The sequence below is a fragment of the Mus caroli genome, chromosome 5 (genome assembly GCF_900094665.2).
Source record: "Mus caroli chromosome 5, CAROLI_EIJ_v1.1, whole genome shotgun sequence".
In the NCBI taxonomy this organism is placed as follows: Eukaryota; Metazoa; Chordata; class Mammalia; order Rodentia; family Muridae; genus Mus; species Mus caroli.
In genome coordinates, this window is record NC_034574.1 from 7,420,230 (window position 1) to 7,492,318 (window position 72,089).

Below are 72,089 nucleotides of genomic sequence, written 5' to 3' on the forward strand. Positions count from 1 at the left end.
TTCTTTATATATATTGGATATTAGTCCCCTATCTGATTTACAGGGGAAAAATTCCTGAATAGAACAGCAATGGCTTGTGCTCTAAGATCGAGAATCGATAAATGGGACCTCATAAAGTTGCAAAGCTTCTGCAAGGCAAAAGACACTGTCAGTAAGACAAAAAGACCACCAACAGATTGGGAAAGGATCTCATTAAATCTTAAATGGCCTTCTAAAAGTAGAAACCCTAATTAAGAACTCAAAACATAGAACACATTCTCATTCACACTGAATAGCATCTAGAATTAATGAAATAGGAAAATTAGTTACCAAGAGGATTGTGAGTTATTTAAAGGTTTGTAAAATAGTTTAATTACCTCATTTTCAACATTAATTTTTTACTCTGAAAAATGAATTGTGTTGTGCGAAATATTAAAAACGAACCGACATGTTCTCACACTTGTGCCTGTAATTCTCTGTCATTGTGGCCTGGCCAGCTATGCACTGATGGGCAATGGCCGACCTGTTTGTATCTCACGGAGATTTAATTCCAACACTAGGGGGGCAGAGGCAGGTAGATTTCTGAGATCGAGGCCAGCCTGGTCTACAAAGTGAGTTCCAGGACAGGGCTACACAGAGAAACCATGTCTCAAAAAAACCCAACCAAACAAACAAAAAACAAAAACAAACAAACAAACAAAACCAACAAAAAAGAGCTCTAAAATCTTTCCACCGAGCTCACTAGGTTCCCACTGGCAGATCGCTACCATGCCAACCCAGTGCTCCAAACCCCCACGACCTTTGTGGTGCACCTCAGGCAAACCTATGCTTTGCCACCATATCTTACTCTCTTGAACAAGCCGCTGCATGAAGAAAACACCACACAGAAATGACGGTAACTCATTCTCTGCTCAGCAGCTAAAATCCTAATCTTGAAAACCTTATTAAATCTAAATCCTCTGGTGGCAAATCCTGATGGATCTGCCATTGAAACCGGGAGACACTGTTAGCCACATCTTGTCCTCTGCTATCCCTGTGCAATAGACCTAACTTTCTCCTGCTTCCTCTCTTCCTCCATCCAACCTGGGAGTCCTGTCACACTCTCCCAGTAATTGACTCCTTTATACATTAGGGGATTGGTTCACAAGAACTCATCTGGTTACATGACTCACTCCTTGTCCACAGCCCCTCCCAGGAGAGCAGAATTAGCATCAAAATACAAACAGCACCAGGCCCATCCACAACAGAATGGTACTATTGGAAATTTTTTGTTTCCAAATTCAACTTTGTCACATTGTGGACATTCTTTATATTAGACTAAAATATAAAGAATGTGCTCTATTAGACTAAAATTAAAATTTAAAAGTAAGATATATTCATTTTTTTACATGTCATATATACCAATGTTTTGAAAGACTAGTCTAACACATGAAAATAATATTCAACCCAATTGCTCAATAATATACTGCATCCTTTGAGCCATATTTTAATGAATCGATTAATCAAAGGGAGTTTATAATATGTAGATGTGGATATGAAACCTTGTCAAACTCTATACCAGCTTGCATGTACAATTTAGGAAAACTAAGTTTTCTTGAGCCTGTGAAGCCATATCGACATGCCATAGACATGCCTTAATCATATCACATGTTTAAGTAGTATAAATTATTAAATTATCTCTTAGAATAATTATACATCCTCAGGGTTATATTTATTGATTTCTATAATTTCATATGATAATTTTATTAAAAAACAAATTTATACAAATTAGATTGATCTGTATTAAAAGCCAAAGGGATGTGACTTGACAGTGAAGATGGAATTTGGGGAAATTGGACTTCTGCTTATGGAGTTGTTGAAAATCATTGATGCATGAACTTAATATAAAAGAGTAATTTATATCTATACAGTGAGTGTTATTTAGTCCTGTAGACAGTACAAGATCCAGGCATTTTAGCATATCAGGTAAAGTATTTTATTCCTAATCCATGGAAAGCTATTTGTTACACAGCTAAAATTGTTATACAAGTGTAGCAGGATTATCCCTGTCCAATTAATTTAATTATTAATACAAGAAGTCTGTGATTGGACAAGAAAAGGGGAGCAGAGCTAAGAGTTGCAGAGACAGGGAGTGACAAAGGAGAAGGGAAAAAATGGAAGATGAAAGATGGATGGAGAAGATGATCCCAATTCCACATGGCTTTAAATAGCCACATGTAGTCATAATATCATATAGTGATAGAATAGCTGGGATAACTTGCCTAATCTAGGTGGGCAGCTTTTATCATTATCAATTGACTATGAAATTACTGCATGGGCATCTTGTGAATTGAGAATTTATTGATATATAAATCTGACTGCTTAATAATAAGCTTCTAGAGTTTTGATTTTACTGGTTTACTAGGAATTGTGACAGCTAACCTTAAGGTGGGCAGTCATTGCATGGGTCTGGCGTGGCAACGACCTATCAAGCAAGTCAGGTGGAGATGTCTTGGGAGCTCGGGAACAGAGAGTCTGCTGAGATAAGAACACCACACTGGAGCCATGTGGCCCACCGGTGCCCAGAGTAGCACGGAGACTTTTAATATTTCCCACAACACACAAGTTTAACTTGAATGTCTGTCATTTATCATTGTTATTTGGTTTCCTTCCCTATTGTGAATTCCAAAATTCTCAACTGAGGTTTCTAAAGGTCCCAGCCTATCTAGAAACATATAGATCAAACTTAGTTTTGATGGGAGGAAATGTTTTATTACCATGCTAAGTGGAAAAAGTGTCTATACCACAATTATCTGTTCAATATTTAGGAACAGAGTATGGGCTCTAAGCAAGATCATAGGCTGGACTTCTGAGCATGAAGTATATGCTTCCACTTGATGTCATTATTCCCCAGTATATGGAAAATTGTATCTAACATGCTTCCTTTGTTGTTGCTGCTGTCTATAAGAAAGCAAAAGCCAAAGCAAACAGGTTCTCACTGCATAGCTCTGGCTAAAATCAAACTTATGGCAATTCTTCTGCCTGGAGTTCTGGAGTTCTAGAGTCATAGGTGAGTTACTCCACTTCGCTTGAGGGGGGAAATGTTTCAGATTTTCTACGGAACATGTACTCATTTCCAATTATTTTCTGCATTTGAGCACCCTTGATTTTCAAATAATCCTAGGATACTGGTCTTACTATTAAAATCCCCATTTAGTAAATGATATAGTAAAACAGTGAGCACACTGAGAAAGCAGGTGGAAGAGTGAACTTCTTTCCAAGGCTCGCTACTGAACCCTTGCCTTTTATAACCTTACCTAGATGATTTAGCGTCCTTGAAAATGTCATTGTAGGTCCACATCTGAAATTCTGCCTAGCATGTTTAATATTTGCTGGGAAAATAAACAAATGTAGGAACAAACAAGCCAAAAGAAAACAAAGCAAAACCTTTCTCTATATACTTAGCATGTTCTTTCCATCTTCCTTTCTTGTTTCCCTCCTATTGCTCATTCCAAGGTCTCTCTCTGTGCCTTCCTTTTATTTTCTATTGTTGACATGAAACTTTCCACTGCATATCCATTTTTCTTCTCAAATTACCAAGAAGAAGAATACAAGGTGCCACTTCATCATCTTCTGAAGTGAAAGCTCTGGGAACAACAAAAAAAAATCTGTCATTGTTCATTCAGACATTGGCACAATTCAGTTCTCACAGAGTAGAGTTGTCCCCAAAACCTTATTGGGTGTCAACAACGATTTATGCACTGCCCTCATTTTCCTCCTCTATATTAAAATTCAGATCACCAAAGTCTCTGTTACTTTGAATTTTTCTCATGCTTCAAAGTTCTGATTCCAACCCCATCCTCTGGAGCCAGATATAAGGCTCTCAGTGCTATCAAATTAACATATGCAAAATCTGCCCATCTCAGTGTCAATAATACCATTATGTACAACACAGACATTGGATTTGATCTCACCCCCAGGAAATAGATAAACTACAGAAAAGGGAAGTGATGATTGATTTCATTACAAAAATTTGCTGACCACACATGTGAAACATTAAGACAGACAATAAATATATTGATCTTAGAAGCCTGTGCATCATTCAGGTTGAATTGTTTATATTTTAACTAAATATTACCCCAGTAACTAAAAGTTTGTTCTGAGCTACATAATTTTCAGACATGTTAGAATAGCTTAAAAATGTTAGAATAGATAGCTATATGATAAAGTATATGAAACCCACAAAGGAATACATATTTCCATGGAATGAGTTAGGAGAAATGCACTAGAAAAGGGACAGAGGAAGAATATGAATATGAAAATTATAGAGGAGCTAAATTAATGTAGAATAAGCTAAACTCTAAGGAGGTCAGAATTTAAGAAAAGAAATTTGCAAATTGAACATTTTAGCTGTTCACTAATTATGCACTGTTGACTTTGGAAAAGGGAATCTTTGTGAAGTTAGAGAAGGGGTAGCTGCAGCTTGTAAGGGACAGAGTAATGACAAGGACAAGAATCGGGGAGTGTTACGTGATGTTTATGAAATTATTAGTGGAACAAAGAAAGAGGCCGAAGATACCAGGTTTCTTTTGTGAGTTATGTAAAACATTACTTTTAAGATGAAATAAAGAAGGAAAGACTGTGAACTGACAAGCAAAGTCAAAGCCATATGCCAAATGATAAATTTTCTTGAAAAAATATTGACTTAAAAGAAAAAGCATTTGTTCAATCACATTATTCCTTGTATGATGACAAGGAACAAAAGATAAAGTGAGAAAATGACACTGTGCTTTTGTGCCTGAATTTTTTTTTTCTTTTGTTATATTTTTTTCTTTTCAATGAAAGCAATTCCTGGCAATCGATGCCTACAAAAATGTGAAATAATAGGTAGATGCTGTCATGAACGTGTGTTTGTGGGAGTTAACAGACGAGGCAAATGGAACACTTCATCACCTGGAACTGATATCTGCTAAAATCCCTCTTGTCTGTCTTCCAGGAATTAATGTATTATTCATCCCTTCTGAATAGAAGGTCAATCCAATGATACAACAACCACCACTAGAGCTTTCAATTCCATCTCAAATGGAAGAAAAATACTTTAGAATGTATTCATTCCCATCCTCTTTGGCAGTTATTGAAGTGACCTGATAACAGCAGATACTAAAAATTCCAATATGGAATGTTTATTTTAATTTCTTCTCAGTAGTATAAAGTAAACATGTAATCAGTGCATTAAGAGAATAACTAGTATAAACAACTAAAACAACAGAACCCTCATACATTTTTAAACCTGTAAACAATTAAGCATAGAAGTTATATTTAATGAAGCCAGAGCAGCAGAAAAATACTTTTCAATATATAGTCCAGCTCCCTACATTTCAACATCTCTTTCTCTGTGCTAGTTATTTTCACAATGTCTGAAGAAATTGCTTGACATTTTCACCTTTGTCCCAATTTCTTCCCCAAATGATTTGTACTAGAAATAATGTAAGGTTTGTTGACACTGAGACTTCGTTTGCTTTGTATCTAGACACTTGGTTTCATTTAAAACTGCATTTGTTAATGACCTATATAGGATCATTGTATTACAATTTATAAATTCTGTATCATGCAAAGCATCATTTAGGAAACAAATCTATAAACAATGCATAACCAAAATAGTTCTTTAGCCAGGTGCAGTGGTAAGAGTTGATTCCCAAATGATGGAGTAGATCTTCATAACATCTGGAATGTCTATTGCCGTCAGTGGTTGTTGGTGAATATGGGGCTTATCCACATTGATCTGGGAAAAATAGAATATGATTGGAAATATATTCCAAAGTTAGCATTTTCTTTGCTCACCAAAACTAAGGAATATATATATTTTTAAATTCTTACCTTAATTCCAAATAATAAGACATGCCTCAGTACCATTTTAGGGTTATTTTCAAAATAAATCATCAAAGAGGTAATATTCAGAAAGACACACAGTAAGTGTCATTGGAATGTTTAGCTTTTCTCAGGATGGTACATTCTTTGACTTAATAACATATAGTTGTAAGGTACAAAGTTCATTCTTGAGAACTACACAACTATGTTGGAAAAAGTACAGAACTACAAAACAATGTGTCAATGTTTAAACTATAAAATACTTTTAGCTTTGTGTTGTTCTGAACTCAGCTTTTACATCCAAGGGGCCTAAGCTGAAGGTTGTACTTGTTTTTTTGTTTTGTTTTGTTTTGTTTTGTTTTGTTTTTGTGTGTTTGTGTGTGTGTGTGTTTTAGTCAATTTGATTATTGATTCTGATGTAGAATTGACTGAGCTATCATGTGGAGTGTGGCATCTGCACTTGTTGACTGATAGATGGCCTCTGATTTTATTGACTGATAGAATTTTCTTGTCTAATCATCAACTAAACCTAACTTATGTAAATCTATTCAAAAAAGACTTGAGTTTTTTATGTGAGGCATACATCTTCCCATCCTAGCATGATGTAGGTTAAAGGTCTTTGAATATAAGACAGATATGAGTATAAATGCATTTAACCAGTTAGGTATGTTTTTCTTTTCATATTTTTAATTGAAGTCAGATAAAATCCAAATGTCTCTTTTTCAAGAAAGCTATATTTTATGTTTTTAGATCCACTTAGGGGACCTGAAACTTTAGTGCCATATCTTTCCTGGTCCCTAAATGTATTTAATTTGACTAAGCTCTTTAAAAATAAACAGAAGCTCAGAGTTCCATTTTAATTCTTGATTTTCTTCCTTTTGCTAATGCATTTGGAATGTGGTGTTTTTCTAATAAATAAATTTATATTGAGCATGCATTCCATTCTGTGTTATTAATCTTTGGGATGGTACTCCCTCAAATACACGAAATCCCACTATTTGTTATGTCATTAGTATCGGGTCTCTCCAAATTGGTGCATCTATCAAGGATCAAGGAAGAAATCGAAACCACTTTGGGTATTTGAAACAGTAAGACATTTGATACAGAGAGTTAAGCACTTAGGGACCCATTATAAGCACTGAAAAAGTAAGCTTGGAGAATGCCTCCTGGACCATCTCCATGAATAATATAGCACTGAGTAGCATTAAAGAAGAAGGACTGCTACCAGGGCTACCGTGAAAGCAACCTACAGCCACTTTTGCCTTGCAACCAAGCACCTTGTACACACATAATATTGAAGAAGAGGAATAGGAATAAAGATGCAGCAAAATATCCCACCTTTCTGCGGCTAGTCTGACGTCATATTTAAGAGCATCAGGAAATAAGCACCACCTTAGTATTCTTGCTAAATGTATCCAATCAGCAAAGATTGGATACATTTACATGTATCCATTTACAAAATTATGCATCTACTTCCTGGGAGATATTCTAGGAAATCTTCACTGTTTGAACCTCTTCATTTTGAACAAAGTGAAGACTTAACAGCGGCTTCCTTAAAAACACAACACTCATTGACTCTTACGTAGTAACTCAACATCAATGTATATTAAGTACATGCAATACAATTAGATAAAGCAGTGATCAAAATGTACTACTTTGGACTTCCTTCATGATAGTAGCACTCATAAAACAGACTAAGCATATGATATCAGGTGATCAAATGGAAGAACTCTGTGTGTTTTTATATCTGATGGGAGAATAAAAAGCTTATCCAGTTTCATTTATATAAACCCAGAGGAGCAGCTCTTGCCAAATGTTGCTGTTCAGATTCACTTTGCCACACACTAATGCCTGAATTTGGCTCTTGTTAATAATGCCATGTTGACCTGACTCTTTACTGTCTTCCAAGTGCCTAATATCATAGAACTATGCCCATTAAGCCACAGACCAAGAAGGGGTTGCTGAATATTCACTTCCAGGCTTTCATCAAGCACAGACATTGACAGATCCTCTTAAAGAAAGGAGCTGAGGATCTCCCAACAATGCTAACTGGAAACTGTTATATCTGTAATGCAATTACCATTAGAGAAATAGATGGTACAGAGGACTTTTGTATATCTCTTAGTCTTAATGTCTCTGAAAATAGTAGCAGAAACAAAAGATAACAGACAAATTGTTCATTTAAGAACATGACCCTGGGAATCAAGGGAGCATATGGAGGGAAACCCAGAAGTAAAAAGAAGACAATGCCAGCTTGTTCCTTACAACTGTGTTAGTCTAATGAATATTTAACAGCTCAAGTCAAAAATATAAGAACATTTATCTATCAGTTTCCTCTTTCATGAGGATTAAATGTTACAGATTTACTTTTTTGTGGGATTGAGTGTCTGTATGTAGGAGCCCTGGTGAAGATGTATAGAGATTTTATCCCAGATTTGATGCTTTCATCATAGAGTTATAGTATAAACTTTAAGACATTAGTTTATCACTTTTAAAATTTTTTATTAGATATTTTCTTTATTTACGTCTCAAATGTTATCCCCTTTCCTAGTTTCCTCTCTGAAAACCCCCTATCCCCTGTCCCCTCCCCCTGCTCCCTAACCCACGCACTCCCATTCCTGGTCCTGGCATTCCCCTATACTGGGGCCTAGAGCCTTCACATGACCAAAGGTTTCTCTTCGAATTGATGAACAACTAGGTCATCCTCTGCTACATATACAGCTAGAGCCATGAGTCCCACCATGTGTTTTCTTTGATTGGTGGTAGAATACCAAGGAGCTAAAGGGTACTGGCTCATACCGATGTTCCTCCTATGGGGCTTCAGTTCTCTTCAGCTCCCTGGGCATTTCTCTAGTTCCTTCACTGGGGACCTTGTACTCTGTCCAAAGTATGACTGTGAGAACCGACTTCTGTATTTGCCAGGCACTGGCAGGGTCTTGCAGGAGACAGCTATATCAGGATCACAGCAGGCTCTTGTTGGCATCTGCTTAATGACTAGGTTTGGTGGTTGTTTATGGGGTGGATGGCCAAGTGGGGCAGTCTCTGGATGGTCCTTACTTAAGGCTCTGCTCTGAACTTTGACTCTATAACACCTTCCATGGGTATTTTGTTCCCAATTCTAAAAAGGAACAAAGTATCCACACTTTTGTCTTTCTTCTTGAGTTTCCTGTGTTTTGCAAATTGTATTTTGGGTATTCTAAGTTTCTGGGCTAATATCCACATATCAGTGAGTGCATATCATGTGTGTTCTTTCGTGACTGGGCTACCTCACTCAGGATAATATCCTCCATTTCCACCCATTTGACTAAGAATTTCATAAATTCACTTTTTAGTGAATAGCTGAGCAGTACCCCATTGTGTAAATGTACCACATTTTCTGTATCCATTCCTCTGTTTAGGGACATATGGGTTCTTTCTGGGTTCTGGCTATTATAAATAAGGCTGCTATGAACATAGTGGAGCAAGTGTTCTTATTACAAGTTGGAACTTTTTCTGAGTATATGCCCAGAAGAGGTATTGCTAGATCATACCGTAGTACTATGTCCAATTTTCTGAGGAACCGCCAGGCTGATTTCCAGAGTGGTTGCACAAATTTGCAATCCCACCAGCAATGGAGAAGTGTTCCTCTTTCTCCATATTCTATCCAGTATCTGCTGTCACCTGAATTTTTGATCTTAGCCATTCTGACTGTTCTGAGGTGGAATCTCAGGGTTATTTTGATTTGCATTTCCCTGATGATTAAGGACGTTAAACATTTTTTTTCAGGTGCTTCTCTGCCATTCGGTATTCCTCAGTTGAGAATTCTCTGTTTAGCTATGTAGCCCATTTTTAATAGGGTTATTTGATTTTCTGGAGCTACTTCACTGAAGGTGTTTATCAGGTTTAGGAGTTCTATGGCAGAATTTTTAGGGTCACTTATATATACTATCATATCATCTGCAAATAGTGTTATTTTGACTTCTTCCTTTACAACTTGTATCCAGTTCATCTCCTACTGTTGTCTAATTGCTCTGGCTAGGAATTCAAGTACTATATTGGATAGGTATGGAGAAAGTGGGCAGCCTTGTCTAGTCTCTGATTTTAGTGGGATTGCTTCATGTTTCTCTCCATTTAGTTTGATGTTGGCTACTGGTTTGCTGTATATTGCTTTTATTATGTTAAGGTATGGGCCTTGAATTCCTGATCGTTCCAAGACTTTTATCATGAATGGGTGTTGGATTTTGTCAAATGCTTTCTCAGCATCTAAAGAGATGATCATGTGGGTTTTTTTTCCTCTGAGTTTGTTTACATAGTGAATTATGTTGATAAATTTCTATATATTAAACCATTCCTGCATCCCTGGTATGAAGACTACTTGATCATGATGGGTGATCGTTTTGATGTGTTCTTGAATTAGGTTTGTGAGAATTTTATTGAGTATATCTGCATTGATATTCATAAAGGAAATAGGTCTGAAGTTCTCTTTCTTTGTTGGGTCTTTGTGTGGTTTAGATTTCAGAGTAATTGTGGCTTCATAGAATGAGTACCTTCTGTTTCTATTTTGTGAAATAGTTTGAGAAGAATTGGAATTAGGTCTTCTTTGAAGGTCTGATAGAACTCTGTACTAAACCTATCTGGTCCTGTTTTTTTTTTTTTTTTTTTTTTGGTTTTGTTTGGGTTTTTTTTTTTTTTTTTTTTTTTTTTGGTTTGGTTTGGGTTTTTTTTTTTTTTTTTTTTTTTGAGGGGGGACTATTAATGACTGCTTCTATTTCTTTGGGGTTTATGGGGCTATTTAGATTGTTAATCTGATACTGATTTAACTTTTGTACCTGGTTTCTGTCTAAAGAATTGTCCATTTCATCCAGATTTTTCAGTTTTGTTGAGTTTAGCATATTGGAGTAGGATCTGATGATGCTTTGGATTTCCTCAGGTTCTGTTGTTATGTCTCCCTTTTTCATTTCTGATTTTGTTAATCAGGATACTGTCCCTTTGTCTTCTAGTTAATCTGGCTAAGTGTTTATCTATCTTTCGGGTTTTCTCAAAGAAACAGCTCCTGATTTGGTTGATTCTTTGTATAGTTCTTTTTGATTCTACTTGGTTGATTTCAGCCTTGAGTTTGATTATTTTCTGCTATCTAATCCTCTTGGGTAAATTTGCTTCCTTATGTTCTAGAGCTTTTTGTTGTGCTGTCAAGCTGCTAGTGTGTGCTTTCTCCAGTATCTTTTTGGTAGCACTCAGAACTGAGTTTTCCTCTTAGAAATGCATTCATTGTGTCACATAAGTTTAGGTATGTTGTGGCTTCATTTTTATTAAACTTTAAAAAGTCTTTAATTTATTTCTTATTTCTTCCTTGATCAATTTATTGTTGAGTAGAGTGTTGTTCAGCTTTCATGTCAACGTTTCCTTTCTATTATTTATGTTGTTATTGAAGATCAGCCTTAGTCCATGATCTGATAGGATGCATGGAATATTTTCAATATTTTTATATTTGTTGAGGCCTGTCTTGTGACCGGTTATATGCTCAATTTTGGAGAAGGTACCATGAGGTGCTGAGAAGAAGTTATATCCTTTTGTTTTAGGATAAAATGTTCTGTAGATATCTGTTAAATCCATTTGTTTCATAGTTTCTGTTAGTTTCACTGTGTCTTTGTTTAGTTTCTGTTTCCAGGATCTGTCCATTTGTGAGCATGATGTGTTAATGTCTCCCACTACTATTGTGTGAGGTGCAGTGTGTTCTTTGAGCTTTACTAAAGTTTCTTTAATGAATGTGAATGCCCTTGCATCTGGAGTATAGATATTCAGAATTGAGAGTCCACCTTGGAAGATTTTACCTTTGATGAGTATGAAGTGCCCCTCCTTGTCTTTTTTGAAAACTTTGGGTTGGAAGTTGATTTTTTTTTGATATTAGAATGGCTACTCCAGCTTGGTTCTTTGGAACATTTGCGTGGAAAATTGTTTTCCAGCGTGGAAAATTGTTTTCCAGCCTTTCACTCTGAGATAGTGTCTGTCTTTTTCCCTGAGGTGGCTTTCCTGTAAGCAGCAAAATGCTGGGTCCTGTTTGTGTAGCCAGTCTGTTAGACTATGTCTTTTTAATGGGGAATTGAGTCCATTGATATTAAGATGTATTAAGGAAAAGTAATTGTTGCTTCCTGTTTTTTTTTTTTGTTGTTATGTTTGTTTTGTTTTTGTTAGAGTTGGGATTCTGTTCTTGTTGATGTCTTCTTTTAGGTTTGTTGAAGGATTACTTTCTTGCTTTTTCTTGGGCATAGTTTCTGTCCTTGTATTGGTGTTTTTTCATTATTATCCTTTGAATGTTTGGATTCCTGGAAAGATATTGTGTGAATTTGGTTTTGTCATGGAATACTTTGGTTTCTCCATCTATGGTAATTGAAAGTTTTGCTGGGTATAGTAGCCTGGGCTGGCATTTGTGTTCTCTTAGTGTCTGTATAACATCTGTCTAGGATCTTCTGGCTTTCATAGTCTCTGGTGAGAAGTCTGGAGTAATTCTAATAGGCCTGCCTTTATATGTTACTTGACCTATTTCCCTTACTGCTTTTAATATTCTATCTTTATTTAGTGCATTTGTTGTTCTGATTATTATGTGTCAGGAGGAATTTCTTTTCTGGTCCAGTCTATTTGGAGTTCTGCAGGCTTCTTGTATGTTCATGGGCATCTCTTTCTTTAGGTTTGGGAAGTTTTCTTCTATAATTTTATTGAAGATATTTGCTGGCCCTTTAAGTTGAAAATCTTCATTTTCATCTATTCCTATTATCTATAGGTTTGGTCTTTTCATTGTGTCCTGGATTTCCTCGATGTTTTGAGGAAGGATTTTTTTACATTTTGTATTTTCTTTCATTTTTTGTGTCAATGTTTTCTATAGTAACTTCTACACCTAAGATTCTCTCCTCCATCTCTTGTATTTTGTTGCTGATGCTCAGATCTATGTTTCCTGATTTCTTTCCTAGGATTTCTATCTCCACAGTTGTCTCCCTTTGTGATTTCTTTATTGTTTCTACTTCCATTTTTAGATCCTGTATGGTTTTGTTCAATTCTTTCACTTGTTTGGCAGTATTTTCCTCTAACTCTTTAAGGGATTTTTGTTTTTTTCTTTAAAGTCTTCTAGCTGTTTACCTGTGTTTTCCTGTATTTCTTTAAGTGAGTTATTTATTTCCTTCTTAAAGACCTCTATCATCATCATGAGAAGTTACTTTAGATCCATATCTTGCTTTTCTGTTGTGATGGTGTATCCAGGACTTGCTACTGTGGGAGAGTTTGGTTCTGATGATGCCAAATAACCTTGGTTTCTGTTGCTTCTGTTCTTATGCTTGCTTCACACCATTTGATTATCTTTCGTGCTTGCTGCCCTCAATACATCTGATTGGGGCTTTTCCTTCCTATAATCCAGGTTGATTCCAGACTCCTCAGAGTCCAGCTTTCTCTGTGAACCTGTGATTCTGGGCTCCTGTGAACCTGAGATCCTGGGTGTGTCAATGTTCTTGGCAGTCAAGCTTCCTCTGAGACCCTGAGATCCTGGTGTGACCAAGCTCCTGTTATTCTGGGTTCCTGTAATTCTAAAATCCTGGGCGAATTTTGAAGCCTAGAAGTGGTGTCTTCTCTGCAGAGACTATGGGGCTGTCTTGTATTTTCAGAGGAATCTGAGCAGCTGGTCAGGCAGGGTTCCCGTGTCCTTGCTCTTGCTGTCACAAAATTGGTTTGGAACCGATGTTGTGTTCCATTCACCAGTGATCCTAAGATTGCATGGAAAGTCCTCCGGGGACCGTGGCACTGTTGGCTGAGTTTGTCCAAGGTGACCAGGAGCTAGCACTGACCAGAAGGCAGTTTACACTTTATTATCAGAATTTCCTTTTTGGTGCAGAGAATATACATCATATAACCATATTCCACAGACACAGATCTAGACATAAACACATACATCTGCTGATAAATTCTGGGATTTTATCAAATACTTGGGAATTTCATACAATGCATTTTGATCATATTCATCACACCCATAACTCCTGCCATATCCATTCCCCCAATTCTGTGTCTTACTAAAAAAAACATAATATACACAATCACTATTATTTTAGTGACTATTCTTTCAATATTGTATAAGTTTCAATATGCCTTATACTAAGGGTCCAAAGCACTCAAGAGTAAATGAACACTTAATCATATACCAAGAGCATACTGCTTAGGAAATCATGCCTGTGGAGATTCTGTATGAACAGGAACATAAAATGATATCCTGTGTTTCTGTAATTCCTGGTAAGAATTAATAACTTCTGTACCCAAGATCCATGAGCCAATGCATTTGGGACAAACTCGATGATCATTTGGATGAACTATGCTATAGCATTAAGCAGTATGAGTATATTGATTCACACTTACTATATCTATACTCCCCAATCAGAGAACATAAAAGGAAACTGAGTTGATTTTCAAGTGAGGTATTCATGTTCTATGTATCTGAAGCTGAAAGGAAAACTTAGTATTTCTCAAAAGAACAGCATCTCAAACAATGGCTGAGATAAACAGAATTTAAACAAAGCACAGATTTCCTACAGAAACACAAATGGTACATTCTGTTATTGTAAGAATAATAACATTCTTGACAGTGAACATCAAGTCTCTACAAAAATTTTTAACTAATGACATCTGCTTTCTATCATTGCCAGAAATATAAAATGCACATACTAGAAGGCATTCTCACCAAGAACAGGAATTTAGATGCTTAACTCAAATGAGCAGTTACAGAAAATGCATACTGGATATATTATATTTCTGGGATTAAAAGAATGATATTTTAAAAGTTAGGAATTTCCAGTGTCTTTAAACAGTAACTCAGCTTTTAAAGCATATATTCTGATATTTGATAGCAGAAAGGAAAACATGAATTGCGGGGGTGGGGTAGGGAGTGGGGACAAAGGAGGCAATATGAGGATAAAGGTAAAACTTGTAAGAGTGCAGAAATAAGGGAGGAGAGTAAGAATAGAGAGAGGGAAGGACATGGCAGGAAGGGAAGGAATGGGGAAGCATGTGAGGCTGTGTTTGTTGGAAATGTGACCAAGTCCTACTCTTTTCCATCTCACTTACAAACCAGTGTCCTTCAGAGTTAAGTACAAAATCAAAGCATCAAGAGAAGTGAGGAAAGGGAAAAAAAGACAGTCAGGAAATCATTATGTCTCTTTTCTAGGAAACAGAATCAGGATCTGGTTAAAGCTGCTGTTTCTCAACAGCCCTAGGCACAGAGTATTTAGGATAAGTTTGTAGACTAAAGCTCAGTTAACAGTTGTATGCATCTATTGCTGAGTGGGAAGTAAATGAACTTTTCCATACTTCACTAAACATTTGTTTTACATTAAATACATGATTTTCAGATGTTAATAAATTCTCCAACAATCTGGGTCCCAAGTGGTTATATTAAAATTTTATTATGAGACAAGGTACCTGGAGTTAGTTAAACACTTAGATACAGAGTACTGACTCCCACTTCAGGTACTAATACTGAACAGTGGCAAGTCAGATTATCTACACTTTCCCCAATCTGACTACTGTTTTATCTATACAACAAATCTCATAATGTTCAGTGAATTTTCTATGATGGATCACAGAAATCACGGAAGCAATTACTTACACAGGTATGATAAAGACTTAGTGTATAGGATCCAGATGAACAGCCAGTAGCAAATTCCCACGGAGCAAATTCTGGAAAGGTTCTGGAAGGTCACAAGAACTTCTGACCCAAGGAATCTAAGTGAAACGATTTTCCTAGCCCAAAAAATAGTCATCAACCCAAGGGAACCAAATCCTATACTTGCAGACTTGACTTTCTAGTTCAGTTATATTGCCTATAATTTCTTTGTAGAACGGCATATCCTAAGCTTTTTCTACTCATGGCTTGGTCCTTAAAGTAATCACAGTCCCACCAGAGTCACCATACAAGAATATCACACTGGAAATTCCAAGTGATTTAGAAGTCCTACATCTGGAACCAGATTCAAAGATAATTATTAGAGCAAAAGACAGTCTTGAAATATAACTCATACATAACATGAAATCTAAAGTGTTCTGTGTTAAGAAGCAGGACACACACACACACACACACAAACACACACATAAGGGCATGTACACATACAAATGCACATGTGCATCTTTCCCCATGTATATATGTGTGTATATTATACAATCATATATTCTATACATAATCTTTCTGTATAAAAGAAGAAGGTAAGAACGAGAAAGACAAACAGAGAGCAAGAGTGAGAAGAGAAAGATTCTATGTCATATTTCATAATCTTTTGATGTATCAAGTGTGAATTTCTAGGCTACTTACAGTATGAATATGTTCAGACTACCAGATTTATCATGCATCTTAACATACTACTTTGGATTATTTTCTAGGTTAAGCTAAGCCAAGAAAAATGTACAGGGTACATTGATACAAGGAACTAAAAGTATTAAATGTTTACTGTTTGTACTTACAATGCCGCACCAGGAGCCAACCCATACCTGTTCTGTCTAGTTACATCTCTTTTATCAAGATCCCATAATGAGTGACCAATATATTCCAGAGATGGTTGTGAAATAACACTTTAGGATCTTAACACAATGATAAAACCATAAACAGAGTATCTCAGAATGTCCTTTAATAAAGCAGCAAAACTACAATTAACTTTTAACTGCATGACGACCATTTTTTTCTATTTTCAAAACTAAAGTGATAAAAATAAACCCAATCAATAACCTCTGACTTCTTTTCTATCACTGATACAAATGTTATGTTTTTTTTTATATATTTGCATGTGTGTGTGTGTGTGTGTGTGATTTCATATGCCTATATTGATAATATATGGGTAAACTATAAACAGGTATAAAAATCTTCTACATATATAACAAGTCCATTAGATAAGTGTCATGGTGATGGTATACCAGTTTTCTAGGACAGCTGCAACTCAGAACAGCAAAGTGGTAGTCTCATTAAAAATTGATGACATAAGAGTATTGGCTAAAAACCTTATAATCAAGGCACTGGAAGGTTCCAATCAGTTCTGAAGTCTATAACTCCTGCCTAAGCTACTGTGCATTTCTGGTGATTTCTGACATTCTCTGGCTCTAGACAAGTCATCTCTATTCCAGCTTTCATGGTCACGTGCCTTCCATCTTAGTGCCTGTTTCCAATGTCCTTTTTTTTTTTTAATAAATACAAATCTCATATTGGAGACCAATCTTATGACATCATTTATATGTTATTACTTCTATAAAAGGATAAAAGGCTCTATATCCAAACAAGGCATATTATGAGACACAAGAGTGTGGGGAGCTGAGGATGGAGAGATGCGTGAATGTATAAAGAACAGATTCATCCGATGACTATGGTTTTGATTGAGCTTTTCCACTTTAATTTCAGTAAGGCTCCTGGCCAATATCACATCTAAGAGGAGTGCCTACAATATACCATGCTTTTCTGTTCCAGAACAGTGCCTAATAGTCTAAATTTCCTAATTTTATCCACATGGTTTTGTCTCTAGTAAGAAGACAAATTAGGAAATGGAAGACTGATCTGAAATCCATCCTTTTGCTCAAAGGCTTTGCCCTTTGCCAAGAATTCCACACAGTAATTCAGAAATTTCAGATCAACGAAGGAGTATTGCATATCCCCCCATCCCTTGTTTATAAGGCCGTATCCGAAAGAACAGCTCAGACTCAATCCAGAAATGTGCAGTGTCTGGGAACAAGAATCAAGTAAGCGTAGAATAAACAGACTTAAGATTACAAAAACACTCACTGCAAACTTGCAGTGAGCACTGCCATCAATTATGCAGGGCTATTCATCCCCACCATACTGTTTAAGCTAACACAAGACATTATGACAAAGGAACCTCATTGGCTTATAATCAGATAATGGCAAGCCTTTTCTTTCAGTTAGCCACTCAATGAGTGATTGATAACACGGAAAAAAAAATCTTACCTTTCTTCTACAAGCCTGTATTCTTTCTAGTGTTCCACATGTATATTTTAATGTTGATAGAAACACAGATCAAAGGAATTCTTGAACATAAGACTTTTTTAGTACAGTAATACTAGCTAAGATTTAGAATGATTTCTAAACTTAAAGAGAAAATACCTATTATGGAGCCTGGTACTGTGCCCTCTAAACTTATTATATTAAATGAAGGAAAGTTGGAGGAGAACTAGAAATTTGAGTTTAACAACAGAGACCTAAACTGCACTGTTCCAAAAAATCCAGTAACAAAGTTTGTTAATCTATACCCAGGATTTGTTCTTGTCTTCACACAGGACTCCTTGTAGTCTTCTGAAAAGTATCATAATTTTAGTTGTAGAAGTTTATCTGCATAAATTGAATGCAGCAATTGCAGCACTTTCCATAAATTAGCTAATACTTAATTTTACTTTAAAACTAGTAACAATTATTTGATAGTATATTTGACAATCAACTATTGTGACAATTAAGGATTTAGAAATATTTGTCATTGAAATAAAAAAATTTAGAGATGCAAGTTCCCATATAATATATCTGAAGGACTCCATGTTTTTAACATAAACTTTGGTCAAGAATATTTAAATGAATTATGCAAGATCATACTAGTTATAAGTGGTCTCACTAAGTATAAGTCAGTTTTCACTGTGTTCATGTGTATTAAATGCCAATACATAGTTTATTTGGTATATTTGGTGACATTAATAGTTTTTGAAACTTCAGCATTGTTGTGTTGTGCCAGGATGTGTTTCTAATTATATGCATCATGGCCCCTGTGCACAATGACTGGTAATATTTATCACAATAGTCTATGTGTGGACATTGACAGTCTTCAGAGTTCATCTTGAAAATGACAAAAAAGGTTTTCTTTTTAAAAATAATTTATTTAATTTCATTTCATGTGCAATGGTGTGAGGAAACTGGAGTTACAGACATGTGTGACCAGCCATGTGGGTGATGGCTCTATGCTCTAAGAAGAGCATAGACTGCTCCTAACCACTGAGCAACCTCTACAGCCTCGAAAATAGATTCTAATAGTACCTTCTTGAACTAATTCACCTCACAGTTCACTTTGACTGGAGGATAATAACCCTATGTAGGATTTACAATAATGTCTGTCTAATAGATAAGGTAAAGTATAAACCCACATTACTCCATGAAAAAAATAAACTAGATACATGACAGACTGAGTTACTTTTAAAAGTACAAATTTTTTTTAAAAAAATTTCTTTATTCTGAATTGTGTGTTTGTGCACACATGCATGTGTGCATGCACATGTGCTCATATTATGCATGGTCCTGTGTGAGAGTAATCATGTGAGGCAAAAGGCAACCTCAGGCATCATCCTCAGGACTATGATGCACCTCTTTATTGAAGAGGTGTCTCTTATAGCTTACTAAATGGGATAGACTGGATGCTCAGGTAGTCTCAGGCATCCCACTCTCTCCATTTCCCAAGCACTCTCATTACAACTGTATACTGCCATATCTCACATTATTACAGGAATTCTGAATATTGATTTCATGTACTCAGTCTTGTAAGACGAGCACATTACCAACTGAGCACACCTGTGGACAGATCTGTGAGGACATCTCTACAAGTAACTGGTTGAATGAAGATCACATGCTCACACAGATTTATAGTTAAAACAAGGGGTCAATGAAAGCAAAGCAAAATTATTTGCATAAAACTCATAACCCATACTCAACATGCAGTATATGCTGGATACTTTGTGTCAACTTGACAGAAGCTAACGTCATCTGAGAAGTGGGGACCTCAATTAAGAAAATGCTTCCATAAGATCAGGCTGCCCCAAACCTGTAGGGAATTGCTTTGTAACTTCTTATTGACTCTTTGTGAGTTTCACATCCTGCACCCCAGTCCCATTCATCTCCTCATCCCCTGGTATTTACCCTCCTTCCTTGCAACTTTGCCTACCCAAAGAAAATAAAGCAGAGAAAAGCAAAACAAAAGTATGCAAAGCATCTCATTGAGGAAGCTTTGTGTGTCATGTGTCTCACTGCATATCCCTCTGTCCACACATCTTCACTTCCAAATGTACCTTGCAGTGAGTCATCAGTGTGGTTGAGGTGTCTGGCTTCTGTTACACCACCAATATTGAATCCTTGCCAGGAGTCCTTCTGGCTAACCTGTTGCTTTTCAGTGTCGTGGAGATGCTGCAGCTTTTGAACAGCAAGACTGACCCTTTTGCATACTCCAAACATTCACAAATGATGTAGATTTTAGTCTGAGACCAATCAAAGGTCTGGACCTGGGTCTAGGTGGTAGCCAAGATGGACAGTCTGCTGGCTGTCTTACATCTACACCACCAGGACAAGCTCTCCAGCACTTCACTAGCTTGGCCATCGATTGCTGCCATGAGCAGGAAGCAACTTCAGCTCTCCTGTACTCAGGCCCTCAGGGCCAGCTCACTATGCTCCCCAGTCCAGGCACAGGCCCACTTTCCCAAGTGCTGTAGTCATTCAGAGGAATTAGTGATTTTCAGGGAACCACGAGAGGCATGCTCATAGGTTTTTTGGGTTACCATTCACAGCTCCTGGGGCTCAATATGCCTTCCAGGTCCTGAAAGACCAATGCAATATTTCAGAAAGTGAAGTATTTGGACTGCTTTGTATTTCTCTATATGTTCCCTTGGAAGTCAAGGAAATATAGACACTTGACAGGACACTTGATCCTCCACATTAATCTTGTGTACCCTGTATAGTTTGCCCATGTTGTCTCCGGGTAACTATAACTGTATTGATCCTGGCAATTGTCATCATATCCTGTTTTTGATAAAGGTATAAAATGTCTGAATGCTCTCAAAGAAATTGCCACAACTTACGTTTTGCTGTGGCCCCTCTAACTGACTAAATTCCTTGAGGCTGTATGAGGTGACCTTGGCAGTGTAAATAAGCGAAGATACTTACAATGACTGATGTGGAAGGGCCCAAGCCATTGTGGGTGGTGCCATCCCTGGGTTATTGGTCTGGGTTCTATAAGAAAGCAGGCTGAGCAAGCTATTGGCAGCAAGCCAGTAAGCAACACCCTTCCATGGCCTCTGCATCAGCCTCTGCCGCAGCTTCCACCTTTGTATGAGGCCCTGCCTTCATTGCTTTTGATGATGGACTGTTATAGGGAGCTCTGAGTAAAATAAACCCTCTTCCCCAAGGATTTTTGTTTGTTTGTTTGTTTAGTTTTGTTTTGTTTAGTTTTGTTTTGTTTTGTTTTGTTTTGTTATGGTGTTTCATCAGAGCAACAGAAACCCTAATTAAGACACAGTAGCCTTAATGTATGTTAAGAGAGTCACTTTCCTTTTAAGATATTCTATGTCATGCTGGAATCAAATTGAATACTAAAGGAGTTTTATTTTCTACACAGAATATCTAAGTGAAACAGGAAGAATGATGGCATCAGTCTTGGAGGAGAGATCTGGAAGAGGTGGAAAAGGTAGACAGTGATTCTGAAGATACTGAGGTTATGCTCTGAGTGAGTCACTAAGTTTAATGAGTACACGAGTCTGATAAAGTCCATTTCAGATTTCCATCTAGCAGTGGATCCTTCTCTCCAACTGTGTGTACAAGGGCTGCTTAAATCCAAGATTTTCCCACTCTGGAAAGTCTTGCCCTAATGAAAGTATTCTTGCTTTCAAATTTATGGGCGTCTATAGGCAGTCTTTGCTCTGATGATTGTGCTGTGGGAATAGCCAATCACTCAGTGAGTTAGGATATCTCATCATTGACATCAGATGGATAGTAGATAGTTTTCAGCTTGCACAAAAATCTAATTGCTAAGATTTTTCTATGTGCAGTGAACTGAGTTATGAAGTAGGATTAAATGGAGCCATCAACACAACCTAAAGCATCAAATGTGAACTACAGAAACTATGAAATTGAATGATTATTTCTATAAACTGCTGGTACATTTAAGAGTAAAAACATCAGTTTCATATTTCTTTATCATAATATCAGTATGATATATGAAAGTGAGGCATTTCCCTGGCATTATTCTGAACTCTCATATGAGAATGAGAAGGAAAATCTGGACTAGAAGTGGAAGTTATGGAACTTCACCACTTTAAGTCAGTACACAAGGACTTCATGGGACTTCTACACTTTTAAGTCAGGACACATGGACCTCATGGGCTTCACCAATTTAAGTCAGGACACAAGGAACTCAAGGCTCAGGATTTGGTAAATCTGAATTAACAGATTTCTACTTTCATTGTTTGTAAAAAAAATCTTTTCATTTGATAGCGATATAGATGGTTCCATGTGCTTTACAGGACATCCCTTTGTCTCTAGTATTTGCTTCAAGTTACATTGCAAAGCATCAGACACTCAAGGTGGGCGTAGTCTCAACTGGGACTACTTAGGATTGAGGAGAACTAGACACCCGAAAAAGTAGATACTAAGCTAGTAGATGCATGTGGTCATCAGGGAAGAGTAACAATTGGAAACGATGTTGGTTGGTCATGGGAAATTATGAAGAAAGATCAGGAACTTTAGGAATAAAGCTTCTCACGACTGACATCCTGCAACATTCCTGGGGGGAAAAGTTTAACATTCAGAAGCAGGAACATGCACTCTGATGCTTCTGCTTCTCTTGATACACACACAACAAGAAAGACCAACACTCCCACTGGCGATAGGACTTTTCCTTTGTTTTAGAGACAGGATTTTTTTACATGGCCTAGGATGGCCTCAAGCTTGTCATCCTCCTATGGTAGTCTTCTAGGTCCTGGCATTTACATGCATTCTTCAACAATCTTGGCTTACAACACATTTTTTAAGTCAATCAATTAGCTGCAATCAAGAGACAACTGAGTAATCTGAAATCAAAGAAGGAGCAGACATGTCCCTACTTAATCCAACTCCGAGAGACCTGTGAAAAGATAAATGAGCTTACGTTTCAATAAATTACTGAGGATGAAGAGTGGATTAGGAAAAGCATCGGTGATCCCCGAGGATATTGACACATGTGTGGTTTGAGCCCATTCGCTGGCAGGAGCTCACCTGTGAAGGTGGATTGCCAACTGTCGGTATAAGTGCCAGATCTGGAATGCAGTGATGATAAAGCCTTTAATCACATGCCACAGGATAAAAGCAACTTGTTAGAGAGAGCTCTGAAAGTCCAAGTGTGGAAAAAGCAGCAAGGATAGTTTCAAATTTCTCTTGTCTTAGGCTCTGGTTGATGCCTCCACAGGAAATGATTAAACTAAAATCAAATATACATGTGGAAAATTATTAATTTAGACATGGAATAAAATGCTGTCACAAAAGAATTAGGATACATTTTAATCACTAAATAATTTAAATTAAACATTTCAAAACCTGTTTGCTGCATCCCATCCTGGGTATGGGCATGTTTATGCTTTCAGTTTGAACGGAAGAGAAAATGGAATAATTAAAGGAATGTAAAGGAAGCTGAAAGAAAAACAAAAATGGGCAATAAATTAATGAAATTGAAATAACTTTTAAAAATTAGACTGAAAAGTTGAAATCACAGTGGCCTACAAAAACATTCAAAAGAACAATAATTAAGAAAAGCTAATATTTTTTCAGTTCTCAAAGATGTACAATGAACCACATTACACATGTGTGGACAGAGGGTTGCACACTAACATCTTGGTCTTGGTAGAAGCAACTAAAGTGGAACTCATTGAACCCTCCATTTGCCTTTCTCTAAGAGGACAATAAATTTATATAATACATGGACAGACACACGCACTCTACTCTACCAAGCAGAGAGGGTCCAGGTCCAGAGGCTCTTCTCTACATGTTCATTTACTCTATCTGATAGGTCCTGGAACTTTAGATGGAGACATGGAAATGAGAGTGGCAGCTGCTGACCTGACAGCAGCAGATTTCCAGGGATACTGACACAGGTCCTGGAGCACATGCCATGCATTAAAAACAACAACAACAACAACAACAAGAAGGAGAAACCAAACATGACATGTTCTGAAAAATGAGAATTTTATATATTGTTTTCTTCATTTTGCTGCTGTTTCTTACAATAGAGTTTAAATGAGAATAAGGAAGAAAGTTCATAGCACAGTTTTATTGATGACACCCTGTATATTCAACTTGCAACGCACATAATATCCAGCTTGGTTAACCCTCTGTTAAATTATGCTTGCCTCCTTATGTTTGCTTTTGCTAGTGTAAATGTTGTTTTATTCTAAATTACAGTTTAATGGATACTATTACTTATTCATTAGAAATAATATTACTCTGTTCATTAAACTTGTTAGACTTATTAATACTAATAAGGCTTTTATGTATGATTTAATTTGTTCTTGTTATGATGATTACAGAAACAGTAAGTTGTGAATCTTTTCTCTGATAAATAAGAGAAATGTAATATTTTTCTTCAATTGTGGAATATATCCGAACTCCCACACAGCTTATTTTAAATAATTTTGAAAATTAAGAACATTCTCTGATCACTAATTAATGGGAAGGTACTTTAACATTTCATACATTGTGAATGATATATTGATAACATAATTCATAGCCTGAGATACATTATCAGACTTTTAACATTTTATGTGCAAATTGTGCATTTAATATAACAAATATTTCTCATAGTCGATTTTTCAAGTAAATCCTTTTGCTATGCCAATATTGAATTTATATATTTTAGAGTCATATTATTTGAATTCCTTCTATGCTTATTATGACCACTTATATTTTTGTGAGGTTTTTTTTTTAATCTAGTGTTGTGCAGTTATTTGTTCTAAATGTTGCTTTTCCCTCAGCACTTATTTTTGGTGTTTCAATAATTAAGGAAATGGCTTCATGGAGTCCTCTTTTGATAATATTTAGACAGATATGGTTTGAAGGAATGATTCTTGAGGTAAAAATCTAATGCCAAGTTTCTTCAAGTTCCACTAACAAAAGTGTTTATTCAGCCTTCCTCTGCTCAGCAGTTATTTGTTCTTATTCTATAACACCATTACATCATCTCTTGTTTTTACATCCCTAAAATTAGATGATATTTTTGATGTTTTATAGTAGCCAATATGCTTGCACTCGTTGTCATGCTGTCAGACTGAGCTTTGTTTTTATTTAGCATTTCGTTTTCGTGTTCAGAGCTTTCTCCTATTACATATTATTTTCCCCAAAATAACATTAGTGCTGATGTCAGCTGTTGCTCTTGATTGTTCTTCATCTTCTTTCACAGACATAGTCTCTTACAAAAGACTGGGCCCAACAGTTTGCTGGACTAGCTAGCCAGTAAGTTTTGCGGATCTCATTACTACGTTCCCAGCTATAACGTGACAGTCCTATAGCACAATGCCTGTGTTTTGCATAGTTGCCTGGGAATCTAATCTCAGATCTTCATAATTGCATGACACTTTACCTATGAAACTATTTCTCCTCATTGTTTCTGTTTTTGCTTACTAAAAGGATCTTAAATGATTGGGGCTGAAGTTCATTGGCAGAGAAGCTAGCTTGTATGCATGAGATCCCATATTCAATCATCAGTACGGACAGAAAGAAAAATACCGATTTTATTTCAATCTAGAAACATTCTATTTTTACAGTAGTCTTTGAGTGCAAATTATGTAGATGTTCAACTTAGATATTTTGTTATTTTCTGTAAATGCTTCGGCTTACAATTATTTTTAATGAATTCTGCTTTTATCTCTTTATGTGTCATAATTAAATTTTCCTTAGTTCAATATTAAAGATTCACTGTTTTCTGGGAATATTGTTGTTTAATGTATACTAATCAGCAATTATCCTTTTTCTGAACTGATATATATTTCACTTTATTGGCCTTAAATTTATATTTTAATTTTTAATATCACTATATATTCAAGATAGTCCTTTAAAAATAAGCCACTTTTCTTCCACATTAATTACTGGTTATTTGCTATAATTTTTTGGAATGATTTCCCATTCCAGATCTCAAGATATACTACTAAATTATGGCAATAAAATCACAAAGGTATTGACACAAAAATAGTTACATACACCAAATAACAAAGTAGAAGACCCAAACATGAGGACATATAACCAAAGCCATCTGATATTTATCAAAGATGCCTAAAATACACATTGAAGAAAAGATCACATCTTCAACAAATGATGTCAAAGAAACTAGATATCAATATATAACAAATGAGATTAAACCCTTGTCTTTCACCATACACAAAATCAGCTCTAAATGGATCAGAGACCTCAAAATGAAACCTGAAACACTAGAGAGAAACATAGACAGTACCCTATAGACATTCTTTTTAATAGGACTCCATTTCTTCAAGGATTAAGGCTAGTAATTGACAAGTTAAAAATGTGCACAGCAAAAATATTAATCTTAGTGAAGAGAAAATCCACAGTATTGAGGGAGAATCTTTGTAGGTTCTATAACTGAAAGAGGATTAATGTCTAGAAATGAAAAAAAAAATAGTCAAGAAAACAAATGGCTCAATTACAAAAGAACTGTGGACCTGAATAGAAAATTTCCAAAGAATTTAACATAGCTAGACTATTCTAATATATGTTCTAATAAATATAATATATATTATAAACACACACACATGATTTTAAATTGAAAATAAATTTACCTCTCATACTACCATACAATCCATCCTGGCCACGTTTTTTTTTTTTTTTTTTTCCTCTCTTCCCTCCTCCCACTTCCATGCCCTGCCTTCTGTCTCTTCTAAATCCACCCCTCCTCCATTTCCCTTCACACTAAAACAGGCCTCCAAGACATGACCAAACACAACTAAACTAGACACCATAAGTCAAAGCAAAAGTCCTCATATCTAGGTTGGACAAGATATCCAAAAAGAAAAAAAGAGGTAACCCAATCACAAAAGAACTCAAATGATATGTACTCACTGATAAATGGATATTAGCCCAGAAACTTAGAGTACCCAAGATATAAGTTACAATTTGCAAAACACATGAAACTCAAGAAGAACAAAGACCAAAGTGTGGACACTTTGGCCCTTCTTAGAATTGGGAACAAAACACCCATGGAAGGAGTTACAGAGACAAAGTTTGGAGCTGAGACAAAAGGATGGACCATCTAAAGACTGCCATATCCAGGGATCCATCCCATAATCAGCCTCCAAACGCTGACACCATTGCATACACTAGCAAGATTGTGCTGATAGGACCCTGATATAGCTGTCTCTAGTAAGACTATGCTGGGGCCTAGCAAACACAGAAGTGGATGCTCACAGTCAGCTATTGGACGGATCACAGGGCCCCCAATGGAGGAGCTAGAGAAAATATCCAAGGAGCTAAAGGGATCTGCAACCCTATAGCTGGAACAACACTATGACCTAACCAGTACCCTGGAGCTCTTGACTCTAGCTGCATATGTAACACAAGATTGCCTAGTCGGCCATCACTGGAAAGAGAGGCCCATTGGACTTCCAAACTTTATATGCCCCAGTACAGGGGAACGCCAGGGCCAAAAAGTGGGAGTGGGTAGGTAGGGGGGTGGGGGGGAGGGTATGGGAGACTTTTGGGATAGCACTGGAAATGTAAATGAGGAAAATACCTAAAAAAAAAAAGTTAAAAAAGAGTCTCCTGAGCAGACAAAAATCTCAGAGACACACCCACTCCCACTGTTAGGAGTACCCAATCTTTTATGACTTTATTTTCATAAAATAACTTTCTTCCTTTTTTCTTCTTCTGAATACCTTATGCTGTATATTAAAAGAAAGTTATTAATAAATAATATTGTTTGTAAAGCTATAAATATTAGTAAAGATAATTTTAAAATATCTGTATCTCATTGCATTATATATAACTAAAATGGTAGCATTTCCATGGCAATAGAGTGTGGAATGGGAATTGAATTTCACAAATGTCTTTATTTTTCTGCATTCATAGTAGAAAAAAGTTTTATTCAATGTCCTTAAATCAAACTTTTGCTGTTATTTCTGATGGAGTCTATGAATAATGATGTAACTGACTATTTGGCTTGTTTCTAATTCTTTTGCTATTACAGAAATTTGTCATAAAAAATTGTCTCAGGCAATGCCACAAAAAACTCCCAGTATTCATTGCCTTATTCTCATCCAGTTTAAAGAGGTTGGTTTGGTGACATTGTCTATTGAATTTGTCAATTTATACAGAGTATATTCTTAGAATTGGTACAAGATTATAAAGAATATGTAATCCATTTTAAGATTTGTATGAATTGTAACACAACCAGCAGCTAAGCTTCTGCTTGCTCTGCATGTTAACCAAGTACCTCAACTATTTACCACATAATGAACATGAAAAACTGTCCCAGATATTTGCATTTGCATTTACTTAATTATGTCATAAGTGGGAATTTAGTTGACTAAATAGAAACCTGTAGTAAGAATTTTCTGTGCAGTACATTTTGTTCTATTTGTTCTTTTTTAAAATAAATAATTTAATAATCATCCATTATATTGTGAGTTGTTTTTCTTTGGTAAGATATGTGATGTAAAATAATTTCTAATTTATTTTCCACTTATATTCTGATAAGACTACAGACACATGAGCATATAACATTTACATACACTTAGCCAAGATAAAAAATGTTATTAACTGTTATATGCTATTTGATTTTTATCATTTTTATATATTGTACAGATAGACAGTAAGCTCATAGATTAACACACAACACTTATCATTTATCATGATAGAATGTAAATATTACCAGTTTCTGCTGATTAATGGTGTTAGTCCTGACATTTTCACTAAAGTCTAAAACATAACAATTCTTGTCTTAGCCATTAACTAAAATATTTTATGTATTACATTCCAGAGAAAGTGGTTCAGAATAATAAAGCAAATACAAAACAATCTGGCTTCCCTGTCTCCTGGGCATTTCCACAGCCTCATATTCCTTTCTTTACAAAATTGAACCTATAATTCCTTTATTTCATCTACTTTGTGCAGCAGACTGTTCTCTCTGATAATTACGTTTCAATACTTACAGCTCTCTCTAAACACCTAAGCATCTGTGCATTGCTTTTCTTGTAAAACAATTTGAGAATAACTTATATTCCCAGGAACATATTTGAATCACTTATTTGGCACTGTATGGTGCACTAAAGAATTTTTGCCTGATTAATTACGTGAATTATATATGCAATTGGCATTTTCAAAAGGAGTAGTGTAGACAAAAATCTGAGAGACAAAAATCTCAGAGCAATCTTCATATTTTTATCTTGATGTATAGTAATTAGAATTTTATAAGATTAACATTACTTTAATTCTTCACAGTCAAGAATATCATTAAAAGATACTTTTATTTCTTTGTAATTTATTATTTGATTGAGTTATAATGCTCAGTATCAGTAATGTGAGAGCACAGTAAAGAACATGGAGCAGATGCAGGGGAAACTTCCTAGAGGGTTTCTTTCCTATTTGCTTGGGAAAGCTTAAGGAAATTGTCATAGACAAGTGCAACATACATCTGCTCAGGATTCAGAAATGACACAGATATTTACCAAATAAAATTTTCATTGCCATCAGGTGTTCAAAGTAGGGAGAATTATAGAAAAACAAAGCAATTATGGTAAACAGGTAATATATTTAAACCTGAGCACATTTTCTGAGAAGCACTGTGTTCTATTTCATCTTCAGCAGCTTTCTAGTCCCTCTGGTTGTTCTGTCTCTTGATTATAGCAAGAGATCATGAGAAGAGTCTGAACTGCAACAAGCAATGATACATTTGTGAGTGTTTCCTATTGTCAAAATGACATATGAATATAATTATATCAGGTACTTTCTTATCTGTGGCATGATATCATGTAACGCAGGATGAAATCATACTCAATATTTACCCAAGACTAACCTTCTACTTTGATCCTCATTTTTCTACCTACTACCTCATTAGGAACTATGATTTCTCTGTGCATTCCCTATGCAGAATAAGTATGACAACTGATGTATATCTATATGATTATAAGATATATATATATATATATATACATACATACATACATATATATATATAGAGAGAGAGAGAGATATATATATAGATAGATATATCAGCATATTCTGTATACCAGGTACACACCATGCTAAGGTTACTGCAGTTATATTTCAAAAGTGCCACATATTAGGGTATCAACTACATAGAACATTATTGTTCTATAGATCTAAAGGCTGACTGTTCTAAATCAAGGTGTTGGCATCATTGTTTCTTTCTAAAATATTTGAGGAAGTATCTATTCCATGTCTCTTTCCTAAACTGACAATGTATTTTTCATAATTTATCCACAATGTCAGATGGCAAATCTTCTGGCTGAACATTTTTGTCTGGAGTAAAAAAAGAAATTGTCCTATTAAAGATATTTTATTCATTCATTCACTCATTCTTTGAGTAATTAACCACTGGCCTATAGATTGTAGTAGAAACATAGGTTGGTTTATAGCATCCTGATAATAACAAAAATAAGGGAAAAACAGTGCTAAGGATACACACATCCTGTGCTTTGTCTTTGCAAATGCAATCAAAAGAGGCTCAGGGTACTTACCACTTACCAGATGTTGACCTTGCCCACTTAGCCTCTCTGTACCTCAATTTCCTTTTGTTTAAAAGGAGAATAATAAAATACCTTCGCAGTATTGTTATGAGGGTTAAGACAATCAATTGCAGATGCTTAAGATAATGCCACACATAATTTAAGTGTCCAGTCATTATTAGCTTTTATTGGAGTAATAGGAAAGCCTTAAAAAATTCAGTAGAGTAATTCCTAATATCTAAACAAATATTTAGAGTTAATACACATGATTCAGATTTCTACAATACAGACACTCTTTTGTGTGTGTGTGTGTGTGTGTGTGTGTGTGTGTGTGTGTGTGGTTTCTATGTATGTATCTGCATATATATATGCATAATTTATTGTTTCTATGATTCAACAGCACATGCCTCTACATATGAAATTTTTATAATGATATTTTCAGACAAAAAAGCTGGGAATATTCTCCTGAAATAAAATAGCAAACTTGTTTTCTTTTCAAATGAATACTGTCATTCAAGACTGGGTTACCCCCGTGACTTCTTAAGAAATGATCACTGAAAGCATCAGCAGAACGAGTAATCAGAGGATGGGGTCATGTGGACAGACAACCCCTATTCTTGCATTTCTTTAGAGAATTCCAAGAATGTAGAGCATGATATCATTCGGTTGTCCATTTAGCAGCTTAAAGGGAAAGCATGTTTTTATAATATCTGGAATATGCATGAAGAAAATTTGTGTAGAAAAATAAATATGTGAAGTAAGAAGATCAAGTTCTTACAATGTAGGAATTAAGTCAACTTTTCTTTTACTTCATTATCAAATTCAAGAGGTGCATACTCCTCATTATGTCCAAATGGGTGTAGGTAAAATCACATGTGGAGGTTAGAACATGACAGTTAGTTCTCAGTTCCCTCTTTACCTTTCTATATAAGAGACTCTCTTGTTTCTGCTGCTTTCTGTATCCCAACCAGCTGTCCATATGCTTCCTGGAAAATTCACCCATTTCTGCTTCCACCATATCTCTCCATAGAAGTGCTGGTATACAGGTGCACACTACTACATAGAGCTGTTTTATGTGAGTTCCAGGGGTCAAACTGAAGCCACCAGGCTTTCATGGCAAGTTCTTCTACATGCTGAGTCATTTTATCATTTTACATTGAAACTGATATAATTGCCATGGAAACTGATCCAAAATCTGTTTTGATTTTGTGATACTACTCCCATTATTTCTATCATAATTTCATAGAAAGAATAGATGAACAAGTTAACTTATTGTGAAATATTATATAAGGCTGTATGTTGATACATCACCTATATTTTAATAGAAACAACTATAATTTTAATATTAGATGTCATAATATTAAATTTTATCCATGTTAATTACCCAGAAAATTACATATCTTTTTGTTTGTTTCATTCTTTGTTTGTTTGTGACAGCATAGGTATAGATAGGTGACATAAAACTGTATGTAACTCAGGCTTCATCTGAGTGCTGGTATCAAAATGTATACCACCACACCTGGCCTGCATCTTGTTTCGAATCTACTAAATAAATGTAAACCAAATTTATTTTAATAGGAGAATTTAAAAGTAAGAAAAGTATACATAATTAATTTCCTCAAAATAAGGATGAAAATGGAAAAACTGAGTAAGCCAACTTATTGCAGATATCCATGTTCATGGACTAGTTTGTGCTGTAATTGAGAGGAATCCATTCTCTGAATACTTTTCAAGTTTTCACTGATAAAGAAACATTACAATATGTTGTCAAATCCAGTAACAATATCTTTTGGGAATGTAATCTAAAAAGGTAGGTGGAAACAAACCAAAATTACTTATAATTTCTCATAATTGGAATTTAAAAAAAACAAAAGAAAGGGCCAGCCTTGATTTGAGCTGACACACATGATGAGATTAAGCAGTAACAAAATGAAAGGTACAAGAAAAGCTCTGTGGTGTTCTTATTACTAGAATGTCAACTTGATTGGTATAATAGTTATCTGTGCATGAATACAGTTTCTGAGAGCTACAGGACTTGGCTTCGGGATCTAAGAACCCAAATTAAAGTGCCTAGACTGTCTGGAGCCACAGGATTCAACCCTGTCAACCAATCCTTCACTTTCTGTAGCAGATAAACCACGTTCCAAAAAGCTAGCTCTTTGTGTAGCGTGACACCTTCAAATCAAGACCTGCCTGCATGTCACAGGCAGCACAGATTATTCTGTAGGATTTCTATAACAGTATGGCTTTGTAGTTAGCATATGTGTGGAGCCACGTGATCAAAAAAACTGCCTGATCCCAGAAACATATTTAGAATTCTAAAATACTTTCATTTTCTGTAACATTAAAGTTAAAGGTAGGAGGAATCATTTTGTAGCAACACCAGGAAAATGACTTGTGGGAAAAAGTATTTGTAAAATATTTTCACCAAGCAAATAACACTTGTCAGGAAAAATGAGGCATCAAGAGGGAATGTATGGTGGGGCTTGTAGGCCACAAAGTCAATGAGATTCAAGAAAATAAAAGCTGTTGTGCTCAGAGGAGCCATAATCCCATAACCACATGCTAAGCAGCTAATGCCACCAGAGCTCTCACCTCATTACCGACTGTCCTCAGTTATTTAGTTGACAGAGTAATAGTAGGGTGATAGCAATAGTAATAGGCCACAATAATAAAGGATTTAACCAGTGGACTAAAACATTATTTTTTCCATTCCATTATTTCATTTTACCTAAAAAAATGATTTTTTGTTTAATCTAAACAAAAATTGAAAAATTGTTTTTCCTCACAAAAATGCCCCAAATACCATCCAACTGAAATAGCATAATCAGATAGGTCAAGATCAAAAAAAAAAAGTAATTAAGTAAAGCTAATTGAAGTATAATAAACGTTTATGAAAAATAAGGAAAACAAAGTTAGACAACCACTATATCTCACTTGAACTAAAATGAAATAAAAATTCTTTGAAGATGTGAATCAATAAATACAACAAAATAAATAGGTAAGTGATTTAAGGATCAGACTTTAAGTCAGAATCAGGAGGCCTCTCTACTGTAATCTTCATTATGTTAGCCAAAAGCATTAGCAGTATTTAGTGTTATTGAGTGAAAGAGGTATTTTAGTGAGTACCAGAAGATTTACAAGCCTCTAACCTGCATTCCCAAGAACCAAATCTAATGTAAGCATGAATCAGGGAATATGTATTGCCTGCTTTGTAACAGCAGACATAATACGTTTCTGCACTATGAACAAATTCACTGAAAATACCAGTTTTTGGTAGACAATGTGTCATGTGCAATTTATGGTCTTAAACACTATATTAACTGCACTCTTGAATTAAGACCATTGCTAAATTCATTAATCAGAAGGCACATCCAGAAAGGGGGGGGGGTGCCTCTATATCCTTTCTCATTACAGATGAGGACAGCCAGCCTGTCAGGATACTATTCCGAAAATCACAGCCAATGAAGTAGCAAGCAAGCTAACCTTGTCTCTCAGGAAGCCATATAACTCACCCAAGGTAAAATACTTGAAAGAGAACATGTCTGTTTCAGAAGCCAGGAGTTGCTTGTGATGGACAAATGTTGCTTTTGTCCCTGGAAGAAGTTTTGCAATTCACAGAAGCAACAACAGCTGTTCTCTGCAATTCCAAAATATCTTCAGGAATCCAAGCTATAATAGCATATAATAGGCATCACTTGGCCTGTCTAGAGTTTGCCGATTGCAATATCCCAGGAATTTGCAGGTGTCACTATTTTACTACACTTAGCCACTGAAAACTGCAGTAACTGTCAAGACTCCAATTTTTCATGTAGTGATGTTCGAAAAGACCCCAGGGTATATCTTTGAATAGATGACTTGTACTCATAGGACAGCGACAAAATCCCTGAGGGCAGAAATATCACAGCAATTTTAGTGAAAAGTCACCACATAGTGGATCCCAATCAGAAACATTTCAAAGTTTTTCTGTAATGGAGAATTTGAGAGGTCTACTCTTGTAGTTTAGTTTTCCAGAAAAATAGGTCTACCTGACTGTCCTTACTTTTTCCATGCAGCCTACTACTCCTGTTAGCTTGTCAGAGATAGAATATAAAGAAATATCACACAAGGATGTGCATATTTATGGATAAAATTTTAAACTACATAGGACTAACATGGAAATATTTTAACTTGTTACATTATAAAACTTTGAAAATATGTTGTTACTTCCTTGTTTATAGTATGTGCCTCATAGTTCAAAGCCGCATGCATGCCTTTGTACAGCTATTAGTCAAAGTGCCTTTGAATATAAAAATTTAGATAATCTAAATTGTATGTAATTTAGCAAAAAACAGTTCTATAGGAAATAAGTTTTTTTCAAGGTAGAGTTATAACCTGTCAAGACAAAAACAACAAACAAACAAACAAACAAACAAACAAACAAAGGTTTTTGTTATGACGTATGAATAAGAAGCAGTTAGTACAGAACAAAATAGTAAGCGTATTTATGCTGCCTAAGCACGGAAGAAGTACTTACAAGACAACCAATACTGTGAACAAATGAATCTACTTTTAACCCATGTTCCAACAGGTACATCAGTTGTGTATGAAAATGGTTAAATTTTCCCTGTCCTATAAATCGTGTATAGAAATAGAAGGTCTACATTTTAATCAAAAGGTTATATTTGTGTACTCTCATATAAATATAGCATATTAGGATGCAGTTAGCAAAGTATTACAGACTTTCCGACGCTAATGAACACGAACTGGATTTAATATCTGTATATTTAAGAATTTAAAAAATAATATGGATCACTTCTGCTCAAACAGAAATATTTTATTTGTTTCAGTGTCTATTTTAACTTTTCCTTTTTATTGTGAAAAGGTACCAATTGAACATTATACACAAAAGCTTCTAAAAATCAATAATTTTATGTTTATCTCATGGTAAAAAATAATTCAATTTTCCACCAACCAGGTCAACTAATTTCAGCAATGAAAATTAACTGGGATGCTCAATGAATTGTCTGTGTACCTGAAGAAAGAGCTACAGGATAACAATAAGTAACTTTCACTAAATTCATAGTCATCTAAATGTTGCTTTAGTGGGTTCTGACTACAATAACTCTTTCTTTTAACATAGAAGAGGAGTTTCACGTCCTGTTCATTTTCCATTAAACAAACCATTTATTTTTAAAAGCATTTAATTTAACATGTTCTTTAGGTTTTGAGTCTCAATATATGCCCATGATGTATGGGCATTAGCTGCTACTATTCTATGATGGAAAATAAATGTTTGTTTTTTTTTAAGAGAAAAATGCTTAGCATATGAGTTTTCATGTTTCTGTATTTAGTTATGAGGGAATAGAAACAATTATGTTTTATTCCAAAATTTATATTTTCATTATTTGAGGAAAAAATAGTTTTTTTTTAAATTGCCATTATGTAATGTTTAAAAGCATCTGATTTTGTCTAATAATAAGGCAGATGAAAATAGCATAAATATCCTATACTTTCAAGTGTTTGTAATGGTTCCAAACAGTGTCACAATAGTTTTGTTGCAAGAGATCAAAAGATAAAAAAAAATCTAGTGTAAACTGTACTGTGGTTTTCACTAGTGATTATTAAATTCAGTAATAATATTGCTGTTACCAAACTCTATGGTAAGCCAATTGTAAAAATGTTGCATTGGAGTCAATTTAAAGATTATATGGTTCTGGCAACATGAAATTCCACCTGGAAATTCTAATGAACCCTTCCTAAACTCCAAGAGAAGATCATAAATCCTGACATAGTCACATAAAATGTAAACACTTTTACTAAGAGAAAAATGGGCATGTTACAGCTTTGCAAACTGAATTATATCATAAAGCACACAGAAAGATGACGAGGCTGCTTGACATGCCACCTGCAAAGCCTCCGTTCGTTCTGCCTGGGTCCTGATTCCTGTCTGAATGACCCACTGCTGATTAGTAGTTAGTAAATGCTGACTAAGCACTAAAGAAGTCTACCACTGGCACATTTAAAATAGGAATCAATTGTTCACATGGTTCACTTTTAGTGTTGACAAACTGATTTGATCCTTGGAATTAAAAATGATTTTAGAGATTTATTATAATGTCTTCACTTGTTTTAAAAGGCTGATCTTTCAAAGAACAGTGTAGTCATCAAAACATGGTAATCAAAAAAAATTGTGAGAAATCAAGGCTCCTTTTTTATCATGGAATATATTGGCTGTTACAATGTAGAATGATATATACTATCTATCATTATCTGTTGTTTATTTTAAAAGGTATTCAGCAACTGTAGCTGAAGAGATGGCTTAGAGATTCAGAGCATGTACTGTTTTTACCCAGTATCTGAGTTCAGTTTTTAAAACACTTATTAGGCAGCGCACAACTTGTTTGTAACTCCTGGTCCATTGCTGGGATTTTCAACAGTTTCTTCTAGCCTCTGTGGACTGCCTCATTCACATCCACAAATATGTTATTACTCATAATTAAAAATAACTCTGAGGTTGTCTTCTTGTCTCTCACCTCGAGGGACTGATTGAAGGTTGACCCCATGCATGCACTGGGAAATAACCCTCTTGCTTTTGCAGCGATCTGAGTCTTGGTGTCTCACTTGGAGGCATCTCAAAGTAAGTATCACTGACTGATGGTCGGGTTCTTACATTTGGGGGCTTCGTCAGGGATTCGAGAAGACCCCCAAGCAACCACTGACTAGACTGATCGGAGGGGAAAAGACCGAGCTCGGCAACAGGTGCCTACTTGTAAGTGTCTGTCTGTGTTTGTCTATCTGTCTTTTCCTTTCACTTTTGGCTCTGGAACATGGTATTGCTGGAAAGCCTCTGCTCTGGTACAGTCAATTGGAGAGGATAGACGTGCCTTAATGCTGTGACCGTGGGGAGTCTGGAGGAAGCTTCAGGCCTCCTGAGGGAGTCCAAATGACTCTGCTCCTGGCAAGGCATAGTATCAGCGGGAGCTGTGGGAGTCTTACTATCACCTGGTTTCCTCGCCCATGGCAGAGGTGAAAACTGTCTGTGTTGTCTTTCTCTGTGTTCTTGGAGTTGGACTGATGTTACTTTTATTATTTTTGTACATAGGACACACTGAATCTATTCCATTAAACATCTTAGTTAACCATTGGAGGGAAGTTAGGGAAAGAGGAGAAAACTTGTCAGTAGTAGTAAAGGGCAAGTTAGTTACTCTCTGCTTCTCCGAATGTTCCACCTTTGGAGTAGGTTGGCCATCCATAGGGACCTTCAACTTGCAGGTTATCAAAGAAGTAGAGGAAAGAGGCTTTAGGCCAGGATCCCTTGGGGACCCAGACCAAGTATCCTATATTACCTGGAAGACTCTAGTGTAGGAACCCCTAACCGTTCCCAGGGCTAAAAGCCTATCTTTCCCCAAGACCCACCTCTCAGGTTCTGGTCATCAAGAGAAAAGAAACACGAGATGAGGGATCCAGATCTGAGAAGAAGTTGATCCTTTAAGAGCCCCCTCCTCCATATCACCCTACTCTTGCCCCCCATGGCCCAGCCAGCACCAGCACCGACCCCAGGATCCTCAGCTGATATGAGACTGGAGCTGTTGTACCCCTACTTTACCTGAGGGAGGAATGGGAGGAGACCTCTAACTTCCAGGTCCTGTCATGGGCACCCAAAGTCTGAGAGCCACCTCCCCAGATACCACAGTGACCCTCCTGCTGAGGGCATATGAGCCTCTAGATAAGGGCAATCAGGCTATGCAATATTGACAATTATCTTCTGCCAACTTATATAACTGGAAGGCCCAACACTCCCCTTTCAGATAAACCCAAGGTGGCTGATTCATCTCTTTGACAATGTTTTATTCACTCATCAGTCCATGATATCCAACAATTCATGAGAGTTCTCTTCACAACTGAAGAGTGAGAGAGGATAATTCAGGAAGTCAGAAAGAATGTCCCCTCAGACACAGGGACACCATCAATTGACCAGGCTGTTGTCAAGTTCGAGTTTCCCGACTAGGCCTGGCTGGGACTCTAATACACAGAAGGTAAGGGGCACCTGAAGGTCTACCACCAGGCTCTGTTGGCAGGTCTCAAGGGGGCCACAGGATGACCAACAAGGGGGCCATAGGATGACCCACCAATTTGACCAAGGTACATGAGGTTAAACAGGGACAAGATGAGCTGCCTGTAGCCTTTCTAGAGCAGCTCATAGAGGCATTCCATCAATATACACTCTATGATCCCAGAAGCTAGGAACACAAAGCTACAGTGACTATGGCTTTTATAGACCAGACTAGTAGATATATCGGATAAAATCCTCAGAGGCTAAAGAGACTACAGGATAAGTCATTGAGGGATTTAGTGCAGGTTGCTGAGAAAGTCTACCATAAAAGAAGAAAGAGGAGGAGAAGGAGCATAGAAAGACAAAGGAGAAGATAAAATGGAGTTGGGAAAAAAAGTAACAGGAAAGAATTTTACAGAGAATCTTGGCTACAATAGTTAGAGAAAGCAGAGAAGAAAGACTCCAACCAAAGAGAGACAGAAAACCCCTTGAAAAGGATCAGTGAGCATATTGCAAGGAGAGGGTCCACTAGGCCTCAGAGTACCCCAACAAAGAGAAAGCAGGGGCAGGAAATTCCAGGCCTTGAGAAAAGCATACCCAAATGGCAAAAGTGTTAGCCCTGGGGGAAGGCAATGACTAGGGAAGACGGAGTTCACACCCTCTCCCTGAACCCAGTATAACCTTGAAAGTGGAAGGGAAACCCATTCAATTCTTGGTGGACATGGGGGCTCAACACTCCATCCTCCTCCATGCTGATGGCCCTGTTTCCAAGAAAAGACCTTGCATCCTAGGAACCACTGGCAACAAAATGTATTTATGAACTACCTGAAGAAAAGTGAATCTAGGGAGGAGCAGGATATCCCATTCATTGTGGTCATCCAAAACTGTCCCTACTCTCTGCTGTGGCAAAACTTACTCCTAGATGTAGCTGTCCAGCAGCAATGGATGAACTGAGTATACCTGAAAGGGAGGCTGGAAATGCAAAAGGACAGGCAGGTGAGAGAAAGATGAAGCCAAGTCAAAAGTTGAAACGTAATCAAGACTCAAGGTTTAATTTTCAGCTCTGCGTTTATATAGGCAAAACCCGCAGACCCATCTTTTTGTTGCAGCTGGATTGAGTTGCAAAGCAAGCTCAGCACACAGTCAGTGCCTCAAAGCTTGGTAGGAAGATAAGGAATTGCAAATTTGGTAAGGCCAGGTACCAATTCCAGTCAGGTTAGCCTACTCAAGGTTGGGGGAAGAGCACACATACAAACAAAATTCAAATTTACAACTAATAAAGTCTCTCACACACAACCTGACTTCATCTTCTGCTATACTCACAAGAGCTAAGGAAGCATTTCTCTTTTCATAAGAGGACAAATGAGCAACACTCAGAAAATTTCAACAATATAGTTGCCTTAATAAGACATGAACAACAAGAACAATGGACATTCCAACACTGGTAAAGAAAATCTTTTGAGAGAGAACACCAAGATGAAGAGATACATGCAATTAATGGCAGCTCTGTTTGTGTTTGTGAATTCATACACATATAAGAATCTATCCAATATTTATATACCTATGTATATATGTATCCATATCTCATTATCTAGAGACATAGAGAGAGTGAGTGAGAGACTAAGAGAGTGGGTGGGGAAAGAGAGAGACTGGAAATTATAGGGATATGGGAAACTTGTAGGCAAAAGGGGGAAGATGATATAAAAAGCAGCACAAATATATACATTTTAAAGCAGAAAACTATTTCCCTCAATATTTTATCTGACATGTAAAAAGTGACTTTGCCAATAGTTTATTGTTTTAATCAAACCTTTATTTGGACATTTAATAATGAAATTTAAAAACAAAATAATGTAAATTGTTTTAAGGTAGAGATGTGTTACATGCCTATAGACACAGCTAAAAGCAAAAAAGCCTTGAGAACAATTTGCACTATATACATACCTATCAAGGTCTACCAATACAATAGAGGAAAAAAAGGGATCAAAAGGAAAAAGCAATTTCTTTCAATGTTAAACAGCTTGAGTTTGTTTATGAAACTAAAACTGTTTTCAACCCCATCAGAAATCTGAGAACAACTTAAACATTACCTGGGTATATAGAAAACACCAAATATAGCTTCTCAAACTTAAACAACTGTAGATACAGCTGACTACCTGGATAGACCCCTAATTTCTAAAAACATTGGAGCATCAGTCTTCAAGTTTCTGGCCCAGGACCCAACAGTTACAAAACAGACCTATTAAGGACTGTTTACCCTGTCTTTGGCAGAGCCAACAGTAGACTATTCTGCATAATGTATCCTTTTCCTTGACAGTATTTTGTCTGCAGATAAAATAGGCAATTTCTACCCAGTGGCTACCTTGCCATGATAAGCAACCTCACAGGTTGAGGGATGGGGCCACCCACTCATCTCAAATATTTTAACAAAGAATTGTTCCTGTCCAAAGGAAATGCAAGGACAAGGAATGAAACGGAGACTGAAGGAAAGTCCATTCAGATACCACTCCACCTAGGAATCCATCCTGTCTGCAGATACCAAACCCAGACACTATTGCTGATGTCAAGAAGCACTTACTGATAGAAGCCAGGCATAGCTGACCCCTTAGAGGCTTTGCCAGAGACTAACCAGTACACATGTGGATACTTGCAGCCAACCATCTGATTGAGCAAGGGGACCCAATGGAACAGATAGGGGAAGGACTGAAGGAGCTGAATGGGACTACAGCCCCATAGGTAAAACAATATCAACTGGACTTTCTCAGAGCTCCCAGGGACTAAACCATCAACCAAAGAGGTGACCATGGCTGCAGCTGCTTATGTAGCAGAGGACTGCCTTATCTGGCATCAATGGGAGGGAAGGCCCTTGGTCCTGTGGAGACTCCATGCCCCCGTGTAAGGGAATACTAGGGTGGTGAGGCAGGAGTGGGTGGTGGGAAGAACACCCTCATAGAGGTGGATGTGGGGAATTAGATAGGCAATTTGCAGAGGGAAAACCGGGAAGGGGGACAACATTTGAAAGGAAAATAAATAAAATAACTAATCAAAAAATAAAATTCAGAGAATGACAAAGCAGAGAGAGAGAGAGAGAGAGAGAGAGAGATCCATATGAATTTTGCTACTTGTTTGAGTATGTGAAAGACAGCTCTTTTTTATGAGTTATTTTTAATAATAACCAAGTTTAATAAGTCTTCATTCATGTCATGTGAAGGATGGCAAAAGGAATCTTTACCTGTCCTGTTTGATTTTCTTGAATTTTCTAGTTCTTCGGGGATCTCCCTGTGTCATATTTGATCCATATCACTCTGCGAGGGGTCCAGAGCCTATTCTCCTTTTCTGTCAACAAAAATGTAGACATTTCTCCCAAAATAGCATGTGATTTTTTTTTCAGTAACTCGAAGTTATTAAATGTATAGCTTGATCACTTTCCCAGAGGAATTTTAATATAACCATCAAACTTATAATCACACTCATTTGATAATTAACACAATTCAAAGCAAATAAAGCAATCTAACCAAATACTATCTGTGGAGGCAGTGCTTCTACTGTCCCCTGCCCAGACGTTCATGAGATCAAGGCCTAAATTGCTTATTTAATATGTCTGTCTATTTGCTGTATGAGCCTATTTCCAGGTTCTGTCATATAATTCTGAAGGCCTAAATTTGTACTGAGATAGCCTAGGGGCCCTATCCCCTTGCTTCAATCTAATTTTTAATATTGAATGTCTCAATATTTTAATTTCTCTGTAATTAATTTTTCTTAAATTCCCTTCTGCTTACTGTAATAGCCTATTCTTAGGTTTAATCTGTCATACCAGGACAAACAATCCCAGAATGCTTGTGGAGCCCACGTTCATAGAATTTGAGTGTTTTCCTGGAAAGACCTTTTCAAATCTTGACTAAAGAATTTTTTCGTTCTATCTTCCTAACTTCTCCCTTCTGTGTAGCTTAATATTTCTCTGTACTTAAGAACATTTAAACAATTACCATTATACAGTCTTCTATCCTTAAAAAAATATTATGTCAAATTTCCTTTATCTCTATCCTTTGTCTGCTTGCTGGAGGCCAGCAGCCTTGACTCTCTGCCTCTTTCTGACTTCATCCAGGCACCCTGTCTCTGCACAGCAGGTGATCCCATACTTCTGAGTCCAAACTCTTTTATTAGTTCTGAACCATGGAAAGAATTCCCATCTGGCTTGGGCAAAATCTGTATATTCTCTTCTATCATAAAAACAGTTAAACCAAACTTTTGAAATCTATCCTTTGATTACCTGCTTGTAGGAAGCAGGCATCTTTTACTGTCTGGCTCTCATCCTTAGAAAAGCCATCCTGTCTTGTCCCTGTGTTCCTTTGTTTAAGATTTCTGCACACTGGAGTCACCATGTGACTCACTCTGCTCACTGAGAAAAAAAGTCTACCCTTTTCCTAGACCTGTATCACTGTGTATATGTGATCAATCTTAGAATTCCTAAATTAATAATGGATTCTATCATCCCACATTGCCATCTGTTGCATGTAGCTTTTCACTACCCTGCTGTCTCTCTGGGAATGAAAGCTACCAGTCTTCAACCACCTTCCCTTTAAGCTATGGACAAAAGACACACACACAGTTGTTCCTTTTTAACTTAGACACAGTTAGACTCATTTGCTGGGCATTACTATCTCCCACCTGGAAAAGCATGCCCTTAACAATATTCTTTTATTATTATTATTATTATTATCTTTTTTATTAGATATTTTCATTTACATTTCCAATGCTATCCCCTTTTCTAGTTTCCTCACTGAATGTCCCCTATGCCCTCCCCCTCCCCGCTCCCCAACCCACCCATTCCTGCTTCCTGGCCCTGGCATTCCCCCATACTGGGCATATAATCTTCACAAGACCAAGAGCCTCTCCTCTCAGGCCATCCTCTGCAGTTGGCCATCCTCTGCTACATATGCAACTAGAGACACAAGCTCTGGGGGTACTGGTTAGTTCATATTGTTGTTACTCCTATAGGGTTGCAGACCACTTTAGTCCCTTCGGTACTTTCTCTAGCTCCTTCATTAGGGGCCCTGTGTTCCATCCAATAGATGACTGTGAGCATCCACTTCTGTATTTGCCAGGCACTGGCATAGCCTCACAAGAGATAGCTATATCAGGGTCCTGTCAGCAAAATCTTACTGGCATATGCAATAGTGTCTTGGGTTTGGTGGTTGTTTATTGGATGTATCACTGGGTGGGGCAGTCTCTGAATGGTCCTTTCTTCCATCTCAGCTCCTGGATTCCTTAAAATGTTTAACAATATTCTTATCTCCACTCCTCCCACCTACCGTATCCCACCTGCCTGAAACTAGTTCTAAAATACATCTAGTCCCTGCTATATATCCCTGACCACCCACCTGTAGATGCATCCATGGGACCCCTCTCCTCACGAGGCCTCACATGGGTGACAGGTTCTTCTCTCTCCAAAGCATGGAGAACTTGCCTGTCCTCTCTTGTGTCTCTCTCCTTTCCTCCAGGGACCTGGAAGTCACTCCTTTTCCTTCCATCCATCACTTGGACCATGGCTTTCTCTACTGAAAAATCAAGTACCAATTGGGGAATAGTACAGCATCCGAACCTCCTTACACACAGAAACAGAACCAGACACAAAGACAGAGGGAACAACAAGAAGAAAGGTAGACAAGGAAGTGAGTGGGTGGAGGGAAAAGGAGGGAAAGGACTTATTTTTAAATCCAATTCCATTTTAAACTTTCATTATTTCTGGTTGTTTTCTAACTCCCATTCTGACAAAGTTTTGTATACATGTCTCCCTAGTGTGATGAGATTCTTTAATGACTTCTTCACTGTAGATAGTACATGTTCTATGTTAAATCAAGTTACTCTCACCAGCAAGGGTGATGTGTACTTTGACAAATTCCCAAATTCAGGTGTTTATACAAACAAACTTTTGAAGCAGGACTCATTTAAAATCCTGAATTTTGAGTATCAACTGAAAATTGTGAAGATGATTTTCATTTTATAGCTTTACATAATGGGGAAAAGTGACCCATGTTCTGGGCATCGGTGCCTTGGAAGAATTTTCCAAACAGTTCTGCATCATAAAACAGAATCCATGTGTTTTTATTTATCTGATCATGTTCCAAACAAAATCTATGTGTTTATATAAGAAATATTTAAATACAGGCGTTTAATGTCTTGCCAAAACAATGATGTTGCTTACCAATCTACTGAAAACAGAGAACTGAATTATTCTCTTGATTTTATAATTTACAAATATATGGGCAATTTTCATTGTTCTTAATAACTTAGAAGATACCATTACTAAGAATCAAATAGTCTACCTTTACCAATGGGAAAAAACCTTGGCTGGTCTGTTTAAATAAAAAGGGATTAGAGATCAGAGAAAATTTATGAAGAACATTTACTCATTAAAATTTAGACTGGAAACAATAACTGGTCTAACTTCAGACACATAGCATGGGCAAGCACCAATCCTTGACACTATTAATGATACTCTGTTTATACTTGCAGACCGGAATCTAGCATGGCTGTCCTCTGAGAGGCTCCAGGCAGCAGCTGACTGAGACAGATCAGATACCAACAGCCAAACAGTGGATGAAGCTTGGAGAGTCTAATGGAAGAATAGTGGGAAGGATTACACCTCTAGAGGGATGCATATTCAACTGAAAGACAAAGAGAGTTAACTAACCTGGACCCTTGGAGCTCTCAGAGACTGAACCACCAACCAAAAAAACATATATGGGCTGGATGTAGGTCTCAATGCACATATGTAGCAGATGTACAGCTTGGTCTTCATGTGGTTCCTGAACAAGTGAAGCAGGGAGATATCCTAAAAGCTGTTGCCTGTCAGTGGGATATGTTCTTCTAGATGGCTGCCTCAGAGGGAGTTGATGAACCTAGCCTCACTGAGACTTGATGTGCCAGGGTAGCAGGAGAAGCCCTTTGGGGCACAGGTGACCTGCTAAGAGGAGAAAAAAAGGGGAGATGAGAGAAGGATTAATGGAGGGGTGATGGGGAGAGGGACAGTGAGCCAGATGTAAAATGAATAAGTAAAAAATAAATAAATAAATAAGCTGGGCTTGTAACAAATCAATTTCTTCTAGTATAAAAATGCATACAAAATTACTTTCTTTATAAAACATATAGTAGGGAAGAAAAGTAAATAAGTAAGTGATAAGTTATACATAGTTATCAGAGGGGAAGGCAGGTGCTGCAGGTGATAATCATGAAAGGCTACTTAGAACTATGTCAGAAAGAAGGGCTGAAACATCTCTCTGTGTTTAAAGCTGTATTTACTTTGGTTTTATGGATATGAGTATTTTGGCTACATTTGCCCTATGTACATGCAATGCACACAGGGTCCAGAAGAGGGCATTGGGACCCTTTAAATTGAATTTCTAGGTAATCGTGGGACATTATGAGGGTACTGAGAACTGAAACCTTGACTCATTTGCAAAAGCAACAATACTTTTAACAACTATATTTTCAGACTCCCAAAATATTTCTACTGAAATGTGTGAGACAACAAACAAACAAAGAATAAAAACCACCTACCCTGTACTCCTGGAACACAGCTAGACTGACAATCAAGTCTCTGACAGCCTGGATCAGAAAGGAAGAAAGAGAAATAGATGGTGTGAATGTATGAACTGCATTTTAAAATAATTCTTTAGATCCATTGTTTTGAACTCAGTTAATCACTAAGTATAGAAAAGAATATTATATCATCAAGGAATTCAAAGTTGAAATGCAAAGACATTATAACCAAATTTGCTTTGGGTCAATAACTAAGTTAATGAGATGTAAACTGATACAACATGATAAAAAAGATCGTCGATAGCCTAAGTCCAATGTCAGGAGAGGAAAATGAATTATTGCTTCCTTGAGGAATTATTTTCCACTGAACCTTCTCTGAGTACTATCTACTAAAATGGAAACACTACCTATACTTAATCAGAAAAGGGTGATTTATAAGATGTCTCTTAATAAGGACATGGTTCTGATAGCCAATGAAAAGAAAACAATGTACAACCAGTGAACTGATCAGGAGCAACAAAAACAAATTGAATATTTGATCTAATATAGTAGCTGTAATAGAAAATACGCAAATTTATTTCTGATACATTTAGAAATTAGGATTGTAAAAGATGTGAAAACTCTATTGTTTCTTTTTTTAATAAAAGTAAATGGGCTACAATTACTGTTTTGCCATTGTAGGCACATAGATGAAAAGTTACAGAGTGCTTCATGTTGTTTTATTATATATATATTTTTTCTTTTTCCAATTTTTATTAGGTATTTTCTTCATTTACATTTCAAATGCTATCCAGAATGTCCCCTCTAATCCCCCCCAATCCCCTACCCAACCACTCCCACTTCTTGGCCCTGGTGTTCCCCAGTACTGGGGCATATAAAGTTTGGAAGACCAAGGGGCCTTTCTTCCCAATGATGGAAAACAAGGCTATCTTCTGCTACATATGCAGCTAGATACACGAGCTCAGGGGATACTGGTTAGTTCAGACTGTTGTTCCACCTATAGGGTTGCAGACCCCTTCAGCCCCATGGGTGCTTTCTCTAGCTCCTCCGTTGGGGGGGGGGGGTGAGCGGGGCTGTGGTCCCATTTGTCAATATTCAATCTTCCATTACAAGCCATTGTTGTTCTATTCAGGAATTTGTCCCGTTAGCATATCTTCAAGGCTCTTCCCCACTTTCTCCTCTTTAAGTTTCAGTGTCTCTAGTTTTATGTGGAGTTCCTTGATCCACTTAGACTTGACCTTAGGACAAGAAGATAAGAATGGATCAATTCGCATTCTTCTGCATGATAACTGCCTGTTGTGCCAGCACCGTTTGTTGAAAATGTTGTTTTTTTTCCTCCACTGGATGGTTTTAGCTCCCTTGACAAAGATCAAGTGACCATAGGTGTGTGGGTTCATTTCTGGGTCTTCAGTTCTATTCCATTGGTCTACCTGTCTGTTGCTATACCAGTACCATGCAGTTTTTTCCACAATTGCTCTGTAGTATAGAGAGGTCAGGCATGGTGATTCCACCAGAGGTTCTTTTATCATTGAGAAGAGTTTTTCCTAATCTAGGTTTTTTGTTGTTCCAGATGAATTTGCAGATTGCCCTTTCTAATTCGTTGAAGAATTGAGTTGGAATTTTGATGGGGATTGCATTGAATCTGTAGATTGCTTTGAGCAAGATGGCCAGTTTTACTGTATTGATCCTGCCAGTCCATGAGCATGGGAAATCTTACAATCTTCTGAGATTTTCTTCAATTTCTTTCTTCAGAGACTTGATGTTCTTATCATACAGATGTTTCACTTCCTTAGTTAGAGTCACACTAAGGTATTTTATATTATTTGTGACTATTGTGAAGGGTGTTGTTTCCCTAATTTCTTTATCAGCCTGTTTATCCTTTGTGTAGTTAAAGGACATTGATTTGTTTGAGTTAATTTTAGATCCAGCTCCTTCACTGAAGCTGTTTATCAGGTTTAGGAGTTCTTGGGTGGAACTTTTAGGATCACTTATATATAATATCATATCATCTGCAAATAGTGATATTTTGACTTCTTCCTTTACAATTTGTGTCCCCTTGACCTCCTTTTGTTTTTGAATTGCTCTGGCTAAGAATTCAAGTACTATATTGAATAGGTGGGGAGAAAGTAGGCAGCCTTGTCTAGTCCCGGATTTTAGTGGGATTGCTTCCAGCCTCTCTCCATTTACTTTGATGTTGGCTACTGGTTTGCTGTAGAATGCTTTTATCATGTTTGGGTATGGGCATTGAATACCTGATTTTCCAAGACTTTTATCATGAATGGGTGTTGGATTTTGTCAAATGCTTTCTCAGCATCTAAGGAGATGATCATGTGGTTTTTGTCTTTGAGTTTGTTTATATAGTGGATTACATTAATGGATTTCTGTATATTAAACCATCCCTGCATCCCTGGAATGAAGCCTACTTGGTCATGATGGATGATTGTTTTGATGTGTTCTTGGATTCGCTAGCAAAAATTTTTATTGAGTATTTTTGCATTGATATCCATAAGGGAAATTGGTCTGAAGTTCTCTTTCTTTGTTGGGTCTTTTGTGGTTTAGGTATCAGAGTAATTGTGGCTTCGTAGAATGAATTGGGTAGAGTACCTTCTGTTTCTATTTTGTGGAATAGTTTGAGGTGAGTTAGAATTAGGTCTTCTTTGAGGTCTGATAGAACTCTGCACTAAACCCATCTGGTCCTGTGCTTATTATGGTTGGGATACTATTGATGACTGCTTCTATTTTTTTTAGAGTATATAGGCCTATTTACGTCATTAATTTGTTCCTGATTTAACTTTGGTACCTGGTATCTGTTTAGAAATTCGTCCATTTCATCCAGGTTTTCCAGTTTTATTGAGTATAGCCTTTTGTAGAAGGATCTGATGATGTTTTGGATTTCCTCAGGATCTGTTGTTTTGTTCTAAGGAAGTGTCTGTCTTTTTCCTTGATATGGGTTTCCTGTAAGCAGCAAAATGTTGGGTCCTGTTTGTGTAGCCAGTCTATGGTTTTTTTATTAGGTAATTTAGTCCATTGATATTAAGAGATATTAAGGAAAAGTAATTGTTGCTTCCTGTTATTTTTGTTGTTAGTGTTAGGATTCTGTTCTTGTGGTTGTCTTCTTTTAGGTTTGTTGAAGGATTACTTTCTTGCTTTTTAAAGGGTGTAGTTTTCGTCCTTGTATTGGTGTTTTTCCATTATTATCTTTTGAATGGCTGGATTTGTGGAAAGATATTGTGTGAATTTGGTTTTGTCATGGAATACTTTGGTTTCTTCATCTATGGTAATTGAGAGTTTTGTTGGGTATAGTAGCCTGGGCTGGCATTTGTGTTCTCTTAGTGTCTGTATAACATCTGTCCAGGATCTTCTGGCTTTCATAGACTCTGGTGAGGAGTCTGGAGTAATTCTAATAGGCCTGCCTTAATATGTTACTTGACCTTTTTCTCTTACTGCTTTTAATATTCTGTCTTTATTTAGTGCATTTGTTGTTCTGATTATTATGTGTCAGGAGAAATTTCTTTTCTGGGCCAGTCTATTTGGAGTTCTATAGGCTTCTTGTATGTTCATGGGCATCTCTTTAGGTTAGGGAAATTTTCTTCTATAATTGTTTTGAAGATATTTGCTGGCCGTTTAAGTTGATAATCTTCATTCTCATGTACTCCTATTATCAGCAGGTTTTGTCTTCTCATTGTGTCCTGGATTTCCTGAATATTTTGAGTTAGGATCTTTTTACATTTTCTTTGATTGTTGTGTCCATGTTCCCAATGGAATCTTCTGCACCTGAGATTCTCTCTTCCATCTCTTGTATTCTGTTGCTGATGCTTGCATCTATGGTTCCTGATTTCTTTCCTAGGGTTTCTATCTCCAGAGTTGCCTCCCTTTGGATTTTCTTTATTTTTTTCTACTTCCATTTTTAGATCTTGGATGGTTTTGTTCAATTCCATCACCTGTTTGGTAGTGTTTTCCTGCAACTCTCTAAGGGATATTTGTGTTTCCTCTTTAAAGGCTTCTAGCTGTTTTCCTGTATTTCCTTCTTAAAGTCCTCCATCATCATCATAAGAAGTGACTTTATATCCATATGTTGCTTTTCAGGTGTGATGGTGTATCCAGGACTTGCTATGGTGGGAGAGTTTGGTTCTGATGATGCCAAATAACCTTGGTTTCTGTTGCTTCTGTTTTTATGCTTGCCTCCTGCCATCTGATTATTTCAAGTGCTTACTACCCTCAATATATCTGATTGTAGCCTGTCCTTCCTATAATCCCAGTTGTTTCAGGACTCCTCAGAGTCCAGCTTTCTCTGTGATCCTTTGATTGTGGGCTCCTGTGAACCTGACATTCTGGGTGTGTCAGAGTTTTGGCAGCCAAGCTTCCTCTGAGACCCTGAAATACTGGTGTGACCCAGCTCCTGTTATCCTGGGATCCTGTTGTCCTGAGATCCTGGGGGTGTTACAGTGCCTGGAAATGGTGTCTCCTTTGAGAATCGTGGAGCTGTCTGGTCTGTTCAAAACCATGGTAAACCAGAACTGATCAAAAGGAACCTGAGCCTCTGGTCAGGAAGGGCTCCAGTGTCCTTATCCCTGCTGTCACAGGCCCATCACAGTTGGATTGGAACTGATGTTGTGTTCTTCTCACCAGTGATCCTAAGATCACGTGGAGAGTCCTCTAGGGACTGTGAGGGTGTCCGCAGACTTCATGCCCAAGGTGACCTGGTGCTGGGGCTGACCAGAAGGAACTTGTACCCCTGATCAGGCCAGTTTTCTTCTTCCCTAATGCTGTCTCAGGTTCCGTGGGATTGGATTGGAACTGAAGTTGTGTTGCACTCACCATTGATCCTAAGATTTCATGGAGGGTCCTCTGAGGACTGTGGGGGTGTCTGGCGACTGGGCACCCAAGGTGACCTGGTGCTGGTGCTGACTGGAAGGGCAAATGTGAAAAATCTTAACAAATAAAAGTTGAAAACAAAATAGTTAATACAAAATATGTTGTTACTATGTATTATATAGTTCAAGAAATATTTAATATATCACTAAGAATCACTGAAATACATATATATTTTAATGAGCAGTTTATTTAAATGTTAAATGTTAAAAATGTTAAGTGTTAAAAAACATTTCTATTTAAATATGTGTTAGATTTTTCTTATGTAATAAAGAACTTTCTGTTAACTTTCATCATTATATATGATTTTAACTTTGCCCATATAGTTATCCTACTAAGCTCCTTTTGTTTCTGAGATGAGTTGATCTATGGCCTTCATTCCTTGTCTGTGGTTTTGTTGTCCAAGATTTAGGTTATTTCCAATCAGTGATTTGAAGATATGAAATGGAAATTTCAATGAGTAAATGATGAAGTTTAAACAGCATTTACTTCTGTACATTGTTATAATTACCAATTTTTATCATTTCATACTTCTGTGCATCTCTTCTCATGCCTATAAATCATACCTTATCACAAGTATGTAGGCTTAGGGAAAAAATATATGTTTTCTTCAGTACTATCTGCAATTTTAGTTGTCTGTAAAATGTCTTAGGGCATATCCCCCATAGACTAGGGAGTCTAATGTAATATATTTTCATGTTCCATTATCAAACCTATGACAACCTCAGAAGTTGTGAGGCAAGTCACTTACATTTGAAGTCAGTAAAAACAACAAAGACGATTAATTAAATAATGAAGAGAAATGATAAATCCCTCTCTGAAGCTTCCCATAGTCATAATTGAAAAGACCTCAGAACTTCTCCAAAAGAAATGAAAGATTTTCTCTGTGTCCAAGGTTGAATATAGACATATGTAAAACTGTAGGCTGAAATCTCACAGCCAACATCTCCGGAGTTCTGATTTTGAGTGCTTAGGTGGCTGGCTGCCTTTATGTAACTGATCACATTAAGCTAAACAAAATATTCTGAATTGTAAAACGCACTTGAAGTTGCAAATATGTTAGTGTCTATGGAAGGCAGATGCTTGCTAAAAATCAGGGCTGCTACATAGTCAGTAGTCACTAATCAACAACCACAGCAGGAACTAAAGTGCCTGCTAGAGCAAATTTGAGGAGTCCTCCCATTTCACACTATTCAAGAGATGATAGGAAAATGACAGCCTTATTCAGCAGGCGTAGCTTCTCTCGCAAGAGTCACTCGTAGGTTTACCTATACCAGGGACTTTTAAAATTATTTATATATCATAGGTACCTTGACTTCAGAGAAAACACTGGAGCTACTCATTGAGCAGTAATCAGGCCATTACTCTGGGTTACTTGGTTAAAATAATAATGCAAGTATATTTGAGGACTTTAAACAGAGAAATATATTCAGAAGCATGGTTGGCTCTGTTTTATTTCTTTTTAAACTGAAATGAATTAGCAATGACAGATGAAGAAGGGACTGTAGGAGATGGGCCAGAGGTGTGGTGACAGCCTGGTATTCACGATGGATGTATTGGTGTACCTCGGGCATCTGTTTTATATACTGCACATTTGGAAAGCTGGCAATACAGCACTCTCCCTTACATTTGTTGGATGTTGTAAGATAAATGTATTGCACCAGAAATTTGAGGTAAAACAGCTGGTTATGGAAATGGAATGCCAGAATTCCAACTAAGGATAGTATTCAACAAAGCTTCAGTCACTTAGATTAGCATGTTACAGCCCCCTCTCCCTAAATTCCTACTAGCATGTATGTGACTGATTTACTAGAATTGTGAATATTTATTCCTTTTCTAGTAGAACTGTTTTCTTTTGTTTTGTTTTTGTTTATTTTGTTTTTCACAAAGCAGGATTCTTGAATTTATCGATCTAGATTGGCTAAACACTGCAGAACACTAAACTACGAAAAAGGGGAGGGGAGCAAGAAGAATGGTTAGTATTCGTTTGCAAAGAAGGGTGAGACATTTCTCTTTTTTATTAATTCTTTTATTTATTTACATTTCAAATGTTATCATCCTTCCTGCTTTCACCTCCACAGACCACCTATCTCATCTACCACCTCCCTGCTTGTATTAGAGTGGTCCCCCATCCACCCACCCACTCCCAACTCACTGCACTAGCATTCCTCCACACTGGGGGGTAGAGCCTCCACAGGACCAAGGGCCTCCCCTCGAATTTATGCCAGATAAGATAGTCCTCTGTTACATAATCAGCTGGAGCCACAAGTCCCTCCATGAACATGTATTCTTTGGTTGGGGGATTAGTCCCTCGGAGCTCTGGGATGTCCAGTTATTGATATTTTTCTTCTCATGAGGTTGCAAACCAAACCCCTTCAGCCCCTTCAGTCCTTCCTCTAACTCCTCCATTAGGGTCTCCATGCTCAGTCAGATAGTTGACTGTGAGCATCTGGTTCTGTATTGGTGAGGCAATGGCAGAGCCTCTCAGGGGACGGCTATACTTGGTTCCTGTCAGCAAGTGCTTCTTGGCATCAGCAATGGTGTCTGGGTTTTGTGTCTGCAGATAGGATGAATTCCTAGGTAGGGCAGTCTTTGATGGCCTTTCCTTCAGTCTTTGCTCCTCTCTTTGTTCCTGCATTTCCTTAAGACAGGAGTAATTCTGGGTTAGAGATTTATCAGCCAATGATCTCCTTTTAATACATAGCTTTCAGCGATCCGACTACAGTTCTTCATTACAGAGACAGGCAATAAGGACAGAAATACTCAAGCCTTTACTCAAAGTAAGAGACATAGCAGGTGTGAATAACTATCAAATGCCTTGCGGATGCAAGGAAAGAGGTGGCAATGGAAATGCATATTGATAACACACAGAGGAAACAAAGGTTCCAGTCTCTTTCATCTTCCTGAAACGTTGCTTAATATCTGTGTGATTAACTTTTAAGTATGAAGTGAGCCTCTCATACAGATGAGAACATGCTCAAGATTATTTAAGACTTGTAATGCAATGCTTGCCAATAGCTATTATGAAGCTAAAATATCTCAAGACCCAGTGGAGCAAAATGATGCACATGAGCAAGCATGAGGTTTGTGGTTTGGCATTCATTATTTAATGTATACAAACATAAATTGAATAACCCCTTGAATGAAAATTAATCTAAGCATCATCTTTTATATTTAACATATTATTTCTTTAGCTTTAGTTTATTCTTAATTATGGAAATGTTAGGGTGTCTACATATGGATATGTTCACATGAGTGCAGATACCTGCAGAAGTCAAATCACATGAGCTGGAGTTATCAGCATTTGTGAGATACCTAATGTGGGTGATGATAATTGAACTAACGTCTTTTGAAAGATCATCTTTCCAGTTCCCATTCTCCATATCTTTTAAATTTTGAAACAGATTAATGAGAAAGTATAGGCTACATTTGTTAAAATTACTATCATAGCATATTTGTGTATATTATTATTAAAAAGGCCTAAATATGTTAATTCCAAAATTGTATGAATTGTTGCAATTGTTGACTATCTTCTTTCAATATGGAATCTGAGAAAAATGTTAATTATGTTATCATGAAGTTTTTAATAGGAATACAAATAAATTGAAAGAAAAACTAATGCAAAATACATGCATGTGATTGCTATACATATGTCATCTCTCTTGGTCTTCATGAAGCCCAAACTGACTTAACCACTCATGCAGACATTATCATTATTTGGAAAAATCATTTAGCATATTCTAAGATAGGATGCATTCAATGAACATTTTTCAAATTTATAGTGCATTAGTCTAGCTTTTAATAAAAGAAACATTTCTTAATTATTGGTATCTGAATACAAGACTCAAAATGCAGATTTTATATTTAGCAATGCCAAGGCTGTCACTGTCGAAAAAATGCTTTGCATCTAATGAAGGCCAGCCAGAACTGTTGCAACCATTTATGAAAGTATAATTGTGTTTATAATAAAAAGGAATAGTAATCAAAATTACTAATTTCAGCGTATAAAGTAAACTATGTTTTGTTGTTTATTTTCTGACACTTTAATTTGGTTTTATTTATTCTTCTCTCATATATTACATTCCAACTACCACTCCGGTTCCCGTACACTCCTCCTCTTTTCCTTTCATAAAAGGGCTGGCCTACCAGAAATATCAACCAAACATAACATATTAAGCTGCAGTAAGACTCATATTTAGGCTGGACAGGGCAACCCAGTAGAAGGAAAAGGGTCTGAAAAGCTGGTAAACAGTTAGAAACAGGTCCTGTTCCCACTGTTGGGAGTCCCACAGGAACAACAAGCTATGTAACCATGAATGGGTATATCGAGAAGACCTAGGTCAGCCCCATACAGACTCCCTGGTCATCAGTTCAGTGTCTGTGAGCCAGCCCCAAGTGCCAACTTCTGTCACTTTCCTGTCTTTGGGATGCTAACTGCTATTAGCCACTCATCACTGCATTAATATATTAGGAAAGTGTGTTATAATCCTTGAAAAAGTGATTTAGAAAATTATCAATCTGAGACCTTCATTTTTCCTTCAAACTATAGCTCTGGTCATTTCGTACCATGAGGCTGGTGTCATCGATAGATGTTTGCAGGTAACATCACTTGGTTTCTCAACCTAGTAATGATAATTCCGACTTTTTTTTTTTTTGCAATTTTTCTCTTTCTAAGTCTGATAGTTCATGTTTTTGCCTTTCTGCATATATATGCCTCTACATCCTGTGGATTGTGCAAATTACTTTCTTTAGGTGAGAGGAAAATAGAAAATGTAATGCAGCCAAGAATACATAAACACATCATCACTCTGTCTGGTTGAGAGGTTTTTGTTGTTTGTTTGTTTGTTTTGTTTTTAACTATTATGTTGGTCATTATTACATTTAATCACAATATGATCCCATGACAAGTCTAATCTGCTTAACATTTCTGTGACTCCTGGAACATAGAGTTCATGACTCTTCCAAACCTTCCCAGTAGGATCACTCTACTTAAGACAATAAATAGGGGAATTGCAAACACAAAAAGAACTCAGTTGAGTACAAAATAAGTCTTGTTAATCTATTATCTGACTATCATCAATATATCACGTATCTATTATCTTTAGTTTTTAAGTCACCAGATTCTGAGGAGGACACCCCATGGGAAGACCAGCAGTCTCAACTGACCTGGACCTCCAAGATATCTCAGACACTGAGCCACCAACCAGGCAGCATACAAAAGCTGATATGAGACACCAACACATATACAACAGAGCATTGCCTGACCTGGCCTCAGTGGGACAAGATGCACCTAACTCTCGAGAGGCTTGAGGTCTTGAGGAGTGGGAAGGTCTGATGGGGTGGGGACATCCTCTTGGAGATAGGATCAGGAGGAGGAGGTATGGGATTGGGAGCAGTCATGGGGAAGACCAGGAGGGGTATGATGAAGTCTGGACTGTAAGAAAGGCTTAAAGAATAAAAATAAATAAATGTTTAAGAAAAATTCTAAATGTAAAAATTGAAGCAAGAGCTTTATCTATATTCAGTATCAGTATTGTTAAAATAAGTAATCTAATATGAAAAGGCTTAGGTTTTTGGTTTTGTATTTAATTTTGAGAGGTGTCTGACTATGTGGTACATCCTAGCCTTGAATTCAAGATCTTTATGGTTAATTCACATGAGTATTGATATCACAGGTATATGCCCCCCCCACACACACACACAGAAAAAGAAAAAAGAAAAACAAAACAAAATACAAAACCACACCACCACCACCACCAACAACAGCAACACACCACCAACAACAAAACAGTAAAACCATGAATTTTGGCCATTAAACACTTTTTTTCTTGATATTTGGAATCAATTAAGAGAAGCCATTACTTAGTTATATATCAGGTATTCTGAAATTTATTAACAAAGAAAAAAAGTATGTTAGAATTTGAGTGTAATGGAAAAGAAAGATGTAAAACACACCAAAAGGAGGTGGTAAACCCTAAAACAGTGTTGGATATAAAAGAATAAATGAGCATCATATTAATCAGAACCATAACCCTAACATACCTCTAGGTGAAATAATTTTTAGAAGATAAATTAAAACAGTCCAAGGGGAAGTGACATCTACAGTTCTCCAGATAGAGGGACATATCAGACAACAAATCCTGCTATAGAGCATGCTCGAGAAACTCTACTGAGTACACATACATCACTAAATCATGAAACAAGGAGGGAGTGGAGGGGAAAACACCAGTAAGTCAGAGTCAAGTACAGGATTTGGACACTAGAGCGCCATTAAAGACTGCTGGGCAGGAGTATTATATGGTTTGATATATGCTTCAGTTAGAACATTCTACGAGGAGTGGAGGGAGGAGGGAGGCCTACAATCTAGGAAGCAAACATATAAATCTAAACTAGGGTAAGAGTGAGAGAGAGAGGAAATGGTAAGTAGAGAGATTATATGTCAGTAAATGTTTGTCTTACGGTTTCCATTATAAAAAGCTGGTTCCTTCAGTTTTTCTCTATGTATAAAATCTTAGTGAATTATGACGACTACATAAATATTGTGATCCTATATCCTTTGATCTACTTACACGATTTGTTTTTCAAACACAATGGAGCACTCACTTTTAGAAAGTTAGCAAAAATAGAACACAGTTGCCTTGCTCATCATTACACCCAAGGAATGTGCAAAGTAGTAACATGCATTTGTCATTTTCTAAGTAGCAAATGAGAGAGAATATTCCAATATCCCTCTTCGAAGAACTCTTTTATTAGTTTCCAAAGAATAGTTGATTCAGTATTGTACTAAAATTTATCCTGGCAATAAAATAGCATTCCTTATCACAGCTTTTGCATTTTATACACAGTTTAAGTATATGGAATAACAAATGTTTTGCAATCATCTAACACTGAATCTCATGCTAGTCACAGAGCTAGAAAATACCCTGTGTATCTCAGATATTGAGCAACCAGTGCCGAGAATCTGGTGAGGTACCATACATATGTAGACAACTCCTTGAATAATTCCCTGCCAAAAATAAATTAGGGAGTAAGCAGTTATAGGCTCATGAAGAAATGAAGACAGATATGTAAAGATCCCCTATACTTAAATGCTATTTATAAATTTTGTTACTTTAAAAAATGCTTTAAATATGCTTTCAAATATTTACCATTTGTGCACCAATAGAAAAACTGTACTAGTCTTTTCAAGATTGAAATTGCTTTTTTTCTCAGTAACATGAAATGAGGATAAAGATAATTCTTCTGTTGAGAAGGAAGAAGAAATATTATATAAAATGGTCTTTAGTTCAAAGTTGGAATCCACATTCTGCTTCCTAATATAATTCTGCTTCTACGACTTTACCTCTTTAATTGATATCTTTAATCCTTTCCATGAGTACTCGCCTACCAGATTTCAGAGAGCTAATAAATGCTATTCATAGATTGGTCATTTATCCTCAGCCTGTACACTTGCCCAGAGCCTTAGTTTTTCTATGACTGTCTTTGTTTCCAAAGAAATTTTTGTAGATCAAAGATAAGACAGAGTTTCTAGAGCACTAGTTCTCAACCTTCCTAATACTGCACCCTTTAATTCAGCTCTTCATGTTGTGGTGGCCTCCAACCATAAAATTAGTGTTACTGCTACCGCAAACTGTATTTTTTATATGAATCAAAATGTAAATATCTGTGATTCTTGATGGCTTTAGACAATCCTGTGAGAGGGTTGTTGGATCTCAAAGGGGCTGGGACCCACAGGCTGAGGACACTTCAAGAATAATAAGTTTTTTGTACACCTCAGCTTTTGGAAAGAAGAATGAAGGATTATTACATGCCTTTGTCAGGAGGCCTTTTACAAAGACTACAGAGTGTTCTTAAATGTGTCTAGTGGGGTTGTAAGCCTACTTTTCTATCTCTCACGATTTTTTCTCACCTACTACATTTATTTCTTTGAGTGATTCATAATGATAAACAGCGTACATAAAGTATTTGGCAAATATCACTATCTGTATACAAACTTTCCTATTTTAAAAGGAGAGGAAGAGATGCATATGTTTTGACAAAATCTTGCTTGATTCAATTGCAGAGTTGCCACAAGGCACCAAGCCACAGCTGAATAAAAAACGTATGTTGGGATTCCATAATCTGCTAACACTCCTAGACACATTATGAGTTGGAAAACAGTTAAAACGCATGTGGCTGTCATTTTCTGTTGGGGTGGCTGCTTTTTGTCTGCATAGAGTAACATTTTGTTTGGTTTTTTCCTAGGGTATAAGAGGCTAATTAACCACATTTTATGAGCCATACCGTTTTATATGGTGCAAATATAGCAGATGCTTCATAGAAATAATTCCTGAAATGCAATCCTGAATTCCCCTAGTTTACTCAAAATTTATAAAACTTTTTCTTGAAAAAAGTTATCTTTTATACAAAGAACTTAGACTGACTTAAACACCATTATTGTATTAAATTATAACTCTTAATCTCTTTAACAATAGCTTAAGTAATGATTCTTGTAAAGCCATTACCTTGAAAAATAATAGATCTCAGCATATCAATAGAAAAAGTATTGAAACCAAACATAATGTACAATTCTCCCATTTTTTTCTAGATTTTATTACTTTTTTTTTTTTTTTTCGGTTTTTGGAGACATGGTTTCTCTGTGTAGCCCTGGCTGTCCTGGAACTCATTCTATAGACCAGGCTGGCCTCGAACTCAGAAATCTGCCTGCCTCTGCCTCCCAAGTGCTGGGATTAAAGGTGTGTGCCACCCTGCCCCGCTATCACTTTTAATATATCAATAGATGGCCTACTTTATAACTAAATATGGTCTTCAATTTGATAAACTGAATATAGATATGTATATTGAAGAAGAGGTCATGAAATAGATTGGAATGGAGAGATATATGAGGGGCAGAAATGATGTAAATATTCATGTATAGAATTCTCCCAATAACAATATTTAAATTAGAACAGCTTATAAATAATTTAAATAAGCTTAAAGCCTTATGATACTGTCCTGGAATGAATGGAAAGATATTATACACAATTCCATTTGTGACTAAATAACTTACTGGATGGTTCATCCCTAGAGAAAACTGATTTGTTCTATCTCTAAGCATCCCCAGATTGCTTGTAGCTATTCATCTAGCCATGAGATCTTATGACATTTCTGCCATCCACATCTTCATATCACCTAGTGCTGACATTATGAAGGGCTTGTTTAAGGAACTATGGTTATAATATCCTGGAAATAGCATCCCTGCTTTGTGGATAAGGTACAGTCTCACAACAGATATATTGGTCCTCTGGATTAAAAAAAAAAAATTACCCATTTAGTCTTGGGTGTCGGGATTGCATTGCAGCTGTGAAGGTTGGGGCTGGGAACACCGCTATCATTTATTTGCTGCATTTTACCAAGGTAGATCCCTGCAATACTCTCCATATGAGAAAAAAAAATGTTCCTTTGATAAGGAATGAGAACTATGCTTAAACGTATATATAAAGATAAGTACTTAGAATATAGTTAGACTATATACTGCTTTAGGAAAATGGAAGATGCACCCAGTTGCTCTGAATACTTGGCTAGGTTTTAAATCTTAGGCATAAATTCTCTTCTATTGAGGGGCCCTTAAAGCCAACTAGATAGCAGTTGATTATTCTCAAAATAAAAATACCACTATTTGCCACTATGAATTTCTGGTTTTGCTAAAAAGCTTTTTGTATATTTTCTCACCGTCAGCAATTAAGTCACTGATGTAACAGCAAGAACATCAACAAAACCATATCAAACTTAACATTTACAATACAACGTGAAAAGGTCAGTTTATTAATCAGTTTTTTACTGCAACCAATTCACACCCACTTGGTAACTGATAAAAAGACACATTTTCCTTAGAGGTCCACATATTAGCCATTTGATGTAGGTGACATGTCACTAGTTTGTCCTCTTCTGAGAATTACCATGGAGAACTGTCCACATGTCTTCTTGAGTTTCTGAAGGCTTCCACACGTTTAGGAACATTGCTTCATTTTCTACTATCAAAAATATCAGGGAATTAACTGTGTTATTGGCAACCTTAATTTCTTCTTGCCTTGAAACCTAACAATCTTATTCCAGGGACAATAATTTGGGCAGTTTTGGTGGACATTAGTCTGCATGCTGCATTCATATAGCTAAAATTGCTAGTGATAAGATGAAATCAGACAAAGACCAATCTGGACAATTTACTGTGGGGAATTGCAGGCTGCTCTCCAGTCGAGCTGAGGTCTGAACCCCGATGGTCATAATTCACCTACATGACACGGCAGGTTCCCTCATGCTCCTGGAACTCAGGCCCCTGCCTAAGGTACCACCTCCCATAGCCCCCAGAAGAGAAGCATGGTCAGTAGTCATGTCAGCAATGGTCCAAGTTTCTGACCTTCAAGCTAAACTCCTCCTCAGTTACCTAGCAACAGTGAAGACCATAAAAAGGGGTGCTCAGCCCCCACCTTGCTCTCTTACTCTCACTCCTTTGTCCTCTCATCTCTCACCTCTCTCTCCTCTTCTCTTTCTCTTTGTCTTCTTCTTTCTTCTCCTCTCTTCCTCTTTCTCTTTTAACCGCCTCTCTCTCTCTCTCTCTCTCTCTCTCTCTCTCTCTCTCTCTCTCTCTCTCTCTGCCCTTCTCTGTGTGTCTGTCTTTTTTATTGTAAAGCTGTTAAACCATAGAGTGTCTCTGCTCCTTCAAGTTCCTCTGCACACTCTGGTTAGTGTTGGGAACCTTTCCCCCAATTCCCTCTCTCCCACAACCCTGGTGGCTTTAGCAAAGTAGCTTTGGGGGCAGGGGGGAGGTCTCCAGGCAGGGCTGCCACTTGGCCATCCCCTGAAGAGTGGGATAGAGGAATGCCCACCCAGGGATGAGTGGATAGGGTAGGTAACATCCTTCCCATGCCTGACTGACCAGAGAATAGGGAAACTCTGGCAGGATGTGGGCCTCTTTTCCCTTTCCCACTTCCCCCAGATTCCCCACTCCCCCGGGCCTCCCTTTATTTTGTTCCCAACAATTTACTTAAATGATGTCACCAGGACCATGCTCCCATTGAACCTCAGACCCACTGTCTTCTGTTCATTAAGTGAATACAGCAGCTCCATCATGCATTGTTTAAAGTTCTTCTGTATAGAGATCACCCATTTCACTTAAGGGATATAAAAATCATAAAACGCACTGGCTTTGGCTTTGACTGTCTGGCTCGTGAGTTATATATCTATTCATTGAATTTAGTCACTGCTCCTAGAGGCATGAGCACTTGAGTCATGTGTCATCTCTGGCACTGGGAATACTACAAGCTTCCACAGAAGGTTGTAATCTGACAGATGTATGCTCTACAACCTGAGGAGTGAACTGACAACATCATTGAGACAGGAGTTAATGGATTCGAGGTGCAAAAGCAATAATCGGCACACTGGAAATGGTGTTAGACTTTGCCTCAGTCTACCTGTCACTTAAATCACTCATGTAGAAACAACCATTGGTGTCTGTAACAGGCAGAGAATGGGGAACCAATGAACAGTCAAATTCCACTGTCATGCCAAATTGTGTGTTCACTCAGGGAGTAGCTTGAGTTCTACAAATATACCATCTTCCACATACTAACTTTTCTAACTTTACTGTTGCTATTTATCTCTGGTTACCAACCACCAAAGTCTAGTTCCCAATTAGCCTGGCCTCATGCTGCCAATAGCATCAAGAATTCCAGCTCCTACACTCCAGAATCTGTGCTGCTTCTTCAAAAGAATCTTAATCCCTCTGAGAAACCGTTTTTAACATGCTACAAAAACCAATAATAGCACACATCCTAAAACATAAATATTACTTTTAATATTGTTTGCAAAATAAGTGCATGTGGATTAATTATTCATTTCCTTAAGATATAAAAGAATATTACCTTATAATCTTTCATACTTATTATCTCCTCTATTTTTATCTTAAATAAGAATATTTGCAAAGTGTACTTTCTAGGTGAAATTTCTATTCCAGTTTGAGAATTTAGAAGTGATAGAAAATTTAGAAATATACAGTAATCTTTGTGAGTTCCACAATATTTAAAAGTATAATTTGTACTAAATAAGCCCATGCTGTTCACCTGGAAACAGTAATCACATAGAGTTAATAATACATGTAAAATATGTGGTCTAAAATAATTGCAGGATATAAGTTGCAAAAGTTTTAAGTGAAAATGTTTTAGAAGCATTTTTTAAAAACAGAATCATGAAAGCACTTGAATCAGAGATACACAACTCATTTTTCTCTTAAACAAATAAATCACTAAGCCACAAAGGCATATAAAGTTTTCTTTTTTATGAGGGGTTGTTTTAACCTCAAATATTTGAGATAATGTCTGTCCATTACCTCAAAAGCAATTTCTGTCTACTGAATACAGTTTGATAATGTGTGTGGTTGCCATGCTTGTAGGATGTATTAGACATTTACTTTGAGTTATTTATCAAAAGTGAGATAAATTTAAAGCGGTATCAGTTTTACATTATTCCTTGACTCATCCTGGTGAAAACCATGATATACTTTATATTGCTGCCATCAATTGGAAGGAAACATGTTTTGCAGCAATTTTCATTTGAATGTGTCAGATAAATATTTTATTATATAAATTAATAAAGGGTTCCCTCAATTTCAATGTGAGTTAGGTAAATAATATTTCAAGCACAAAATGTCTTCAATCTTGAGTATTTGATAGTGACCATTATCTGCTCTTAGTTGCTATGTAGGAGTGTCAGGCTCAAGATTTGCAGCCAGCTGGCCAGGTTTCCCCTTTGCTATTTAGTGTCTCTTACAGAGCAAGGTCCACACTTTAAAGAAGAAAATGCATGTAGTTTTAATTTAAATCAAATTTATCAGGGGCTTCAGTACTCCAACTTTTAAAGTGTCCTTCTTCATTCTGGATTTGTTCTATTTCTGAGGTGCCACGTCATTCCCTTCCTTGGCAGCCATTTGTCTTATGATTTCCTGCTAACCTCAGTGGATTCTTGAAGTCAAGCCTATCTCTCCCCTGGTCTCCAATGTAGATGCTTCCAGTGCAAAGGAATTTACTTCAAATGGAAGGCATTCTTTCTGTTTCAACTGCTGAGGACTTCTGGGAGTTAAAAGAGAAGGAGTTGGCAGAAAGTCATTTATATTGTATACATCTTTTTCTTTCTTAAAGGTATGCCAATAAATATTTTTTCTTTTTATTTAAATTTCCTGCTGTGGTGTCCTGTTCATCATCTTTGTTCTCAGGATGAACTTTGTACTGACATGATATACAGAGGTGTGCAGTACAGATGGCCTTACAGAAACGCAAAAGCTACGCACATTTACAGAGGACAATGAAGGAACAGATGAAAATACATTTGAAAGTAGCCAACACTTGTCAGGCGATTTTTAAACATTACCAGAGTAAACTTGAAGGAGTGAATACCTGTTTAGTTAGCAGGATAAGATTTGGTGAAAGTTAAACACTATTTTAAATCATCACAAATTAAAGTTAGAAACTATGTATTCACATAGCTATCTTATGATGGAATTTAAAAATCCATACTCGTATTTTCACCCTAAGGAACATCTTAGCAAAAACTGGCAGCTTCATTAATTTCCTCCTCTTCCTTCTCCTCCTTCTACTTCCCTTCTTCCTTCTTTCTCTTTCTCTTTAATATTTTAATCAAGTTAACAATGTGTCTGTTGCCATTCCTCTCTTATTTTGTGAAACTGAGAATTCTCTTTGATGACTATTACCAAATAAATGTGAGAGAGTGGAAAACGACTGGACTGGCCTCCATTTTAAAAATAGGGCAGAATACAAAGCCCATGTGAAGAAAATATAATGTATGTACACTTATTGCTGTTAACAACAATTATAGAGGAATTGCCCCTGTGTATGAATCGGATTATTTTTATAGAACTGTAAGGCGAGGAGACATACTTCCAATGCTGTCTGCTGCCTAAGGTGTCACATTGTTTAGAGCAAGCACCAAGCTCCAATCAGCTCAGAAACCACCCTTTCCTATTGTTAGTTTCCATTGCTGTGAAATGAATACCATTCATTATCTCTCAGTTCATCGGATTAGAACTGGATTTGTGACAACTGGGATCTTTGGTCAGGAAAGCATAAGGAGGACCCACTCCCTTCCCCCCAAAGCCTCAGCCAGGCCGCACTCCCACTTAGAGCTGAAAGACTTTAGGATTTTAGTAGATGTAAGATATCCCTAATTGTAAGACTGATGTTCTCAGACTAGAGGATGCCTCTTAATTCCTAACATGGGACACTCAAAATTACATAACATTGCTGTTCTTCACAGCTACTACATGAATAATCTGCTTTCAATTTTAAGAGCTAATATATTGAAAGTTGCCCATCCCAAGATACAAGATAATCTCAGTTTTGTATAAATGAAAGTCAACTGATTAAAGGTAATTTCCTTTTTAAACCAGCATATCTTAACTGAACAAAGCAAGAAGGTCCACTATGATACTTCCATGTGTGCATATCATGTAACTAAAGATTTTAAACTTTCAAAATCATTATTAACATATGAGATAATTCTGGAAATGATATTTGTTGACAACCTGGAAATTATCTTCCATATCCTTAGTCATACACTCACTATCATTTTCATAGATACTGCTTACATCCAAGAGGAGGAATAAGGGCATGCATTTCATGGATCACTAACTTTATGGGCAATCTTAGGATTTTGAAGCGCAGAAATGCACTAGGATGAATGATAACATGCTATGTGTACCACACTGATGGAAATCTTCCATTTGTTAGGATGAGAGGTAGAACATAGACAAATATGAATATTTCTATTCCAAAAAAGGAACAGAATAAATAGGACAAACAGTGCTATCTTAATTTATTTTACCATTGCTGGGAGAAATACGTTGACACAAGCAGCTCAGGAGAGAACAGGTCTATTTCAGCTCACAACTCAAGAACCCAGCAGACTAGGAGAGCAGAGAGGGAAAGTGACAGCAAGAGGAGCTGCAGACCAAAGAGGGGGCCCAGGCCAAGAGAATGGCCTAGCTAAAATGGCTGAGTTATATATGAATCTGGCTGGAGACACGAAAGCAGAAACCCAGACCCTTTGAGGGCAAGGATAGGGTAGGGCCTGTGGTGAGAAGTGCTGTGAGGAGCCACTGGTACTGAATGAGACTTGTCCCAAGTTTCTTTAAGCCCTAACACATGATAAGAGAAAACAAGGCATTAGTGACTTGAAACACTGCAGCTAGTCAGATCGCATCATTAGTCAGGAAACAGAAAGGATGAGTATGTGCTGCTTTGCAAGTCCTATTCCTGGGTACCTTCAGGCCAGGATTCCCAGCTGGATGTGGGAACAGTCCCACCCACCGCCAATCAAGATAGGGCTTCCTTAACAGTTAATGTAATCAAGACAATTTGGCACAACTGTCTAGCAGCTGATCTCCCAGCTGATTCTATATTCTATCAAGTTGTCAGTTAGCACTAAACATCCAAAATACCTTTCCCACTCCCATTATAAGTGTGCCATTTATAAAGTAGGTATCAAGGTCGTTACCTTGAGTTTGCAATAGCTTCCTCAGACTCTGCAGCCAAGTGTGCATAGGTGACAATTTACCTCAGTTAATCCTGATGTCAAAGTCTATGTTCATTCCATTCTAGCAGGTAGCTCTATTTCCACAGGTATAGCATGACTCCTTCTTTCCTTATAATGCCATGTATCTGGTTGAGATAAACTGTAGCTACTCACCCCACTTTTGAATGTTATTTCTGTTACTCTTGCAGAACCCATAACATTTGGCTCTTTTGTTGGCATAGGAACCTTGTAAGATTAACTTTTGGCTGTGTTTGCAGTTCAGTGAAAGCAAGGTGAGGAACTTCTCCCACTGTTTATCTAAAGTACTTGGAGTAGCAATTCCTGCTAATGATAAACCAACCAGCTGACGTAATTCAAAGCAGGGTGGAAGGGAGGTAGTCGGATTACTTTAATTCTTGAATGTGATATTTCTAATAACATTGTGAATGTTTTCTATAATGTTATTTAACAAAGACATGGGCAATCGTGGCAAATAAGAATTGCTTTTGCTGACATAAAACAAACCCCATATTTAAATGATTCTTTAATCTACTCTTGCTTAGTTTGTCATACTATGAAGAGAAAGAAAAATATATTAGCATTATGTATCTGCCAAAAAGTCTTAGATAGAGGAAAAATGCAGAATTGGGCATAATACAGTGTTCCACTCAGGAACAATGTGGTGTCTGGTATGCCATATCATATAAAAAAATTTCTGTAATCTTACTTTAGAATAGCCTTAGACAGAATGTAACAAAGTTTACATTAGAGATTTTGCTAAAATTTACAATGACTCTGAACTTTACAATGACAAAGTAGCATGGAAAACATGCTTGCTCTAGCAATGTGGCCCCTCAAATAAAACACACTTATATAAAAAATAACCTTCAGGTCTTCTTGAAAAGTCACACATGACAACTATATGTAATCTAGCCAAAAGTGATCCTATCACCATGCCAGGCATTGGAAGTGCTTGAGTACTCATGGACACACGAATAGCACAGATTCTGGTCACTGCAGAATCAAGATAATGCACAAGTGTGTTTTTATCCTGGACTCCTAGATACAAAAAGATAGTTATGGCAGCTACTGTCATTCTCCTTGACTGCAAAATCTTACCCTTCATTCAAAATGCAGCATAAACAGACTATCTCCTCTGTGAGGAAATGCTCAAAGTATTACCCAAGGAGGAAAAGTAAGTTCACAAGGGAGGATTTCTCACTGGTGAGTAATGGTAGTAGATTCTTTACTGGATACAGGTATGCTTCCATTGTATTGAAATCCTGCGTACATAAGCTAATCTACTTCTTCAGAACATAATAACTTTACAGGGATAGAATGGAGCCAAGGCAGTATCGTACACATTCTGTTGCACAGAGCAGGAAATGGGAGCAATAGAGAGACTCTGACCCAAGGCATCACTGCTATAAATTTAAACTAGCCATTTATCTTATTTGTGTCTATTAAATGTGTTTTGTCTTTAAAAGACCTTGTCATCAACAGTCTTATGGTACCTCAAAAAGCCTAGTGAGAAAATAGTTGCTGTGATTATGAATATACTCCAGACAGAAGAGCTGAGATGCACAGGACTGTGTCAAAACAATTAAGAATAATTGGATTCAATGCAAGTATTTCTGATTCCAGTTCCCATGATTATTCCTTATAAAATGTCTCCTTGGAACTCTACTGTGGCATATTTAAACTTACAGCATATATAAACTATTCAATTGGACATTTGAAAATGAAGCTAGAGATATATCCAATTAAAGAAGAGAATGTTAGGATTCTCGCAGAAACATGAAGCTATCCAACTGTAACATATTTGCAGAGAACCTAGGTTAGAGCACCCAGGCTCCTTGATTGTCAGTTCTCTCTTTGAGTCCCCAAAAGTCCATGTTTGTGTATTATGTGGATTTTCATCTGTTGTCCTTGACGCCTCTAAATCCTACAGTCTTCTTCCTCTTTAACATGGTCCCCTGAGTTCTGCCTATTGTTTGACTGTGACTCTATTCATTTGTTTCAATCAGTTGATGGATGAAGCCTCTGATAACATTAGGTCAGGCATCAATCTATGACTTTAGCGAACATCATTAGGTATCATTCCATTGCTTTTTTTTTTCCCCAGTCCAATTTGGTCCTATGCTAGGTCTTGGGGGCATCCTTCCTCCGGTTCCTGGTCCTCCAGACAGTGTGAGAGGTGGGCTTCTCCTCATGACATAAGTCTCAACCTTGACCAGTCATTCATTAGCCACTCCCATTACTGTGTGCCACCTTTACCCCAGCACATCATGCTAGAAAGACAAATTGTAGGAAAGGCTTTGGGGCTGGAATGGTGTTCCAATCTCTCCGCTGATAGCCTTGCTTGGTTATAGAAGATGAACTGTTCAAGTTCCACATCCTGTACTGCTAGGAGACTTAGCTGCACTCCCCATAACAGATTTTTTAGAGTTTCCTTGCACAAGATTTCTACATGGCCCCTAAATTGCTGCCCACTCCAGTTGTGTCAGTACTCTCTCCTGTCCTATCCCCACCTGATCCCTCCTGTTCCCATTCCTTTCTGCCTCTAGCCCACCTGCAATATCTATTTAATCGCCCATTGTAGAGAGATCCATGCAATCTCCCCTCGAGCCCTCCTTGCCACTTTACATCTTTGGGTCTGTGAACTGTAGTCTGAGTATCTTTTCCTTTACATTAATATACACTTATGAATAAGTAAATACTGATTTCTTTCTGAGTCTGACTTATCTCACTCAGAATGATTTTTTTCTACTTCCTTCCATCTGCCTGCAAATATTATGTTGTCATTGTTTTTAACAGCTGAGTTATGCTCTATTTTATAAATGTACCACAATTTCTTTCTCCATTATTCAGTTGAGGGGCATCTAAGTTGTTTCCAGTTTCTGACTATTGTGAATAAAACTGTTTATGAGCATAGATGAGCAAGTGACTTTGTGGTAAGTTGGAACATCTTTTGGGTTGTGCCCAGCAGTGATACAGCTGGGTCTTCAGGTAAATTGATTTCTAATTTTTCAAGAAACCATATTGATTTTCAAGTGGCAGTACAGTTTGCATTCCCACCAGCAATTTAGAAGTGTTTCTTTTGCTCGACATTCTTGCCAGCATGAGTTCTCACTAATGTTTTTGATCTTAGCCATTCTGACAGGTTTAAGATGGAATCCCAGAGTCGTTTAGATTCACATTTCCTTGATGGTTAATATTAAACATTAAATCTTGACCTAAGCAAATATAAGAGAATTAACAAGAAGAAATAATGATATGATGCAGATCTTGTGCTACTGGCTGTCCTGATATTACTAATATTTGTGTGTATAAGTTATATGTGTGTTTGTGTGTGCATGAACACAGACACTTGATGTGGAGCATATATGGAGGTCAAAGGACAACTTAGTGGAGTGAGTTCCCTCTTTCCATCATTACATGAGTTCCTGGGTTTCAAATTCAGTTGTGAAGATGCACGAACCTTTACCTGCTGAGACATTTGTTTGAAAAAAAAAAAGATTACTGAGTTATGGAAATTGCACAGGGGTATTGTTATAAAATGTATATATTTATGTTCAGGAGAAGACAATTCTTCCCATGGACTCTATTTTATATGCTAATAATATTGGAATCTAAAATGTATAGCCTGTTGAACTCTCTATAGAGCATTAGAGCCATTTTATTTTTAAAAAGGTCTCAAGTAGACAGGCATAGTAGCATCTAGACAAAGCTTGTCTATGTTTCCAAATTCATGATCATACTGTGTTCTGAATATTTTCTGACACCTTACAGCATAAAATGAAATAATATAAGGATTTTACATTTTGTAATAATTATTACAAAAAATACCTCAATGTTAAGAGGAAAGTGATTGTCACTTTAAATAAACAGTAAACAGCATTGGTGAGATTGCAAAATAAAGTGAAAGGGTAAGATATGGTCCGATCTCAATCTGACTGTCTTTAACATCACTGGAAGAATGAGAATTTCTGAAACATATTAAAAATTCAAGATCTGAAGTCATACTTACTGTATATTATTTTCTAAAAGACAATCATTGAAAAATTACTTAATTAAAAATAATTGTGTAATTATGTTGTTCAGATATCAATTGATCACATCTAAAGAAGAATAGCACTGTGTGTGTGTGTGTGTGTGTGTGTGTGTGTATTTCATATCAGTTATAAATTGCTTTGGTCATCTTTATTAAATATATATAACAATATGATATTCTAGCTGTCCTAGAAAGAAAAGCACATATGGTTACTATAAATTGGAATCCATCTTAAGTTGTGCTTTCCAGGGGAGCATGGTGAGACGAATCTGGTTTCTCATCTTCCTTAAGTCTGTGTCTCTAAATTCAGTGTAAGTAGATACACAGTAGGGGACAGCGTTCAGTATTTAAGTGACAGCCTATTCAAAACATGGGTTAGTTTATCTTTCCTATAAATCACATGATCCTTGAAATATATTTTAAAGAATATTAGTGTTGCTTTATAATGTGATCACTCAAGTCTATTTGAAAATACCTTTCATATTTGTAATAAGTAACAGCAGATATATTGTCATCATATATTTTCAACTTTCCAAACATATTTTATAATACAGGAAGCTTTTTTAAATGTCTAGAATATTTTTTCTTTTAGAAGTATTTGGTACTATGTACTATAATACAACTATACAATCTAATTGGATCATTTTCTGTTTTTAAATTATTTTCGTGTGTGTTTTCCTTGCCCTTTAGAAGTAAATGCACAATCATAATTGAATTGACTATAAAAGGGATAAAATATTTTGCAAATTTTTGATGATGACATATTAATTTCATGATCAGCCATTAAGGATGACCAGTTTAATTTTAAAGTAGCCCTCAATTTCCTTCTACTTACCAGACTTGAATCAACAACTTTATTTTTAAGATGAGAACACTGCCAGCAAATAAATCTCAGCATTGTTTGCTGTGAGGATGAAAGAAGCCACACTTTGGCAGTCCCTACTCTCCTCTGGACTGAGACCAGCTACTAAGACTGGTACAACTACAACAGTATCATAAATTACAAACCACAAAATGGTTAAAATAATCAGGTTAAAATAATCATTCTGAAAATCAATTGGCCAATCACAGTGTGTCTATATTAAGCTGACTACATTTTTCACTAATGTTAGTTTAGGTTCTGAAAGGTGGATTAAGATGCAAAGCAATGAATAAAAAGTATACATTTTCATTTAAAAGTATTGTATTGCCAGCAAATATTGACACAGGTGCATTCCTATAAAGATCGTTTAGAAATGAGAGGTGGACCATTGAACTCAGAAAGAATGGCCACAACCTTCTGAATAGTCCACCTTCAGATGCTTGAAGTAGATATGCAGAGTAACCAGCAGGTGGCGCTATGTATATGAGACTGTGATTAATACATTGAAAATTGCAAACTCCTAGCTTTTCCTAACAAAAGGATTTGCGAACAGTTAAAAAGCACTGGAAATACAATCACAGGTTTCTGAGTGTTTTGAAATTCCCTGTTTAAATTCTCTGATTTCCTTAGATCTCGATTAAGAAGTATGTTTGTCATCTATGAGATGCATGGTCTTTAATTCAGTCTAGTCCTGAGTTTCCAAAGAGGTAAGGTACTGGCAGGTCTTTGCCTGACTTCTCTTCTTTGTCACCCATAACAATGGAGATGCTTACCTGCAAGGCCTTCTAGCATGAGTTCATAACTGTTTATTTGCAGACAGTGTTCAAATTAAAAGTGTGTATGAATGAGAAAGAATAAAGATGGAGGCAGAGGAA